The following is a 68,665-nucleotide window of genomic DNA, read 5'->3' on the forward strand; positions in this document are numbered from 1 at the left end:
TGTAAGTCTCACTGAGTCAGATTCCCTTCAGTACACAAAGCTTTTTAATGACAGCAGCATTGAAAGGAAAAATGACAATTTTGTTGCCATTTAAATTAATGTTGGACCAGGGTACGTCTGGGGACATTTTCTCCCAACCTGCACATTTTCAGTTTTCCACATGGTAAGAGATCTTTTCAACTGAACCACTACAGCACTTCTTCTATTGTTTTAGCACCTGATAAGGTGACCATTACCATGCCTCTCTGATATGTTTTATTCTAAATTACTGGGTAGTCATTGCTGAGTTTGCATTTTGTCTAGAATATAAACAAGCTGTTGTGTGGGACTATCTTATTCATTGGAGGTTTTTTGCCCCTTGATAAATTGAATTACTCAACTGGACTTAATTTGGTTCTTGCCTCACAAGTTTACGTTTTAAAAAAAGACAAGCCAGAAAGGAATTTAAAATAAATGGAAACAGAAACTCTGTTAATTGCCCCTGAAATGTTTGAAGGCAGTTCTTAGCCTTGTCCCTCTCCATAACTAGGGATGTTTTTTGCTATTAACTACACGTCCAGAGTGCCTGGTGCAGGTTGCATCTACCAGCCCTTTGCATTTGCTTGTCACAAGACAGCTGAGGTGCTGGAACACTTTGTTGCTTCTTTTCCAAGTGCCAGTGAGCTGTGTTTTCTAATTGTGATACTGTGATGGAAGGTAAAATGTGTCCGTGTGTCTAGTCAGCACAGAATTGTCTCCTGGGCTCTGCCAGTGATTTGCTCTGCACCACCTGCAGCAGAGTCCTCACCCTTGGATTTCACAGGGAATGAGTACCTGGAAGAGAAGAGCCCAGCAGCATGGAGGGAGTCTTGCTGGAAGTCCAGAATGGAAGCCTGTCCTGCCTTTCTTCCCATAGAGGTGATTAAAGGACATCGTGTACCATGCACTCCCCATTCCCAGCACAGGCATTTCTGCAGAAAACAGGACCTGCCTCAGAGTTATTCCCCTGATGTGTGATTGTCACCACAGTTTTCATCTATCAATTTTTTTTTTCTCAGCTACTGTTGCGTAAAGAATCATTACATTTAAATTAAAAAGGGCTTTCATTTAATATGTTAGAAAAATTGCTTTAGTCTGTTTTCTTACTGAACTGCCATGTCTAAGGCAAAAGCTATCAGGTAAAAGATATTTTTAAAAAAAACAAACCAAAAACCAAGGCAGAGCTTTGACATATTTAAAGCAACCACAAGGAACAGTTTCTTTGGCATCAATTCAGGAAATTGTTGTGACATGTTAGTGACTTACCGTGAAAAAATCCAGGTCTGAGAGAGAGGGTGATGAGATAAATGCATGCTTGTGATGGAAACAGACCTTGTTAACAGCGTGTGGCATTTGTGTTCCCCTTGGATCACTGGTTTAGGATCAGAAGCTCTCCGGTGAGAAACACAACTGCAGTTTTTCAATGAGCACCTGACAACACTTAGTTTCGATGACTCTTTTTCTGGCTCTACTGCATGCTGTGTGTTTTCTTTTGGGACTCTCACTTGGTCCATTTCCCATAAAGCAGGGATCTCTGTCCTCTTTTATGAGCCTCTGGAAGGATCTGGTGAGGTTGGAGTGGATTCACCAGTGTGGAACAGCAACGCGTATGTGCAAATCGCTGTCTTGTGTGAGCTGCAATTCCCAGCAAAGGTTTCTCATGGAAGGGCAACAAAGCTCAAGTATGAGGTGGCCAAGAGGGGTCTGGGATCTGCAGCACTGAAAGTACTTGGATCAGGTTGACCTCCTAGGATTCTTCCTGGCCCTTGTTTAATCTTGGATGCTGTGAAACTGAGACAAAGAGTGATGAGCACAATGATGCCATGCCCTCGGGTTTTCCTACCGTTCCCATGGAACAGTTCACCAATGGACTGTCTTGAAATACTGGGCTTTTTTCTTGTTAACTGAACCTTGCAGGGGCTATTTATAATCATCAGTTGTTTATGTGTATTTGAGGCTTCTTTTAGTCTCTAGGTAAATCCACAGATGAAAGATCTCTATACTGCTGCAAACTTCTTAATAACTTGATACTATTCTTATCTTCAAGGTAATACCTACCTTTAATAACTGTAATGTCTGAAATCAAGGAAATGCAAACAGAAATTTTAGTCATTAGGGAAGAAAATGTTGATGAAAAGTTCATGGCTTTCATTAAAGTTTTGGATAAAGATTCATCTTCATCCTCTTTTTAGTTGAATGTGTCCCCACCCTGACTGTGACAAGAAAATCAGACAGGCTCAGTACAGAATTTCAGGTAGACTAAATTAAGTATTGCTGTAGTATCTGATTGATCCAGAAAATAATTCCTTTGGCCTCATCACTAGATGTACACAATATGAGAAATTTATAACTCAGCAAGACCCAAGAGGGCTTTCCACTAACCATTTTGGTTCTGACCATGGACATTCCTGTTCTTACTATATTTTTTTTAACATGATCACATATTTTATCTCCAATAATTAGTTTATAGTTTCTGCTCTGCGGCTGTTGTGAGGAGCTTGATGGAGTGTGTAATCATTTCATATTTTCTGCATCAGAGTCCCTATCTCAAGATCTTCAATTACCCTTCTGTCTTGGCATTACATTCTAAAGCCATGTCTGCCTTGATGCAAATTCGGTAACGTGGATTCGGTACAATCCATAGATGTAAATAAATATGCCTTTAAAAAAAAATTAAAGTTTGATTAAGAGCAAGTTCTGAAATACTATCAGTATTGCCCTGTGTTTAGTTGTGTAAGTGTCAGGGCTGTTCTTGTTCCTTTCAGCTTTGGTACAGTCAGTTCCTGTATGTTATCCAACAAATTTTAGAGGATTATAGGAAGTTTCAGTATCAATAGACAGCATCTGGTTTTCTGACATTCACGTCTGCATGAAGTAGGATCTGTTCTGCAATTCAGGAGCATCATTATAATATTTATTTCACTATTTCACAAATATATGTCTGTTCATTTTCAGTAATTCTGCAGGGATATGCACTGTTTTCATTGTGTTTTTCAAGTTGCTGTGGTTACAAGGAGATACTCCACTTATTATTTTCCATGTGCCAGATCTGTGCCCTGGCTATTGGCCCAATTCTATGAGGTATTTAATACCTCCTGCAAGTGTAAGAGTGCTGTCAACTCATACATAAACCAAAAGTTACTGAGGGCATTTAGTCAGCCTCGCTGTTTGTGTGCCTGCTGCCAAACATGGAACGTTACCAGTTTGATGCTCCTCTTTGGCTGCAAGTGATGTAAGTGTCAGCCTGAGCAGGAACAATATGTGGGAGAAATCAGGTGAATTGACCTCTCTAACAAGAGAAACAGAGGGAAATCAGCTTCCACCTTTGATATCTAGCAGTTCTTTGTGTCTCCAGGCTTCGTCCCATAATCCGTACCTGGGTTTCTTTGGCAGAATACCTGAAAAGGTAAATTGTGTAGGAGCTCTGCAGCTGGAGCACACTTGAAATCCAGAGGTAAGCTTCTCTGAGTATGGTCTTTTTTCCTTTATCGTCGTAATATCATCTGCTGTAACTGCCCTGGGTGCTCAGTGTGAATTGGACAGGGTGCTTGGCCAAGTCACCCCATCTCCTTTTGCTGCAGTTCAACTGAAGTTGTTTATCCCTTTTCTGCAAAGCTGCTGTTCATGTGCTTCCCCTGTCAGGGGTCCTTTCTCAGCAGTGTAGGGTTTACTGACAGCAACTGTGGCTGGAAGAGCCTCTTGGGGGTTAAATTCTGCCATACCCAGGCACACAGAGAACTGTATCAGCAGAGATATTTTCCATAGAAACTCACTCCAATTCTACTTCATCCTGCCAGGCACTCACTGCCCACTGCTCAGGGTAACAGTTGGCTGCAAGACCCTCCAGCTTTGCCCGTGGTCAAAGTGAGATCAAGTCTTTAGCCAAAGCAAGTTCTGCTGCTGCCTGCAGGACGTTATTCTGTCAGTAGTGCTGCTCCTTCCCAGCGAAGGCTGAGCCTCAAACCACTCTGCACCCTATGTGCATTTGCTGGGCTGGGCCAGAGCAAACTGGAGAGCAAAACTGGTGGTGGGACTGCCAACTGCTGGGCATCCTGCCCCACTCTTTTTCCTTTCTGCAAAGCCTGTGAAAAATTTTAGGTTCAGATTTCTGGAAAATTCAATATTGATGCCTGTTCTTTTTTTCTGTGCAGTGGGGCTGGATTTCACTGGGAGCTCTTAAACGCTAAGTTCTTGTAACCCCTAAGGAATATGCATGAATAATGAGGTGTACCAAACCATTTAGAGTGACACCAGACACTTAATGGCCTCACAAAACTTCGGGGTGTGATGAAAGCATCTGACTTCTGACTAATATAATTCACAGTTCTCTTAGTACCTAATATAGAGTTTGATCTCAGGGTCTCACCCTTAGATATCTGTATAGGAAATGAGCATTGCATACCCAAATGTCACCAGAAATGGCGGAATTGTTTTCTTCCCATTGATCACTTATCTGTGCAGAATGCAGAACAGCTTCCTGCTGCAATAATGATTCTCAGTTGTGTAAAACTCTACATTTCCCTTTCAAGAGATTGCATAAGTGCTTTGATAACAGGGCAAATCCTATAACAGGGACATCTTGCCTTGCACAGAACTTGCCACACTGAGGTACCATCTAGTCCTATACACCACAGCCTGCAATACATTTATTTCTGAAGTCCAGGAAACCCTGCAGTGGACAGCCATGGAATTAGTATTGTACAGCTGAAAATGTATTTTTGGTGAGATGCTAATTTCTAAAAGTACCATTTCCAAGCTTTGTTATTGCAAATCTGCTATTAATCTTCATTAGTACAGATTCAGTGCTTTTGGGAGCTGTTTAAATGAATTATACTTTAAAAACTCTTATGGTGGAGCAATTAGAGAAGTACTGATTTTCTGATAAAAGGATACACCTGAATGCTATTTTTTATTATCAGGAGAGGGAGGGGAACCTGGACTTGGTATTTGAGATTCTGGGAAACAGAGAAGCTTTTCATTCTATTGTGCTTTGGGCTTCTTTTGGGAAATTGGGAAATCACTTGAATTTGGATAGATGCTCACATTGCTGTGACTTGATAAATTACTGTGGATCACGGAGTCATGATCACTGCCTTGATGCAGGTGCTCAGCTCTCCCTCCATGTACGGTCTTGTTGCCTTAGTGAAGCTTCCTTTATTGCATGCTAAGCTGAGTCTGACAGCTCTGCACTTGCAGAGAGGTGAGAGCCTTCACAGGAGGGGCTCCTCCAGACTGGGTGCTGCACGGTGGCTTACAGGTGCCACTGGCCACTCTGTGTAAAAAGTGACATAAACTCACATTTGCCTCACCCTGTGGCTGGATCCAGATGCAGGAGGGCCAGCCTGAACATAAGCCAAGGGTCTGCCCTGCACAGCTGGTGTTTCTCTGTGTGAATCAGTTGAACTTTGGGAGTTGTAGCTGTGTGGGTGATCACAGAGCTTGGCCTTGGTGTGAATCCACCTCTGAATTGAGAAAACTCACATATCCCCAACAAAGAGGTTAATTGTGAGGAAAAGTGCAGAAAATATCAAGCTCAGAAAATGCTAATTCTACTTTAATATTGCCGTGAAAAATTCATCCCTTACCCATTGTTGGCTCACAGGCTAAGAAGCAGGCCAAAATAATTTCTGGAGGAATTTGAACCAAAAGTAGAGTTCTGATTTGGTTGGTTTGTTGGTCCCCCCCCCTCCCCGCCCTCAGATTTTACAAAACTAAAGCCCTGCTTTTCCACAGACAGTAACCCACACCAAGGACTGGTACACAGTGATCATCTTATTCAGAAATTAAGGTGAGTGCTTTAAAAGGAAAGTCTCAGCTGCTATGGAAGGGTAGAGTGGAGCCTGGATTTAAGAAAGAATTGGCTGTATTTTCATCTAGTCAGGTGTGTTTTATTGTCAGGCTCACTTGGAGGAAGCATTGGGTAGGGACATGGAAGTCCTGAACTGTAAGATTGGTGGCTGTTCCAGATTAGGTAGATGACCTTAGAGGAGTCACATCCCATCCCTTTGTCTCCATTTCTGGTAGGTAATTACATCCCACTGCTCTAAAGTGCAGTGAGACCTTCCAGCAAGAGGTGTTATTGTTATCTTTGTAACAAACATGCTACTGTGTTAGCATCACAGGTGATGCAGCTCCAAAGGCCTGGAGCCCTTCATGGACAGGACACAAAAATTATCCTCAAGCTGTCATGGCTTGCCTTCCAGTTCAACCTGATTTCCTGGGTATTTGTACGGGAAAGAATGGGCTGGGCTTAAGTGATACACAAGTTAGCTGAGATCATGTCTGGGGAAGGCACATGTTGAATAAAGATCAGCAGATGTATGACCCAGATGGATGAGCTAAAAACTCCTGCACATGACACTGTGTATGTGGAAGCTGTATAGGTTGTAGGAAAAGGAAAACTGAGGGGATGGGGTGAGGGGAAGGAAGTGCCTTCTTGACTTTAGTTCTTCTGCTGAGTGGCAGGAGGTTAGCAAGCAACTTTTGCTGTGGTTGTTTATGTCCTGATCAGCCATGTAGGGCACTTTATATCTTACCCTGCAGTTGCATTTTAGGATTTGTGTTTGGATACAAATATGTTGCATACCAGTGAAGAAGGCTAAAACAGAGAGGAGACATACAAAGAGGAACAATGGTAATTTTGTTGCTTAATAGTGCAATGCTGGGATATAATTCTGGACTCCCAATCCAGTAAAAACAAGTTAAATTGTCACAGAATCTGTGCATGAAGAGCAAGTGGAAAATAAAAGTTTTAAACAGTTTAAGTCCAATGTTCCAGTCAAATTATTCTTAGCAAAGTGATTCAAGTTATTTGTTTAGAATGTGTTTTGTGAAGAAATAACTCCTCTGTTTTGTCCTGGTTTATCTGTTCTTTCCCAGTATGCTTGTTTTTTGCCAGATAATTTGGACAAGCATAGATGTAGCATACTTCTACTTTGTTAATGTAAGCTGATCCTCATTTGGTGTTTGTGGCATATCCAGATGATGGAGTAATTTCCTCCTTTCTGAAAGGAGTGACTGAAGTGCTGTGAAACTGCTGGTAAGGCTTGCAAAAGAGCAGTTTAATTTGGGTGAGGAATAAGACAAAGTCTCCAAATAAGACTATGGTTTCCAAGTGTTTTGCATACTGTGTGCTGTTAGTGGCTCAAGTCTTGAAAAGTTGCTGGGGACAGCAGGGGGTGGAGGAAGGATGTTCATGCTGTGCTATGCAATGTTTATCTGAGCTTTGCCTTCCAGTAAGGCTTCCCCTTCCTGCTCTCCTAACAAGACTGTGAAAACCCATCTGGTGTTCAGGTGTCTTGCTGGCTCAGGTTACTAAAGATAAAACCAGTGTACAGGACAAGGTTTCTGTTATCCAAAAGGTGGATCTATTTTGCTTCGGGGACTGCAGGAGATGACTCATGAGGAAAAGACGAAAGAGTTCAGAAAGGAGATGGCACCAAACTGATTACAAAGTGGCCACAGAGAGTCTTTTGCAAGAATTGCAGGAAATGGGAATCTTCAGGCTCACCATCTATGCTATTTCATGTCTTGTTCTGAGAGCAGGAAGGCTGTATGTTTCCCTTCAGTCCCTGGCAAGGTAGCTCATGTTGATGCGATTCTGTGGAGGAGCTCATCTTCAGCCCCAGTTTGTCCCAAACAATTATGTGATTGCTCCTTATTAGGATCTGTAATGTCCTTCTCCTGCTTTAGCCATTCCCCTCAGCCCTCTGCTGCTGACAATGCCTCAAGATTATTACATAAAAGGGCTTTGTTCTCAGCTCTTCTCCATGGTGGGGGCCTGTGAGATCCCAAATACTCTTCCAGCTCTCCCTTCCGTGTGCAGCTGGTACAGAGTGCTGCCTCTCTGCTAGCTGGAGCAGATCAACATCTTTTGCCCACACCTTGTATCTTGTATCACACCTTGTCCAAAGGAGGGGTCTTCGTGCTTTGTGCTGGCACATCAGCTGGGGATTGAGTTCAAGGAAGTATTGCCCATCTCCATGGTGGGCAGCAGCCTCAAGAAGCAGCAGCTGCAGCACTTTTGTGCAGAACTCCAGTCATACTTGCATGATAGTCTTCTCTGTGTCAGGCAACCAGAGGGTTTTACTTTGATGTAGGAAGGGGAAGGGTGGGTAGGAAGATAACACAGTCTTTGTGAGTGACAAATATGATGCACATTCGTGTAGTTTGAATTTCAGCATCTCAGCAGTTCGTCTGAAAATAGGCAGAAGGAGCAGAGGAGGCTGCAGCATGGGAAGGAAAACATGCAGAACAGAATTTCAGCCTGCAAGATAGCTGAATCCAAACTGTGCATTTTCTTTCTTTAGAATAGGAAATGAATCCCATATTCCAAACTGTATTCCTCATATAAACCAGGAGTAGCAGTTAAAGCTGAAAGGGTGCAAACAGGGGCAAACCTGGCCTTCAAAGTTCAGTGGGAACTGGGGCTAAGTGAGTGCAGGCTGTTAAAGGCAGGATTCCTGGTATCTCAAATTGCTGCTCACTGTTGCATTGGCTCTCAGTTGTAGGGACTAATGCAGCAATGCAGTTTGGGTTTGCAGTTTCTAGATCAGGGCATTTGCAGACCCCAGCAAGCCAGAATGGAGGATCTAAAAGGAGAACAGGGAAAATTGAGAATGAAAAATAAATCACACAGTCCAACTGGCAAATATTCCCAGGCCACAATTGCCTTTGGCACCCCTCCACCCCCCAGGGTCTCCAATGGTTCTCAGGCCTCCACCACGAGAAAATCAATGGTTTAAAAATACAATAATTAAAGAAAATCTTGATGTCATTTGGGTTTGGGAGTATTTGGACATTAGTGTTTGTGAGCATGTTTGCACATGTACACCCTGCTTTGCCGAAGCCTGAGCTATGCAATGACTGAAACCTTCTGCCCTGGGGGAGAGGGAGGATGTGCCCACCTGTTCTCACTCTGAGAATCCAGGAACTGGGGGGATGATAAGACACTTTTTGTGGAAGAACTTTTAAGGTGAAAAGTTATTTTTGCTTTTTTTGCACTTTGCTTTGTGCCAGCCCCACCCTGCTGACCTACAGTGCCCTGGTTCCTTTGCAGGGGTGAATAAAATGTGTACTGTACTCATGGCATGGTGACACAATCAGCTTCATCCAGGTGAAGTTGCTTGTGGTTTCCTCAAATGTGAACAGGAGCAGAAAGGTGATGGGGGGAGTTCTGTTTGTACATAACTTGTGGAGCAGACCCAGACAATGTGCTGACCTGGAACCTCACCTGTGGAAGCAGGAACAGTTCAACAGGATCATTCATCTGCTCTATCCAAGACAGTCTCAGGTGCAGTAGGGATCCATTCCCCTTCCTGTCCTGCTGGCACTCCTTACAGACAGAGCAGTTTTACCCCAGGCATCTTTTTTTGGGGTTTTTGTTTTTGTTTTTGTTTTTTTTTTGGTTTGTTTGTTTTTTTTTTTTGGTTTTTTTGGTTTTTTTTTTTTGGTTTTTTTTTTTTTTTTGGTTTTTTTTTTTTTTTTTTTTTTTTTTTTTTTTTTACTGCAGAATGGCTGGGACAAGCAGTTATCCTGGATTTCTCCTCACTTTGGGGTTTCAAAGTGGTGGTGGTGTTCACCAGTTTTCACTGGGGAAGTGTAGAGCCTTTTGCAACTAATCCCTGACTGACCCATCAGTGTTTCTGCACTGACAGAGTGAGGGCCCTGGAGAAGAGGTGAGCTGTGTGAAATACAGGGTTTCCCTTTTTTCCCTCCATTACAGGGGATGTGTAGATGGGACCAGATCTCCACTTCTTTAATCTTGTGCTTTTATGAGCTTTAAAACTTTCTTGCTGCCTTTTTTTTTTTTCTTCTCCTGAAGATATCAATTAGAGTAGTCACCTGCTGATAGTTTAAAACAGTCTTAAAGCATTAATTGCTGTCAAAAGCCAAAGTAAAGCCAGAAGATGACAGAGGGGATAAGTGGGTGCAGCACTGTCTCTTCCATGGTACAGATGAGCACGAGCCACTGTATCCCATGGCTGTGGGGGGCTGCCAGGCTGCTGGAGCAGACCTCTGGGAGAGCCCGTTCAGCCTCTGCTGCTGCTGCTAATGGGCTCTCTCTGTGGAAGTCCCATAAATGTGAAAGAGTAATTTTACCATTAAAAATACTAAAATCTTCCATATGGAAGAAAGGGTTTGTTTTTTTTTTTTTGGTGTTTTAATTGCTATTTATTTTTCTCATTGTGCCCTAAATATATATAGCACCATCCAGCTGGCTGAACCACAGAGCAGAATGAAATAGCTGCCCCATCTATAAAGGCACAGACATATAAAGTGCAGATGACAGACTGAAATTTCAAATCTTTGCTAAGTTCACATATATGGAAGTTTTACATTGGCTTCAATGAGATCAGAACCAGGAATTGGCTTACACCAAGGGAGTGTTTGCCAAATGAGCAGAAGCACGAGTCAGAAGTTCTGCGTTGATTCCTGATGTTCCCACTATTTGGCTGATTTCTTCACTGCTTTCAGCCTCAGTTTCCCTTCTTTATCAGTGCTTAATAGGCTGAGGATATCTTGCCTATTTACTAATTTAATTAGAATAACAAAACACACTTTACATCTACTACTGGCTTGTAAAAGGCTTTTAAAACTCCATAGGAGGTGCAATTTGGTTGGCATAAAACCTGTTTGCATCATAAGCATTATAATCTCTGCCATGAATTTTTTATTCCCTACTTTTGTGTCTACAAAAAGACCATGGCATCATTTATACTGCAGATGTTCAGCTACAAAGAAGCTGCAGTCACTACTTGTGTGTCTGATTTTCTAGAGAAGGGATGAGAGCAAGGAGCTTTCCATTCCCCCCACAGACTGTAGGTTGGTTTTGAGAGGCCCTGCAGCCACAACTCCAAGTGAGGCGAGGTCAGCACTGCAGGGCTGTGGCTGTGGTTAGCAGGGACACCACTGTGACCATCTCAGGACTGAAATCCATGTGCATGGTTTCTGAGATAAAGCAAAGTGGAAGAAAACACTCAGTGGTATAACTTGGTGTTGTGAATTTCCTCATTTTAAGGGATTCGCTGGAAGGAAGCTCTCCCCTTTTCAGCATTTTAAGGGCTTAAATCTGCATTTCAGGGTGCTTCTACCCGTGGCCCAGTACCAAATATCTTGTTTAGGAGCAAGTCTGGCACATACATAACCCTGACACCACCCAAGAGTCTATTATTTTTCTTATTAATATTTATATCATCCTAATTAGAGATCCCAATGAGAGTTAAGCTATTCATATCATTACTATTCTTCTCTACCTAACCTTAAATAGGGTTAGGGTTTAGGGTTATGGTTACGGTGAGGGTTTAGAGTTAGGGTTAGAGTTTTTAAGGGCTTGAATTGAGGGAGGAAATCCTCCTTTTTACATCATATGAGAAATTCAAAGTGAGGAAAACCTCTCTTTTTCCAATATTTTGGGGGACTAAAGTAAAGGGCAGAAGCCATTTAGGCTTAGGTTTAGGATTAGTGTTGGGTTAGGCTTAGGCTTAGGGTTTTTAAGACTTAGGGTTCGTGTTAAGGGTTAGGGTTAGGGGTTAGGGTTTGGGCTAGGGTTAGTGTTAGGTTTAGGGTTAGGACATGTGCTGTACCCTGAGCGTGTTCTCACAAGATGAATGTGTGGATGGCTCCTGCGTGCCACAGCTGAACTGGATCACAGCTGTGATCCAACTCTTACCCATATCCAGTGGTGGGGATTTTGTGTATCAGTGTAACTACACTGTTTCTACACTGATGTAACTACAACTGATGTAATTGAGCTGGTTTTGGCTAAAATATTGTTAATTTTCTTCACTGTAGGTGGGGTGGGGCTGTGTTGTGGATCTGTGCTGGGAAGTTGTGAGAATTCCCAGGATGTTTTAGAACCCTGTTGCTGAGCAGCACTTACACATAGCCAGGGGCTTTTCTGTCTCACCTCACCCCGGCAGTGGTGGGACTGGGGGTGCACGGAAAGCTGGAAGGGGCACAGCTGGGACAGGTGACCCCAACTGACCCAGGGGATATTCCAGACCATCTGATATTATGCTCAGCAAGAAGCTAGAGAGAAGGTCAGAGTCAGGCAAGGGTGCTCAGAGACTGGCTGGGCATCTGTCAGTTGATGGTAAGCAATTGTTTTCATTTGCATCACTTGTCCTTTTTTGAGGATTATTTCTCTCATTTTGTTAATTTCCTTTTCATTAAAATTTATTATTGTTATCCTATTTCAATTATAAAATTGATCTTAGCTCACCAATTTTTTTACTTTTACCTTTGGATGTTTCTTTTCCCCCCAGTGGGGGTCAGAGAGTGAGTGACTTTTGTGCTTTGTTCCTGGCTGGGTTAAACCATGACAGTAATGAGTAAAGTGAACACACAGTAACAGCCTGGGCTCAGAATAAAGATACAGACCTGCATGTGCTTTAAACAAAGGATAGATTTTTCATTCAGAAATGTGGGTCTAAAGGTTAGAAAATCCTGCTTGCACTGTTGTAGACTATTGCATCATTTCAGACTGCTGTCCTGCATGTTGAACTCTTTCTGCTGGCCAGCAGCAGTCAGGTTCTTTACTTTCTTTCTGGATTAAGTCCCAGAGGTGGTATTTTATTAATGAGTAAATTGCAACTCAAGTCCAATTTATGACAGAATACTTGATGTAGAGGGTGCTGAAAGAAAACCAAAGAAGTGAGCCTTCAAGAAACTTCAGTATAAAAATTGCTTCTTTGCAGATTGGTCTATGGATTTATGTACAGTGATGCCAGACTGCATCATACAGACTCACATACACTGGCTGTTCATCAGGGATGGATCTGTATACCAGTTTTTGGTACCCAACATGCAATTTTAAACATTTTTAAGTCCCTAAAAAGTTATTAAAATGACCTCACTAATTACAAAAGAATTGTACAAAGAGCAATTAAAAATGTCAGTTAGATATTTGCTACATCAAATGCCAAGCCACATAGTTTTGTTTAATGAAATCAGCTTCCAGTAGAGTTCATAACATCATCAATGACCTAAGCAGTGCACCTGACAGCTTGCCTGCCATCTCGAGCTGTAAATCTGGGTGACTAATGGTATATGGAAGAAGAAAAGGTCAATACATGCAGAAATGTGGAGAATCTAATCTTTCCCTGGCACTTGTTATTCCTCCCTTCTCACCCTCCTTTCATTCTATAATCTGTCACATTAAACTAGTCATGCTTGGCCAGAGCTTGATCAGGACAAGTTCCTGATAAAGCTGCATTTGTTCTTGCCACACATCATCAGATGGACAAAGGCAATACATGACTGCAGCCCTGGAAACCTCTCTTCTAGAAATGCAGTTTAAGAAGGAGCCATAAATGTATGTAAATAAATTAAATCTGAGGAAGAGAAGGGAGAGATTACAGAAGTCACTCATCTCTTCATGCACAATTTAAAGTTTTCATGAGCTTGGTTTTGCTCTGAATAAAACTGCTACTGTTGGGAACAGAAATGTCTTAGGCTTCTGAACAGCAGAGTGTGTAGTCTGTCTGCCAGCACATTTTTTCCCTGCTTTGCCCAGTCCAGAAAGAAGTGACTCAGTCAAAAGGACTTCCTTCCTCTCCCTTGGGTGATTATTCCACAGCCTATTAGGTTTCCCCATTAGGAAATATTTCCAGCATCATTTTCCCTGCACTTACTTTTAAAGCATCCTCCTATGACTACAAATTATCCTAAACAGTGCCCTTCCATCATTAGTGTTTCCATTTCTCCTGTGCTTCTCTGTGGTTATCACATGTCCTGTAGGATTTCACTGGTGTTTGGTGTTTGTTTCACTAGTTGGGCTGCAGATGTTTAATTTATTCAACCTTTCCCTGAATGCCAAGCACAGGACTGGCACCAAGACATTTCTACACCATTAAACAAGGGATGTGCCTGCTCAATGTAATGACTTTCTTCTGGTGCTTTCATGGAAGAGGTTGTGCTAGAGAGCAAGGGCAGCTTCTGTTCTATACTATGCGGAAAAGGTGCAACTGCTGAAGAAGAATTATTTATAAACAGACTATATATAAAAGTACATTAATTTACCATCCAGCCATGATTTAAGTCCACAGGGGAAGCAGTTACACTTAATTGGCATTGGCCTCTCAAAGAAAGACATTGCATTTATATGTGCACCCAAGAAATTCCAACCAAATGGAGGAACAGTATTAGGTTTACTAGGATTCTGAATTTTTACTGCAAAGGATATCTCTAAAACCGCTAGAGTATTTTAGGCTGTGGGAAACATGGCAAATGTCACCACACTGTGTCTGGATGCATAATATATATGTATTTTCATGTGTCTGTATATTTGAATTTCTTTAAATTCTAAGATTTTCTGAATTTCTTTAGCTCATTTCATGAGCAGTTATATAATTGCTGTATTTTGTATTTCCCTAAATTGTTAATATGTGCTATCCACTTGAACTCTAAATATATATTTTTTTAATTAAAGGTAGGACAGATAGCTCTGTCTCTTATTTAACTTGTAAACATTTAGCATTTCCCTTCCTTTGGTTGCTTATTGAATTTACTAAACTTTTAGTCTTTGTGTTGAAATTTTCCATGCCAACTCTGTCTATTGAACAAAATATGGGGCGTGTGTGAATGTAAATGATCATTTCAGTGATTTTTTTTTTTTTTTTTTTTTTTTTTTTTTTTTTTTTTTTTTACGTTTTTCTGAGAACAAGGCAACAGGAAAATGTGATATAAAAGTGCAAGAACAGTCACACCAGGTCAGCCCAGGCATCTGTCTCACTCAGGATACTCACTCTGACAGTGCCAATCCTGCAAGCATATTTGTCACTTCCTTCAAATATTCTCCTAGCCTCCAACAGTTTGTGGCTGAGGGATTTTAGAACCAGACACAAAATTTTGTGCTTAATAATCCTTGAGGGATTTTCCTTTGGTGACTTTGTTTTTGAATCTGTGTAAGGTTTTGGTGTCTAGAACATAATTTGATGAGGAGTTCCACTGTTAAAATACACTCTGGTTAAAAAGAGGTCCTTTCTGGTTTTTAAGCATATTTCCTGTCATTTTCAATTCAAGATCCCAAACTGTTACATTGGAACTAAGCATTTTGAGAGCCAGCCCTGCCAAACCCCCTCTTGGTCCTCATTTTGGATCAGAACAGTCAGCTCAAAGCCCTTTGCTATGCAGGCAAAGTAGAAGTATTTAGGATTGTTTCTTCCTGTGTGCATCACTTCACATTTATTGACAATGTCATCTGTCCATTTTCTGGGCCAGACAAACAATCTTGCCACCTGTACTTAAAGTTTTCCATAATTATTCCTTAATACTTTGTAATACTTAATTATTGGTAGCAAACTATTTTCTGTTTTCTGTCTTTTCTAGATCATTGCACAAAGCTTGTTTTTTCTCAAGATAAAAATACCAAGAGGGTTTTTTTTTTGAGCAGCTTTAGCAAGTCCATATGATAAAAAAGAGGAAGGTGGGAGTCAGGACTGTCAGGAATATGCATATTGCTATGCCCATGAGCATCCCAAAATTTCATGAGTCATGCAAAAAGGAATGCTGCAGATTCTTGACAGCAACGATTAAGGAAAACTGCAGATTTTCTGTTTCAATGAAAGGTAAGTACCTTTTATTTATGCAACTTTAAAGGGCTGACTTGTCATACCAAAGGCCAATAGATTTTGGTTAAAAAATTAAATAGCAGACCCAGAGCTAGCTGAAACTGAGAGCGAAACTTGCTTAGAAATCAGCAGGATGTTGTATCAAATGTAAAAATAATGTTCCTGGGTTAAGAACAAATAGGAACTAGTCCAGGAAAAAGTTAAATGAACCTTCAACTGTACATGCTTGAGTAAATATTTTCAGTGGGGACACATATTTTGAAATTGAAAACCATACCTAAAGCCTTTGCTGGACTCTTTGAGGAGTTGTATAGCTGTCTGAAAATACTGAATTTATGTGAATTGTTTGAAATGTAAAAACCATTTGAAAATAACTTCTTTATCAGGGGGCTATTCACTGATCATTAGTTATTTGTTTGTTTTTCATGCTTCTCTCCCAGGTTCCCTGTGAGCTGCAAACTTTGAGAGTCTTCTCAGGGGTGTGATTTGGTCCCCATGGAAGTTTAAAAGTGGTAAAGTTCACCAAAACAATATCAACAGGATTTTTTTTTCCTTCAAAAAAAAGTTTCTTAATCTTCTCCATTCCTTCCCCCTGTTCCTCTCCAGGAGATCCATTCCACACAGACCATGGAATTTTGGCCTCTCATTTATACGTGGAAGAAAAGCAAATTTCAGAATGTTGGAACTTCCCGTAGATCAGAAATTCCCTTTTCCAGACAGTTCTTCATGAAAGTGTCCTAGTGGCTTCTGTGGCACTTGGCTTCCTTATGCAGGATTGTCAGGCAGATGTAGGAATACCTGAAGGGGGAGAAGGAATTGTAAGGTAACAAACCCAGCACTCTGCATGAGGTGAAGCACCCTCTGCCCCTGCAGTGACACTGGGGACTCCCTCCCGAGCCTCCTGCTCTCCAACCCTCTGTGAAATCTGTTCCAGGGCAATGGCTCCTTTGCTGAGCCAGTTTAACCTCTCCAGCTCTAAAGGAAGTGAACATCTTTGTTGGAGATGGGATGCTCAGAAGTTCTGAGCAGGGCAGCTGTCACCTCTTAGCAGCTTTACAGGGACTTTTCAATCCTGGCCTGCCAGTAAGAGGGAATTTTGAAGTGTCCCAGAAGGCATTGCTCCTTCTTCACATGATAGTCTTTCCCCAGCATAAAAGAAAAGAAATAACAACAGAAGCAGGAGATTTCAATAGTTAGTAGAAAAGGAATTAAAATAGTTCTAAATGTCTCCCTTTACATTGTCCCTGCTGCTTGTATTTTGCCTTCCAGTGTATTATTTCTGCTGTCTGCTCTGCAGACTCCTCTGTTAAATTTCTTCTGGGAATATAACAAAGTAAAATTTCACTGAAATGCAGTAGAAACAGAGATAAGGAGAGGCAGGAAGCTCATTTAATGTATAAAAAAGGTAGAATTTAAATCATCTAAGAAATGTGTCTGGTGGCAAGGCAGGGCCAGGGAGCGTGAGGGAGATCCTGAAGGAATTCTGCTCCTCTGCTGCCACGTCCTTTCCACACCAACTGTGGCTCTGCATGTGCAGTATTTGACTATAGGTGGGACACTGCTCCTCATTCTCCAAAGTACATCTCCTGTAGTCATTTCCACAAGTAGGAGAACATGTAAAGCTACAATTCCACTGTTTCTGATTTGTTTGTTTGTTTTCGTAGAAAAGGGCAGTTAAAGTTCATAATTTATATAGATGACAAAGACACCAGAGCAAATTTTAAAGCACCTTCTTTCACAAGTGAAAATGATTGGCCTTTTCTGTGCTGGAAAAGAATAATTAAAGGAGGCTGATCTGATCTGATTTGTTTGCAGTACCCTTTGTCTAATGGAGAAAAATAGAAATAAAATTATTTCCAGTGTGTCTTAAGGAACAACAGCAGATACATTAAGGCTCCCTGGATTTTCTACCTTGCACTTAGGGAACAAAAATATTTTGATCTTCATGAGCATCTTTGTGAAAGACTTACCAGCAGTGGTTGAAGGATGTTGCAGTTCTAGAAGGGAAAAGGAAATCAATCCCCCACAGCAGCAACTTCATGAGCATTTAGTCTAACTTTAAAAATGTTCAGGGAGCAGAGATAAAGACAAAACCAAGGAAATGAGTCAGATTCCCAGAGAGAGGATGTGAGGGATGGTGGGATGAAGGTATGTGCCTTTCAGAGCCTTGACGTGAGGCTCAGAAGAGATTCTTTGGACGTGCCTTTCAGATCACTGCCTGGCACTGCTAACACTGACTGTGATACCCCACAACCTGGCTGGCTGCACTTTCAACACAGCTGCCTCAGAGCTGTCCCTGACAAGGTGATGTTGGAAAGGGAAACAGAAAATAGTTATTTCCATCTATTCTAGTGCAGATTATCTGTGGAAAATACCACTGCTGTAAGGCAGAAGCTGCTTTAAATGGCTCAGTTCAGGCTTCAGTCTTCTTTTATCCAGGGCTAACTCCTTGAATTTCAGAAATTTTTGTTTTTCTAATTGACACCAGTACAAAGAGAAGAAAACCAACTGATAAAAATCTCTTCCAGTAAGTGATCCTGGAGCTGTCTTTGCCATTGAAGTCTCTCTTCACAGCAGGGTCTTAAGCTAGTTCAAGGCAGGCATGTCTGTCAATTCAGGAACAGGCACAAGAAGTGCCTTCCTGAACCACTGCCTTAAAATAACTCCACCAATGGACATTTGTGCAGTGATATTTTGGAAATGTGCATCAGCTTATTAGAAAATTCAACTGTGAATACCAGGCACTCTGCTGAGGTTCCTGGGATGTCAGCCCAGGATCTCAGCAGCCTTCTCATCTCAGCATAGCTCAGAGTGGTGGTTTTTAAACTAAAATCTTTGTGTGAAATAATAGACATTGTGACATGGGAAGCCTCATGAATTGAAAAATGTCAGTTGGTTTTGCAGAGCTTGCTTACTAATTTTCACCTCATAAAGATTTCAGAAGGGATTCTAGCACTTTGTTAAACTGCTGCAGTGAAGTCTTCCATGTTTATTTATACACACCTAGTAAAGTCCCTGAAATAGCCAAAGGCTCTGGTTTCATCAGCACATAGTTGGTGACTTCTCTTGTTTTCCTAGTGCTGGATTAATGTTCTCAAATGTGAGCAAAGTGAGTACATTAAATTCAGATGTTTGTTCCCAGAGGAGATGTGAGCACCCAGCTCACCCCTCCAGTCCAGGTGCTCTTGTCCAAAGACAAGAGCCCTGTCTTGCCCTCCTTTGTGTATCCTTACTTGTGCAGCTGCAGCCAAATTGTTTTCTATTTGGAGCTATGGGCTTGATTTCAGCCTCTGTCCCCTCAGCATCTTCCCTGTCACACTCAGCACACGTGGCTCTAGCACCTCTGCTCAGGAGCTTAGAGGGCAGGATCCCAGCCTAACAGAGGCTGGCTCATCTCCAGCCAAGTTTATTGCCCAAAATTTCAGCTGTTGGCAAGTTTGGTTGATTTAAAGTCATTGTGAAAATCTCTGCAGCTCAGTACAGTGAATTGTTTCCCCTTTCAGGATATGTGCCCCATGGAAAGCTGCTTAAGCTGGTGGAGTAAAGTAGTGTTTTCTCTGTCTTCAGCTGGTCTCAGAGGCCTCCAATCCTCCTGAACCACGTTTTCATTTCAGTTACACCAAAGTAAATGCTACTGAGGACAGAGGAGCTACAACACCAAAATAATACTGTGAGATACAAGGAACCTTATACTTATTTTGCTAGTTTATTCTTCACTCTGTGCTTGTGTCCTTGTGTGTCCCTCACCCTGTCCAGCAGGATCTCCTCAGTGTTCCTGCCCCAAGCCTCCCCTGGCAGTGATCCCTCTGAGCCTGGCAAGGGCTTGCTCTGCAGTTGCCCACAGGGGCACTCAGGGTACCCCTCCTGAACACCCCAAATGTGTTTTTAAGGTAATTTCAGTGGTTAAGCTTGCCCCCAGTGCAAGTCAGCAGGAGCCAGCAAAGTGAGTAGTTTGGGGCCAGTGCCAGGGAGAGAAGTGTCAGGGTTAAGCTGCAGTGCAGAAGGTTTTTGCAGGGGTGTTAAGGGCTGTGCTCCTGGCAGACTGAGCTGGGGTGGCTTAACTGTCTGGACAGCATCTCCTGCATTTGTGCATGTTTTCTGCTTCATTGTTTTTGTTGAGCCATATACCTCCCTCATCTGGAATATCTCCATTGATTTTCGTGAATTTCTCAGGATTTTCATCCCCTCTAAAGAACATTTAGTTCATTGCTCATAGTACTGACCCAACCTCAACCCTGCAACCGCCGTGGCAGATGGGCCAAAGGCAAAGTTGGGGTAGGCAAGAATATCCTCCATTGGAAATGTTTGGGGCAGACTTTGCAATCCTCTTTGTGCAAATTTGACCCAATCAGTGTGTAAGGTGGCCAGAAAAAGTACCTAAACATAGCTGTATGAAGTGGGTGTGCAAAATGAGTGGGACTTCCATTTCACTGGGGCCAAGGGGAGGTATTGAACAGCATGAAAGGAGAAATATAATGCAGAGATGTGTGTGGGCATTTAGCTGCATGAAGAACAAGGGAAAATAAAGCCCTGTACAGAATTATGCTGTTGGTGGATCTAGCTGCTGGTATTTTGGTGAATTATTGCTGCTATTACAGCCATCTGGAGCACGTAAAGGGCATGAAACTTGTCATTTTTTTAAAAAAAAAGCATTTAGGACAATTTTCTTAGTTGTCAGCTCTTTGGAAAAGTAATTCTTGTCTTTCACTGTGGGAGAGGAAGGGGCAAGTGACCAGCACCGTGTCTGCTGGGGACTCCTGGAGGTGCAGTGCTGCTTCCACTGCTGGGCTCTCCAGAAAGCTGCAGTGCCTGCCTGGGTGCCAATGCTCAGGGTGTGCATCGGTCCTGCCAGCCCTGAAATCCATCTCTGCCACTCAGATTTGATGCTCACCCTTCTGCTGTGCTGAGGACTGACTGTGTGGCAGGTAAGGAACATTCCCTCTCTCCCCTGCCTCCAGAGTAGGTGTGACCTTTGCTGCCCTAGTGGAAGGGGATGTGTTAATGGCTCTGTGTGGAGAAGGGTGATTTTTCCTGGCAGCACTTTTAGGTTTGCTTCCAGAATATGTACAGTTATCATTTATGTGCCTTTAAATTCTTTCCTTTACTCAGAAGAGGTCAGTGCATAGAAAGAGAATTTGGATTATTAGGTTGCTGGCACTGACCTGCATTTTCCACTGTGTGTACTTGGAATACAGTTTGGTGCCTCTCCTCATTTGTTTCCTTTTTCTCTTCCCTTCTTTCTGCTCCCACCTCAATAAGATGTTGGATTTCTCTTTAAATGATAAATATTTAAAAATTCTAAGTGATCCATTAAATAACTTCTTTAATTTCTCTGGGAATCTTTAAGATTTCACATTTGATCTCTTGCAATGTGAAGAGCCCAGTGAAATGATTGAGGCATATTAGTGCTTCAGTCCTCAGTGTGCTCAGAAGACACCAAATTTGTGTCCTTGCTACTGGAACAAGAGCTTTGAAAATGTGGGATCGAATCCTGCAAGGTGCCATAGCTGTCAGTCTGAGCTGGTCAGTTTGCAGATGGGGAAGCTGCTGATGGGTCTCTGGGAAAAGAGAACTCCTGGCCTTGCAGTTTTGAACCACTGTTAATGTTGTGATAAAGGCCACCTGGTCTATGTGATGTTTCTGCTACTTGGAATCAATGTTTTTCAGAAAGTAGTTTTATTTTAGGTAGGAAAGTTTTTTCTTATTATGAAGATAGCTGTAACTAGGGAGTCTCTGTGGTGCAATCCATCAGCATGTTCAGCTCATAACTGAAAAGCTGAAGTTTGAACCCATGCATAGATGGATTTTCCCCTTCCTCTGCCCTTGTCAGGAAGGTAGGAATTAGATCACCTTTAAGGGCCAGTTCAACCCAACCATTTCTGTGATACTGGGCTGCAGGGTTTTGTCCACACAAGGCTGTCTGTTGTAAAGTGGGATCTGTGTTTCTAATGGCAGTTCCCAGTACCTGGAGAAAAGGAGCTGCCTCTGTAGCCCCAGAGTGATCTCAGGGCTTGGGACTGGGGAGACAGTGGATATACTGCCACATGAAATGGCCAGGGACGCCTATGATGGGATGATCATAAGTTGTGGTTCCTAGAAGCCAGTCCTATTTTAGAGCACACAACGGAAATAATACTGCTTCTGCTGCTGTTTTGCTCTAAAAGAGATATTAATGTAAAAATAGAGTGATTTAGAAATAGCTGTCTTCTCCCAGCTGGCTGTCGTGGCAGCAAAAGCCCCACCACAGAGTCATTCCCTGAGCCAAGGTTATTTCTAAACCACTTTTAGTTTGTGGAAAACAATTTCCAAAATTTTGAGTGGTTTGGGAATAAGAAAAGTCATTTTACAAATCATTGTCTGCTGCAGGAAAAGCAATTGTCACGGACATAAAAACACAATATGGGAGTTTTTAGTGTATCAAGTCACGTGACAAATCCGAGGGCTACCAAAGAACATCATTTCAACACTGTCAAACACTTCTGCTCTGCCTGCATGGTGATTATCCTCTCAGTTTACACAGATCTTTGCACTCCTGTGGTGCTTTAAGTACACCACTGCTACCCCCTGACATTTTGGTAACGTGAGGAGCAGTGAATTCTCACAGCACCTAAAGTCATCAGTCACTGTCAGCCCTGGGCTGAGGTTTCTCCTCCCTAACCGTGGGGCTGCATGGCTCAGACAGCTCTTTCTGACACTGTGCTTCCCATGGCCCCAGAAAACAACCTGGAGAGTCCCTGGGTGATGTGCCTGGCTGCCCAGAGGCTTCAGAGCCCGGGCAGGCAGCAGGAGGAGGGAGAAGCTCCAGTTCATTAACCCTGGCTGCTCTCAGGGTGACGCTGGTCATACCGAATTATTCAGCAGGAGATGGAGGGGAGGGGGGAATCCCCTTTGGTCCAAGGAGCTTACAGGAAAAAAGAGATGGAAGAAGGGCAGGATTGAGGTGCTTCAGACAGTGACTGTGTGTGATAAATACCTTGAAGAAAAGGGGTCTGACTTGTTCTCCATTCAGTCTGTGCAGCCAGGCTTTGGCCTTGTTTGTACTGGTGTCAGTCACAGTGCCACCGCTGGCCTCAGCGCAATGACAGCATTCTCTGCCATCAAGGTGCTGACTTGAGAGCAGTTATTCCACTTCTAACGTCCCTGAATAGAAGCCAGTCCCTTGTCTGGGCTGGGAGGAAGGGATGGCTGGTAGCTGGCTGGTTTTTCTCCCTGTTGGTTGTTCTTTTGGTCTACTGAGAACTAAACTAAACTCCCCACGAATCAGCACTCCCTGCTCCTGGGAGCATTGGAGCTCTCCAAGCAGTTTGTACGAGCAGGACTGACATTGCTGTGTGCCCAGGAATGTCTGTGTGCAGCCAGACCTGGCACCACCCAGGGCAGGGTTTGTGCCCCACGGGAGGGGAAGAGATGAGTTATCTGTGGCAGTGTGCCAGGTCTCTCACTCTTTCAGCAGCAGCCTTAGTAACCTGCCTCACTTTTTTTGTTTTGTTTTGGTTTATATGCTCCTTGTGTTATTTATCATGTACTTTTATTATCTGTTATTTTATCGCAGGTTTTGCAAAAAAGATCAGCCACTTCTTCAATGTTTACCTTAAGCAGATCTGATGTTCAGAGCTTCCATACTCTCCCAATACGATTTCTTTTCCTCCAAGACAACCAGGCTGTGCTGTGGCAAGGCTGGGCTGTGGCGAGGGTAGATGCTTCAGATCCCAGAAGGATCCTCTTATGATGCAACATCCCAGCTTGTGTTACACGATTTAGTTCAGTACCCAGCTCCAGATCCTCTCTGACTGGTCACTGCAGTTGTGTGCTTGGTGGCAATGTGCTTGACTTGGGTCTGTGAGACAGGGATTGAGGTGCTTAGTCAGCATTTTCTGTTCCATCTCACCCCTCTGGCTGGTTAGTTCTGAATGTATTTTGGATACCTAGTAATTCCAAAACAAATTTCTAGAAGAACATAAGGAAAACCGTTCCCAGTATATAACTGACTGTGTTAATGAGACTGAGCTCCTGTGGCTGAGATTGCAAATCATTTTCAGATGTCGTCAGCATCTCTTTTTTTGGGCTTTCTGTCCTCCCGTGACCATTGCTTGGAGAGCTGGGTATGCACTCAAAGCAATTGCTTTGGGGGGAGGGCTCGAATATCAAAGTGGAAAAAAAGCATTCAAACCTAAAAGCTGACCATAAAGCCCAGCACATCATTTTCAGGAGCAGAACATTATTGTTACTCTGCTGACAAACTTCTTTTGAGGGCAGCAGCACGGTCCAGCACCATTTCAGATTTGTCCCGAAGCCGCACGTAACCAAAATAAATATATGGTTACATAAGAAACTGTATTATATTCCTGCTCCGTGGTTCCAAGTGTAATTGTAAAGTAAGCACAAATGCAGTGTGTCTGCCTTTGTGGAGGTAGAGGGCAAACCTTCCACACACAATTCTGTGGATTCACACCTGGGATTAATGAAGCAAGCAAGTGCAAGGGAGGTGGATTTGTCTCCTCTTCTAAGGTCCTTCTATAAGATGTGGAGGCCTCCTCTGGAGAAGACAAGGGACAGGTAGGGAGAGGCACCAAACAGGCTCCAGAGAGCAGCCACGTTGCAGGGAGGGCAGTGTGTGGCTTTGGGACATCGCCCAGCTTGGTGTGAGTAACTGAGGCCCAGAGGATTACACGGCTCACATGAATCTCTGGTGATTTATGCAGCTGGTTAACATGCCAGCAGCAATGCCTGTAGTTCCAGGGACTTGCTGCTGCGTGGCACGAGCCTGCTTCCTGCTGTGTGTGACCAGGGGAAGAGTTATGCTGAGGGGCTGTGACAAACCTGCACTTCTAGAGCTGGGCTTTGAAATTTGGCAGGGGATCATTGTGCTTCTTTGCTCCTGAAGGTGGTGTGAAAATATATGAATCATTGATTATGATTCATATCATATATGAATATATTCATTGGACACTGTAACTTTGACCAAGATAGAAAAACCCATGAAGGAACCCAGAGATCCTCATGAAAGACAAACTTTGGCCTGCAGAGAGGAAAGGTCTGACTGTGTGGCTGGCACAGTGCAGAGGTGGACAAGGAAACACAGCAAGAATGAGCAGGCAGTGTCAGGACCTTGAGTTTTCCGAAGCTGTCAGTCTCTCAGTTTTAATCAAGCACGAGTTGTTCAGTTCCATGCAGAAGGAACTGGATAATGTTCACTGTCCTGCTGCTCAGGTGCCTCAGATTGTATTTGGTTTATGTTTTCTTTAGGTGTTTATGCACACATAAACACTACACTGCAAGTCTAGAGACTGGGACAGAAAACTGAGGACTGTATTTTATAGCCAAGGGCTATAAAGTCCTGTTCAGAACATTATGACATGAACAATGTCCTTTCATCTTACCAGCTTTTTTCTCCTCTCTGGCTCTTGTATTCTAGACAAAAAGTGAGGGAGAAGCTCCAGTTTTAATCCTACAGGGAGTAGAGGGCAGTGAACGTGCTATAAAAGCCCACATGGAAGTGAATGTTGCCAATATGAGGAGCCACACATTAAAAGAGTATGATAAGATATTTACCTATGAAGGACAAATGAAATAACACCTACATCAGATAAACAAAGTTTGAAATTGCTTTACAGAAGAGATCAGTGGTATCAACACCATGGACAGCAAGGCCCAGAGAGCTGAATCCAAGGCCAGCTAGTCAAGGCAGAAGTGAAGCTGAGAGTAAGCCCATGCACCTACCCAAGCTGAGGACTGAATATCTGGAAAACAGCTTTTAGAAAAGACCTGGGGGTCCTGGTGGGGGCACTGACCATGAGCCAGCAGTGACCTTGCAGCAAAGAAGGCCAGCAGCATCCTGGGCTGGGTGTGTGCACACCTGGCGTGCTGGGCTCCCAGTGTAAGGGACAGGTGGGCATACTGGGAGGGCCACATCTTGGAGCATTTATCATATGTGAGCAGAGGGTGAGAGAGCTGAAGTTGTAGAGCAGAAGTGATCTTCTCAATGCATGTAAGCACCTCATGGAGGAGGAAAAGACAGAGCCAGAGTCTTTTCAGTGGTGTGCACTAAAAGAAGCAAAGGGCTCAAATTGAGTGCAAGAAATTACATTTAAACATCAGATTTTTCTTTTTTCTTTTTTCTTTTTTCTTTTTTCTTTTTTCTTTTTTCTTTTTTATCTTTTTTTTTTTTTTTTTTTTTTTTTTACTGTGGCAGTGACTGAAGAATGAACAGGCTGCCCAGAGAGGACATGGAGAGCACTGGCAAAAAGTTGCTTTTGTTCTTTTGTTGACCATTCTTTGAGGAAGGGTGTTGGACTAATCAATCTCCAGAGGTCCCTGCCAAGCTCCACCATGCTGTGATTCTGTAACAGAACACAGCTCTCCTGAATCCCAGGGTAATATTGGTCTGTGCATATGCATGGCTACCTGCAGAATCCCTCCACATGCAGGCAAACCAGCACATCCGGCCAGCCTGTCAGAAGAAAATGTAAAAGATTGCTAAATTCCAACTAGACAGAATTTCCAGCTGGAAAAAAAGAGGAAGGATGTGTCTGGGGAAACCTGGCCATGTGCTATTCCTGCCTCCAGGATCTCATGTTAAGTCTCTGTACAGAGAAGTTTCTCCTTAAATACTCACCTAATCAAAGAGGGCTTTTGCACACCAGTAGCTTCATCACCTGATTATGTGGCAGGTTACTTACTATTCATCACTCTTTGTATTCTTCTCTTTGAAACTCCCAAGCTATTCCAGACAAGGGAAAGCAATGTGAGTGTGTAGCTGTACAGAAGGGCTTGCTGCTTTTCTCATACGAGCATATCCAGCTCATGTGGGCACAGTCAATTCTTGCAGCTGTGCCACTGGTTTAGCTTATGCACATTGCTTGTGAAAAAAATAAGCTGTAACAAGAGTTTAGTCTGGCAGTTACTTTGACTGCTTTTTATTGTAGCTGTGTCTTACGGTTCTCTGTGTGTTTCACTCCTCTCTGCATGGCACAACTGCAAAATGCACAAAGGGAAAACGCTGCCAGATGGGTGAGCTCGGAGGTGGAGAGGGAAGGAATAATGGAGGAGCTGGGAATCGGTGCTCAGTCCTTTGTACCCGTAAGCGTACCTGGATCTATCCAAACCAGCCAACACCCTCCTCCTGCTTCTGGCAGGAATGTTGGGGCTGTGGGATGGCTCGATGGCAGCAAATCCAGCTCAGCCCCACGCACGGTGTGGCCACCTCTAGAGGGCGGTGATTGACTGATGAACGTTCTGCTGTAACGGGATGGTTCCTGAAATATCCCGGACTAATCCAGCTGCGGAACTGCAGCTATTCAGGGAGCTGCAGCTTGCTGCAGAAAGGTGCAGAGTCTAGCAGAGTCAGGTCTCTGTCCAGCTGAAGTGAAAGACAAGCTGAAGTGAACAAGTCATGGACCAGAATTTGGCTCAAATGTTGGGACAAATTTACAAACTTGTGAGATGGTTAATTCTGAGAAATATCAGAGACCTTCATTTCTATAATGAAGATTTGCTATTTCCCTTGTTTGCTGGTTCCCTTGAAAGAACCAATCCATAAGCACATTTATACTAGAGCAAAACAGTAAAACAATCAAATCAGCCAGCACAAATTGCTCTGAACTCCTGGGTTTACACTAACAGCATGCTCTGTTTGGATTCCAGCACAGCATAGTCCTGCTGTGCAAGCCACCATCCCAGGGGTGGACTTACCAGGAATGAGGGGAGAAAACCTTCCTTATTAATACCATTTGGTGCAGGAACTATTTCCATGGAGAAACAGCTTCCCAGCCTCACCTTTCACATGACTTCCTTTACCTGCATGTCAGGTAGGAAATGGATGGTGAGATTTCCTGCTGCATCCTGTGATGCTGTGAGTGGTCCACATGGCTCTGCCCAGCTTCCACACCTCTGCATCTGACTGAAGAATATCTGTCCTTCCTCCTTTTCCGCAGGCTGTTGTCATCATTTTGCTGCTTAGCTGCTTTCTTTATTTCTACACCTCTCATCCTGGTGCCAGTAATCAAAACTCCACCGTACTTCTCAGTTCTGCAAGAAAATGATGAAAAGTTGTTTGAAATAAAGTTTGAGGTGAGCACAGCTTCAGGGTAGACACATTTTTTCTTCTTTGAGCATATTTCAACTTGAGCTGCTGCTGCACATTCAGCACTGGGCTGCATGGCCATACTTGTGGCTGGCTCTGGAGCTGAAGTGTGTGCTCTGCAGCCAAGGTGCACACTTCTCTGGTCTGTGCTTTGTGTACTGTGGCACCAGGGTTCACAGGCCACAGAGAGTTTGTTTCAGTGGCAGGGGCCATCAGCACACGTGTCTTTGACAAGGCAGGCAGTGTGTAAACATCAGCACTCTTCCCTCCTAGCACAGAAAGATGGGGCTGGTTCCCAGTTTATCTTTATATTTAGCATTGACTCCAAGGAGCATAGTTAGAGGGGATGGAAACACAATCTACTCATTTTCATTTCTGTGTTGCCAGTTGAGTCAGGACCAGGCTGACGCTGGCCTGGAACTATTACTGTTTGCTTGGTGCATTGAGACATGTGTGTGTTTTTGTTACCCCTTCTCCATCAGCTCATGGACCACTGTGTCCGTAGCACAAAAGATCCTGTTGCTTTTCTTGGCCATCTTCACTCCTCACGTCCATCTTGGGCTGGGAGCCAATGGCATGGGCACCAGAGGTCTTTTGTTTCCAAAAACAACCTTCTGCATCAGAGCATGCCTTGCCTTTCAAGAAGCTGTCCTTTTTGGGACTTTTGCTTTGGTTTTTGAGATCTTTTCATAGATGCATACATGCCATGACCCAGCACCTATCACAAACACATAATTCCAGCACAAAGGACTCTTAAAAAGTACATAAATAGAAAATGCTCATAGGAAGCCTAACATTCCTAAAGTTATTGTCTTCACTGCTATTTTCTACCTTCACTTTGTGGGTTTTGTTTCTCCAACTCTGTCTAGCTGCAAGGATTCATCTTAAATGGAAGTGACACAGCAAAGCCTGCTTTGATAGTTTGCAGATTTAAAAATAGTTGTCTTAACATAGGTTTTCCTTCCAAGGTAGAATGTACCTTCTATTGGAAAACATTCACGCACATTGTTAATACAGGGTCTCTTTTCCATAGTCTGTCTTACAGTGAGTCATCTGCTCTCTGGCTCTCTGTATCTACATGCAAATAGGTCAGAATTAGCTTGGTTTCTGAAATTCTCTCTTTTGTGTTGACTAAAAATCTGGGGTGGTTATTTTTAAATGTTTCCCATTCTCCAGACAAGATATGAATGTAAATGCAACAAAAGTAATGTTGGATGTTCTCCCTGTACCAATAATGTAGCTGTAACATGCTGTGTTTTGGTTAATCTGATGGAATGCTATTCCTTTTTCAGACTGGTGTCAGAATTGGGCCAATTTTATCTGAGAAGTTTATTGTCTCAAGAAGTAAAAATAAATTGAAATCACTGTAATTTGGAGTATCTCAGTTTTTTATCTCAGAGCTATATGAATCAGTATCAGCTGAGCACCCAGCTCATGAAAATCAGCTCTTTATTTTAAAGAATATAGTTTTTAATTTGAAAAGAAAAAATTTTTGGATTATTTCTTAGAATTTTGGGGCAAACCTGGAAAAATGTCCACTTTTGCTAACTTCAGTGTGGTGTTGTTTTTCCATGTTAAACTGAGAACTGGACTGTTCCTGATGACACACTCAGTGTTTAGCGAAAATATGTATAATATGTATAATCATAAGTAATCAGAATGCCTAAGGTCACAAGCCTTTACTCTGTGCCAGATCAATCAAAAATTCCTGAGGACAAGGCCATGACACCTGCTGGACCCTGCACTGTTCACGTTGATTTATGGTGTGATGTTGTGTGAGGAACCAGTGGTTGCTGGAAAGGGTTGCACACTTGGAAGAGACTGGAAGGTGAAGTTCCCATGGGACAGCTTAGTGGTAGAACAAGGAGGCTCCTGTGGCTTAGATCACAGAGATGTAACAGCACTGCTGTGTGTTTTAGTGGGAGAAGGGAAGGACTAAAAGTGCAAAAATATCAAGCATTGTATTCATGTGCCATTCCCAAGCCTTTACAGACAAGGTCTGACAACCCCAAATATATATTCCACAGGCAAGGGTGCTGAAGAGCAAGATTGCTCAACACTTGCACAAGTGAGCACCTGCTAACTCCTGCTCTCTGAATCAGAACTTGTCTACTTAAGGAAAACAGCCAGCTCAACTGATTTGCAAACCAGTGTTGAAAGACTTAAGGGAATTCTTTTGGGACCATGAGGGCAGTAGGGAGGTAAGTTTGTCTTTCTCTTGGATGGTAACAAAAAGAGCTTCATGTCTTGTGTCCTTACCTCCTCCAATTTTCCTTTTTTTTTTGTCTTCATAGTTGAGAAAAATCACATTCTATTTGTTTATTCATTCCCTGTTAAGACAAAAAAGACTCCTTCCAAACTCTTGGTTGTCCTAACTTAATTTTATTGTAAGTATAATTAAACCCCAGTGTTGCTGAGGATATCTGTTCCTTAGATGCTCTGCAGCAGAGTAACCACCATATACCTTTTTCATTGTCTGGGAAGCTTCCTTGGCAGTCTTCACTAGAAGGTGTCAAAAAAGTGTTAATAAATCACAGGAAATTTAGAGCAGGAAATTAAATGTTGACACTCTAACATAGGATTCATTTCTATTAGTAGTGTTTCTTCTTTTATTTTGTTTGTTTGCTTACTTGCTTGGTTTGTTTGTTGGGGTTTCTTTTTCCCCAGAGAGAAAACCCACATGTGTGCTGGTAGAATGTCTTATACTAAGGTCAGAAACAGCCCATGAAGATGGCAAATTACCCAGATCTGAGTCTTTCACACCTCCTAGTCAGAGTTGATGATAGTTGTGTATATCAGCAGCCATTTGTGAAATCTTTTAGATTTTGTAGGAAGGATACAGTGGTAAATTGTGAAATAGAAAATAACTTTTCTTAAAGGAAGAGCCTTCAACCTCAGAGTAGGTCAAGTAGGTAGAACAAAAGTGGCTGGAGCTTTGCTATAGCATCACTGATACATGGAGAGGATAAAAGAAAATTTTGATGCCAGTTCTTAAACATCCTTTTGGAGCTGAAGGAGGTGACACTATGGCTGCACTTCTCCTGCTGTTTTATCTGCTGTCCTCCCCCTTCTCCCTCACTCTTGTGAGGTGCTGACTTGTGGATGGCTGGGTCTCAGCTGTTCTCCAGACTTTCCCCTGTGCTGTGAAACACTGAAAAGCCTTCACGGCCAGCACTCAGCTCTCTGTCATCAGCTTACTCCCAGTGTCACAGCCCAGCTCTCCTACCAGCCACATCAACACCAACCATGGTGGCAGAATGGAGTCCTTCAGAGATTCTGCTTGCAGACCTTAAGATAGAACCTGTAATAACTCCCAAGAGGAGTAAATGCCTGTGAGTGTAACCTTGTGCCCCTCCAACAGAAGAAGAAGAAACTCAATGCCTGGAACTGCAGTAGCTGGTCAGCAACACCTTGTGGTCATATATCACTAAGGTAGCCCATAAACTGGAAATACCTCATTGTTAGATTGTCATGATCTTTTTTTTTTTTTTTTTTCCTGAGATCCTGCTTGCTTGTTTTAGACACATCAGTCAAGTTCTGCTATGTCCTTGGACTTACAGTAGCAAACCACCACCTAAATGCAGTAAAATGGACCTCAGTCCAGTTCTCTTTGTGCAGCAGCATTTTCAGCTGTGTTTCAGCAGTCTGGTGGTGTTTGGCTCTGCTCTTTTGATTCTTTTGCTCCTCCAGTACCCACAGAGCCCATTTGTACTTCTGCAGCTGCCATCACTGCTCTGTTACACCCTGCAAAGGAGAAGAGTCTCGACCTGCCTGACGCTGGTGTGGCTGCTCCTCTGGCCAGCTCTTCTGTGTGTTCCTGCAGGATTTCTGCAGATCTGCTCTAGGCCACATTCCCATATTGGCCTGTACTGAGAGATACTGTAGAAACACAGAATGCCTTGGGTTGGAAGGGACCTTAAATATCATCAAGTGCCAACCCCCCTGCCGTGGGCAAGGACACCTTCCCCTAAACCAGGCTGCTCAGAGCCCCATCCAGCCCGGCCTGGGACATGTCCAGAAATGGGGCAGAAGTCCTTGCTTTGCCTCAATATGACCAAACTCTTATTTTTCTCTAATCACTTTGATCAAGACAAATGAAATCAAAGTGTTTGCTTCCTGACAGGCAATTTTTTCCCACATACTGCAAATTTCCTTTTACTATACTATGGCTTGTAGGAACAGTTTTGGCAAGTCGGAGTAAAAAATACTTTCAAAGTAGTGTGCTTTTCTATTTAGGGAATAAAATTACTGTGAATTAACTCTTAAGGAGCCTGCACTGGTTAGAATTTTAAACTCTGAAACAGGTCTAAAATGCTCAGCAAATCTAATAAAATCTGAGATTTTTAAAAAGGGGCAAAAAGGAACATAGACTTATTCTAGGGAGGCAAATAGGGAAAGAAACAAGTCCTCTGGTAATGCCTAGGAAAGATAGGCATCTCCACAGCTCATGCTTTACAATTCAATAACTTAACAGTGCAATAATAGAAATTGTGTCTGAAAGACTTAAGTTCTTGTCACTTGCTTTACAAAGCACAATCCTTTTCTAATGCTTAACTTACAGTAGTGTTTGGTCTACTAAAAACACGCTGATTTCTTTCTGAAGCTAATACAATCCTTCTGATGTCCCCAAGAAACAAAGTTAAAAAAAAAAACCTCTCAGTAATGACTAAGGACATTGTGTTTCTGTACTGCAGTTTACAAAAGTGAGAGTTTAGAGGAATGGTGATGCTGCGGAAAATCTTTCTATTCCCATGACTGTCTGAATCTTGAAATTAACTGAAAATAAGGGAAAAAAAACAGAACAAACCCCTAGACCTTTAATTATAACTTAATCATTTTGATCACAGCAATAAATATAACAAATGTGAGGCAAGTATGTGTGTGAGAGTGCAGGACAGAGAAAGGTTTAGGGCAAGGATCAGTGGAAAATCTTTAGAAATGATGTAAGAGAAAGCAAAGGCAGTGATTGGAGTTTGTAGCCTACACCAGACACTATAAAAACTCTGAAAGAAAGCTGAACATTAAGGATAGGTTAGGAGAAAGAACATAGCAGGACTATTAAGGTTGGAATTGCTTGCATCCAATGCAAGGTAAGGGGAGTGAGGGCAGAATGTTCTGGGGATGTTTTGTTTCTTCTGCTGTCTTTACAGAAGCTTTCTTCCCTTCTGTGTTTTCCTCTCTTTGATGTTTTCTTCTTTCTTTTTTGTTTTTTATTTTTTTTAATTTATTTTTTTTTATTAACAGACATGCAAAAGGTATAAAGATGCCCACATCTAATGGGAAAAGCACAAGTACTTTTTCCAGTACTTTTTACTTTGTAATTAAGATAATAAGGTGCCTCTCACCTAGGATATTTGGTAGTAAAACTGAGCTACAAATATTCAGTGGATACTTATTTCCTTCAGTTAATCAGCCAATATTTAAACAGAATGTGTCAGTGCATTTTGCAACAGTGACAAATTAATTTTATGCTGCTGCAGTGCTTTGCAGTAAACTGCTGTCTGGATTTTCCTTTTGTGTAAGTTATTGTCAAATGCATATTACTTCTTAAAATACGCTAAAGAGCTGTGACAGAATAATTCTTTTGCATAACTAAATATCATATGTAGTAGACAAGTTTGCTACATCTAATATATTGGAAAACATGAGATAAATTATTTAGGAAAAGTCTTTAATTTATAGATCTGCAAAAGGGTTTAACTATATCCCATATTAGACAAATGTTCATCCAGATTCTGCTGCATTCCTGCAATAACAGAATAACTGTAAAAACATTCCTACACTAACAGAGTAATTATCATTGTCCAGTGGTCTGGCTAATTCAGTTTTGTACCCCTGCAACTGAAGGCAGACTCTGATTCTGTGATAGTCATTGTAATTTCTCCATTCTGAGTTCAAAACTATTTCACTGTTTTTTTTTTTTCCTCCCACACTGAAGTTGTACAAGTAAATACATGCAAATAACGTTTGGTTTAGATGTCCAGAGGCTACAATAAAGTTCAGAATCCACTAATTTTTGAAGCACTAGCATGCAGTGCCCTTAGCTTTCCTTACTTGGTCTTTCAATTTGCAATAATTGTTCTCTCGTGGGGAGTGCAGAGCTGAAACCTGAGGAGCTGAGAGGACATTTTGTGCCTCTGCCCACTGCTTAACTCAAGAAAGTTATTATTGCATTCATCTGTCTCTGCTCACTTGTATTCAAAATGCAGCTCAGCATATTTTTCCTGTAAAATACTTTGAACATTATGAGGAATAACAGGCAAAAATCCCCAGCTCAAATCAAGTAAATCTATGGTGTAAATGATGGGAAAACTGCAAAATATTTCTGACTGGACCAGGCATTCTTCATTTTTTTTTATAAATAACTGCCAATCTGATTTCAGCAGCTTAGGACTTTGTTTTCACTCTCTGAATGAATGACAAGTGCCTTTCTGGGCTTCTTGAATAGCCAATTAAAATACACAGCAGTGGTAAGAGCTCTGTTGTTAGACCCTGACAAAGATTGCATGTGCATGCAGCTTTCCTTCTCTTCTTACTTAACTCAGAGAGATGGGTTACTCTCTAATCTACATGTGCAATGCATCTCCCCCAAGACTTTTCTTCTTCAAGTAATACCCTAGATCAGAATGTTTAAGTGTTTTTCGAGTAAATCAGTATCAGTGTTTGAATCTTGTTAAGAAATTCCAATGCCATTCTCATCTCTTAAAAGCTGATCTTGAGGGTTATTTTTATTATACTTTAAATGGTCTGTTTTTCTGTTGATAACCTATTTTGCTAACATACTCTTTATACCTGGTGTGAAGATCTTCTACTTATCACTTCAATGCTGTTAGGAAAAAAAATATTTTCTAATATAGAAAACCACAATCTATTTCTTCATTTTTCTTCATGGAATGATTTCTTATTTTTGCTTCAAATTCTGAAGATGGCACTCTAACAATGAAAAGTTTTTGGCTCTTGTGGTAAAGAAGAAAGAAAGCTGAATGTCAAATTGTTTGAAATGTTGAGGAAAGTTGGCATGTTAAGTCAGTACATACATAAACAGTATAGGGTTGAGAGTTGTTGGCAATGAAAAATAGTCTAATAATGTTTTGTATTCCATTGAACATATCAGGAATACTGCAGCTCACTCAATTATCTTTTGAGGAAAGGTGCAAGTAGGTTTTTCCCACTAAGAGATATTTTCTTACACTTCATAGCATCTTTCTTTTTTAATAGCCCCTGAGCTTCTAGATGGGCTTCCTCACTTCTGTTTGTCTGCTGCTTCATGTCTCCTACTTTTATGGTATAAATGCAAGTTTGGGGGTTTTAATTTTTGAAATCTGTTACTAAAAGTGGATTTATTACACAGTGTAATACATAGTGTAAATGTGTAGCCAGATTTGCAGGATGTCCAACCTGTGTCCTTCCTGCCCATTCTAAAGAAAATTGTCCTCATTTGCTCTGTATGACCATTTGAGATGAGAACCATGACTGACTAGTCTTTTCACAAGTGTTTGCACACCTCTGTCAGTTAATTTGTTCCTGAATCATGCTTGAGTCTGTTCAGCACAGGTGTCCTGGCAGGGCTGTGTTCATTTATGCACTTCTTGAGCTCCTCATGGGAATTAGAGGGTCACCTTTCCATCCTTTCTTCTCATGATGTGAGTGCTGCTCCCACAGATGTTGTGTCCTGTGTGGGCAGGGTCCAGGCGAACCTGCAGTGACTAAACCACGACTGAAACCACGACACAAAACTCTGTTTTATCTGAGTACAAGTGGCAGGAACTGCTGTGTGCTCGAGCATCTTCTGAGCCAAAGCACAGCTGTCAAGCAGGCAAAGGTGACTAACGTGGTGATATGAGAACATGCCAGGACTGAACACCAGAAATCATGGTACAGGGAATGCAGTTATTGAAATGAAGGCTTTAGAAATCAATCAACAAATCTTGACTACCCTGAGAAACCTTGAAGGGACTTCATTTTCAGGAAGTGGAGCATGCTTGGCCTTGAAATACTGTCTGACAAAAAGTTTCTTTTGGGACACAAAAATACCTGGTTATCTCAAAATAACTAATCATAAGGCTCTTGCATAAGTCTATGAATTTTAAGTTCTCTCTGGTTCCACTAGATGAAACCTACCTGCCTCTATATATCTATATAGTCATGAAACTGAAAATAGAAGGAAAAATACATTGTAGAAGTTGTCAGTGTCTGTACCATGTATAAGAAAATATATGGCATTGTTTAAAAATCTATGCCTACTCCAGAAAACACATTATTAGTAACATAAAGAGCCTGACACTGGCAGCTTACATTTCATTTTGTCACAAAAGTCCCATGTTTCAATGTGTGGCTTCAGTATCTTTTAGAAAGCAATATGTAAGAAATGCTCCATATCTCATCTGTGGGATGACAACAAAAATACCATTCTAACCTATTTTTGAGATCTGCTTTTTTTTTTTTTTTTTTTCTGTGGGTGGGATTTGTTTTGGTTTTTTCCTTTTTCCTTGACATTTACATAACTACAAGATTGCACCTGAGAAACACAGGGTCCCTCAGCAGTTCTGAAATCACTAGGGCTGGTGGTAGGGGCAGCATTTTTGGCTTTGTGGTGATATATATGATCAGAGGATACCTTTTACAACTTTTAAAAAAGTAAGGAAAATCTTTTCCAGCAGAAGCAGACTTCTTAGAGCTTCACATAAGCCATTTTTAAGTTGTTCTTTTGGTAAGATAAATCATCCATCATAATTTTTTTGGCCAAGGCATATTCCTATTGGGTGTGCAATGCAAGCATAGCAAAGCCAGTGTGAGTACTCAATTTGATTAATCAATTCAATTAAGATAGGTAGCAGCAGTTAATATTCTATTTTGTGGTGCTGGAGCAGTAACAAAATAGCTCAGTAACTGGCTTGCAGACACAGCTCTGATTTCCCCCAGCTGGCCAGAATCTGCACAGTCCCAGAGACCTTCCTGGCACGCAGGTGATGAAGGCTTCCCAGTGCTATCCCAAAGTTATCAGAGCAGCACTGGAGGCCAAAGAGGAGCTGACAGGAGCTTCCCAATGCCTGTGGGACAGCCAAGCCTTGGCTCTGCATCAGGTCATGTTGGTGGCATCCAGGCAAAACCAAAGGGGTTTCTAGGCTTGGCCACAAGGTGCTCATTGCAAGAGCAAGGTCCTCGCTTGCAGGTGACTTGGGCATGTCCCGTGCTGGTGTCACAGCAACGAGCAGAGCACAGCCATCAGTACAGACTGGCAGCTGGAGTGAAGGATTGCAGAGCAAGGCATGATGTCTTGCCTCAGTTCTCTTGCTAACAAGACAGTAAGAAAAAATAAGCCCCTTGTGATTTATGCTTGCAGAGTAATCTCCACAGTAATGTGAAATATTGTGGTTCAAATGGGTAAGAACAATGATGGCTGTTACCATTTTTGACAGGCAATGGGTTTCGAGCTTGGTGATGAATTGCATTCTGTCTGAGGTTTTTCAAGCCACTTATCTTCAGGATGTCATTTTGGGTTTTGTTTTTTTCTCTGTAAGAAAAACATCTTTTAAGTCTTTTGGTTTGATGTTGGAGACTTAACAGTTTCTGTTCGGTAAAGCGTTTTGCTTTCTTGTGATATTTTCTTGGAAAGTGGCTCTGCACCGCTTCCTAAGTAAAAGTTTTGTATGTTTATCCTGCTTTGATAAGGTAGAATACTGTTCTTTCTTTAATCTTTAATTTTATTTTAATTGGACCTGCAACAAAGATACCCAATTATATGAGGAATTTTAGTTTTGACACATTTCAAGCTAAAGTATCACTAAGACACATAAATATGCCTGAATTTCAGACTTGCAATTACATTTAGAGAAGGGAAAACCATATTTTATGTCAGATAACACAAGACCCTGAGATACTACAGACATGGAATTATACACTAGTCCCTTGACCTAGCTCTGTGAAGTTGGTGGTGAAGAATTTTCTGGAAGGATACAATTTCAATACAATGAATTTCAAATTCAATTAAGGGTGCATCTTGAAAAGCTTGTCAGAATTTTGCTTATTCCCCTTCAGGAACAAATACTGTCCAGCCTCTCTTAAAGCCTCTCTTGGAATGTGTCAAGATAAAATATGGATGGGGTGAAGCAATAGCCAGCGCATGGCTGGGAAAACCCCTTTTTGGCCAGAGGGCTCTGCTTGGCCAACTGCAACAAATAAGCTCAAGGAGAAATACCAATAACTTCTTTTAATAACTAAGGTCCTATAACATGGCTGAAGGTGGTAAAACTAAGTCCCAGACTGGCAGAAGAAAGCGTGATTTTAATTGTATTTACATTATCCTCACTGCATTACCAGTTTTGCAATTGCTTTTCTAAATCCAAACTGTTCCACTAGAATAACCCTGCCTTTTTCTCCTGCCTTGGTCCCATTGCTGCATGAAAATCAGTACAACAGGGTCTTGCTAGACTCAAGTTTTGCTCCTGCTTCAGTCAGTGATACCACCTCTTTAGCTGCTTATTTCCTTGGGAAGTAGAGCCAAGCTTCAAGTCCTTAAAATTTCCTCTGCTTCTAATTTCACTGGCGTCGAGTTCTGACCAGTTAATCAAATGTCTTTAGTGTTGCAGGTGCCTTACTGTTTATTTTCATTAGTGTACCAGTTGCTATTTTTAGCTCTTTAGTCTTTGGCTTGAATGAATACCAGCACAGATCTTAAACTATAATAAATATAAGTTTTTAACCTTGCCATTTATTTTTACATCTCTGTATCCAAATAATCAGGATGTGGTTATCTGTGAAGGCAGTAGACTGATGCTTCAAATTTCAATGCACACCCACATACAAAAATATACATTGTAGAGGGTTCCAGCTTTAAAAACACCCAGGCAGACCTCTGTGTTTATGTCAAGAAATGGCTGTTGCTGTGGGGCTGAGAGACAGTGGTACCAGGCGGCTTAGTGCTTTGACTTTGTCCTTTGATTCCAGTGAGCTGTCTGCCTCTCACCCCTGCAAAGTGACCAGCAGCTTTCTTCCTAACTGCCCATCCCCTATGGACAATAGTAATAATAATTATATAGGGGTATTTATATATATATATATTCATACACTCTTTGTGTTTCTGTTTTTGCCAAGTGGAGAGTCAGCAAAGAATGGCAGAATCAGACTTGAATTATACTCTGGGGCAGGACCTGGAGACAGAGAAAACAGCAAATTAGCAAAAGGCCCCAGCCCAGCTCTTCCTAACATCATCTGAAACACTCCCACCTGGAGAACTGAAGGCACATCAGGTTTTAAGATCTGGATCCAAGCAAGGACTTAAACAATGTAGGCTAAACCCATGTCCAGAGGTAACCAAGCACCTTCCCCATCCTGAGCCTCCCAAAACTCCCTGCATTATTTAAAGGCTTGGTGGGCATCTGCAGTCCTGCAGCTGTGACATGTGGTCAGACCACCCCCAGTCTCAGCAACACATCCCTGTGCAAGCTTATTGTGAATGATTGTATTGCAGGATGCCATTGGAAGTTGTGGCTCCCACTAGATCGTCTTGGGAATGAGCAAAATGCAGCCTTGCCTTCAAAATACTACTGGAGGGATAAATGACTTCTGTCACAGCTTTAAGCACCTCTCCAGCATGTGGGGAGGTCAGGGTCAGCCTGAGCTACTATCCAAAGTCTCCCTGCTTACAAGTGAGCATGCAGTTCATCTGCTTTTAAGGCAAGTTTGCATTCCTCACTGCTGCTGCTGCAAGGATTGCACCACTGTGCAGAAAGGAATCAAAAGATTGGCAGGGCTATGTAGGAAGGAGCAGAGGAGGGAGCTGATTCTGCATGCAAGGATGAAGAGCATTCAGCTGGCATTATCTTTATGCAGTGACTCTGGAGATACAACTTATTAACCGCCATGGGGAGAGTCTCCCTTGGTTTTTACTTCTTTAAGACCTGTGGAGCAAGATTCCTCAGGGGATGCAGCTGTGGATTTAGAGATTGCTGCTAATTTATAGATTGTTCTCCTTTGCAGATGTTGCAGTTCCAGCTCGTGGTGGCGCATTTGGCCCTTGTGGTTGCCCTGCTGTGGTGGAACTCCAGCTCTGTGCTCCTTGCACAGGCAGCTCCAGAGGTAGGTGAAGGTTTCTGGTGGTTGCCACATAACTGCTCTTCCTTGGGCATTTTTAGCCACAGAGTGAGGTGGACACTGCAGTATCCAAACACTGTTGGAAGGTGTGGGATCAGTACTGACTCTGTAAGGGCCAAGGAGGAGCTTCAAGAAGAGAGAGATGCAAATTGCATGGCACTGGGGGAACAGACTGAATGAGGCCTCACCCAGATTCTCACAGCCTCTCCCAAGACACCTGGGGATTTCCTGTGTGTTAAAACATTGTCCAGTGGATAGAGAACTTCCTGAAGAAGGGAAGGAGGTGATGGAAGGGGGGAAGCACACTTCTCTAACACTGAAGGGAAAGTTTAATTCTTCTTCTTACAGACAAACAATAACATGAGAAAGCTGAAGCTTTCAGAAGCCATAAGGAGATCCCTGGGAGAAAACCACCTGCACAAAAATTACAAATTAAAGGAGATGGACTAGACCAGGAGGGGGAGGGAGCTAAGTCACTTGCCTAAGCTTGCAAAGGAAAGCAGCAGATGAAATGGATGAGTTGTCTCTTGTTTCACCCAGGATGATATGTAGGGATTGCACCTGAAAATACTTCTACTGCATTCCCTATTTTTATGTCATCTTGACATAAGGCAGACTTGGCAGAAAAGGTATTTATGTAATGGTTTCATGCCATTAAAAAAAAGTATCTAAAAGTTGACTCAAAGTGGCACTGTTTGCCTCTAGGGTTTTTACATAGGTTTTAAGGTCAGCTTTAACATTAGATGGCTACTGAAGAATACTGATGGATCCCTTGAATCTTGCTCTCTGTCTTCACATAAGCATGACCTGATTGTCCAAAAGTGCTGCAGCAGCTGCTGTTCTGGTGCCACAGACACTTGGTATCCTGCCTTCATCAGTGACAGATTTTTGTGAAAAGAATATAAGAACAGAACATCTTTGCAGACTTCTAGATTTAGAGACCTGCACTGGATCAGGGCATGTTTTAGCTGCTGATGGGCCAGAATTTGTCTTTGAACCAGTTTAAAATCTCAGTATCCATGACATTCTTTGCCAGTGCATTCCCTTCATCTGTGTGCTGTGTTTAAAAAGTAACTCCTTATATTTATTTTAAATCCACAATCTGGTGACTTCACTGTGTGGACTGGGAAGCTCTTTCTCTTGAGGAAAAAATTACTAGTTTTTATTCATTTCATTGCTGTTCCTAAGTTTGCAAACCCTCCACTATACCACCTACACCCACTCTCATCTCTGCTTATCTGTGAAATTGTACTTTGTTCAGTGGTTTACCAGAAGAAAACTGTTTTCTACTTCTGATTATCATTTTAGCTGTCACTTCTTACAATTCCATGATATTTTTTGAAGACAAAGTAAGTGGAATTGCAAGGTATTCAAGAGCAGAGGCTCTTTTTGCTCTTCTAGTTTCAACTGCTATTGTAGATACTTATCCCCACTAACCAGAAGGAAGGGTTCAGTCTTTTTTGAAAGCATCATTTGGTTGCAACATCTATGAAAGTTTTATAACCCTAAAAGAGAACAGAAAGGACTGTTCTGTGGACTTGAGGCTTACAAAAAGCAGAGTCAGGGGACAATGTGAGATCCTTTATAAAGGTTTCAACAGTGCTACACCATTGGCATGATCATTATGGTCGTGTGCTCCTCCTCATATAAAGGTCACAGTTTTATGCACTCCATCACTGTCTGCCACCCATCTGCAGTGGGGAACATCCCCACCACAACTGGAGCAGATACTGCATCATCCATGTGCTGCCTTCCTTCACACGTGTACTAAACCCACCATGTATGACTAGCAACAGTAGTGCTGTGCTTCTAAAGAGAATAAAACCTGTTTGATAGTGTAAGTTGTAATGTTTCTATCTAATTCTGTGAAGATCAAGTGAACAAGAAGGTTTATTTCATTCAAAAGGACAACTATCTGAGTTTGCTTTTGTAGACTAACTGCTGCCCTGTGTTTCTCTGTCACATTCAAAGCAACTATTTCACTTTGATTCGTTTCATTTCTTTCTTGACAGACCCCAGTATTCTCATCTATTCTTATAGTAAAGCTTGGTTTTGAAATGGTGTTAAGCCTAATGTTGTAATTAAGGTTCAATTCAAGAGGATGTTCTTTCCTTTCCTTCTCCCCATGTAGTGTTACTGCATAATTTCTCTGAATGCCAGGGCTGAGCAACTTTTTTTTGCATAGCAATTAATTCATTTGACAGATATGGATGGAACCTTCTGTAGAAGTTTTCATTGCTACTTATTAGCATTAATTTAAAAAAACAAAAATCAGTTTCCCGAAAACTATCAGAATGGCTATTGGAGTAGGGCAATGGAGATTGCATTTTTCAGAATTATTACATTAGTCAGCTCATGCTATAAATGATGCTAATCACAGTGCTGAGATAAGGATAATGGGATGTCCTACAGAAATAGGCTTTGTGAAGTAACAAGTTTTAATATTTCTTGCAACAGTAATGAAAGCAAAGTCAGTTCTATTAAAAAATATGTCCAGATTTTGACAGCAAAATCCTGTCGATGGAAACAGGCCACATTTCAGAGAAGGAACTTCATTTTAAAACATTGTCCCAATTTCAGTGTCCTGGTAGTTCTGTATTTACAGAACTGCTCCTATGACACTGGTTGAGTTCCTTTTTTCCCCTGGGACTTGAGCAGCCAGCAAACTGAAATTTTACTGCTTTCTTCTGCAGCCTCTGGAGCCTTCTGCTGCTCTGGGTGTGGGAGACCATCCCATTGCCAGTGAAGAGAAGTCAGCCACCAACCTGGCAGCCAAACTGTTCCTTCTTGATGACCTGGTGTCTCTGGAGAATGAGGTGACTGAAACCAAAAAGAAAAGAAGCTTCCCAGGATTTGGCTCCCCCATTGACAGAATTTCTTCATCCTCTGAGGATGCTAAAGGCAAACAGAGGTAAACTCTTAAATGCTCCTTCCAGTGATAAAGTTGGAGGGAGGCTGTTGCTAGGTGCTCTGGACACTGGTGGGTTAGCTTTAGCCCCCAGCAGGTTTGCTGGTCAGTTGTGAGGTGCCTCTGATGAGAAACCTTTCAAACAGTGTGTCACCCTTCAGCTGTATAAAGCATGCACTATTTCATTCATCCCTACAGTGCTGCACAGCTACCAGACAATATTTCAGTACATGTGATTTTCCAGTACACTCCTTTCCACTGGTGTGAACTAACATTCAGTTTAAAACAACATTTCTGATCATGAGCTTTGCTAAAGTAAGAAATGTGCCTGAGGTTCACAAGCAGAGGGGCAGGGCTGGGTGCTCCTGAAACTGGGATGGAAAGAAGGTGTGGTGGAGTGGATGTTTTGAACAGAAAGATGAAGGACACATCATGAAAATGGGCAGGCAGACAGTAGAATGAGCTTCAAGACCTCCATTAGCTTTGGATAAGTCAGGGTTTAAACAATGCAGCAATGTGTGTTTGAATATAAACTTGTTTATAACAGGGCCAAGCAATGAATGATGCTCGATGTGGCTGGGGAGAGACAGAGAGTTTGGGGCACAGCTTTAGGGGCTGTATCTGAGAGAGCTTGCCTGTCTTGTTTTGCTCTTCTGGTAACTGTCTTCTCTTGGATGGAATCCCTAATGCCACAAAGTATTTAATAACATGCTTAAAGCTTAATCTGGAAATGGAAAGTATTCACGAGAGCCAGTCAATATTACAAGTACTTTTTTCAAACAAAGTTTTGCAATATTTTCTTGTTGTTTTTCCATTTATCCACCCAGTCTGCCACTAGGACTGTTTGGCTGCAGCCAAAAGTGATAAAATACAAAATTCTTAAATCTTAAGTAGAATTATTCTGTTCTGTCTGCCTCTTGAAGATATCAAAATCAGCTCACGCTTCATTTGCTTTTTAGCATGTTTTCCCTTTCCAGGCAAAGAAAAAAAAGGTCATTTTTGAAGCTATACTTTTTTGCAAAGGTACACGTTATTCCCATTTTTTCTCATGTTTTTTTTGGATAGAAATCTTTCATTCGATATGCAGTACAAGGGAAAAACTAAACAAAGAAACAAACAAAAAATTCCCCAAAACAACAGCAAAAAGCAAACAAACAAAAAGGGAAATGGTGATGAAAAACAGTTTGTCTCTGAATAATGAGCTCATGAAAATGAGTGACATGCTGCACAAAATTCCCCCTTTCCCAGCAGCATCAGCACAGTTTGCAGTTTTGAGTTGGGATTATCACTCTGGGGGAGCTGTTTACCTTTTAAGTTTGGGGTTGAACCATTTATTAGAACCACCTGAGCTGCTTTGATCACTGCAGTGATAGTCTGACACCACCACCAGCTTGGACTGCAGATCAGATGGATGCTACGAAAGAGTAATAAGGCTTTTGATAGAAAAGTACCTTCAGATAGAGACAGGCAGAGACTGCTGCACTTGGAGGAGCAAGACCGAGGACTGAGCACCCTGTCACAGGGGTCAGCCAGCAGATACCAGCTCATTCCTGTATGAGCTGAGCCGGTCACCTTTAGAGGCCAGGAAATTAATTTGTGAGAGCTGATAAATAGATTGAGCCCCCCGAATCAATGCAGTGTGTGCAGTGCCTGGCACAAAGCAGAAACTTTTTGAAAAGAGCAGATCAAATGTTAGTGCACTTAACAGCTTGTTCTGACACCCACTGATGACAGGAGAGCCCAGATCCTGGTCCGGCATCAACATCGGTTTGTAGTGCTTTGAAAAGCACGGGAAAAGCGTGCAGGAGGCAGGAGAGCGAGAATGATCCACAGGCAGACAGAGAGAAATAACCCGCGGGAATCCTAGACAAGGCTGTTTTAAGTAGAAAAAAAAAAAGCCACTTTGTCGTTTGTTTTAAGTAGAAAAACCACTTTGTCCACGGGGACGCTGCGGAGCGGAGGATGCCGGGGCTGCCGTGGCGCGGGGCGGCCGCAAGAGGGGACGCTGGGCTGCGCTGAACAGCGAGCACGGCACCGCTCCCCGTCCCTGCTCTGAGCACAGCACGGCACTGGTACAGCTCACGGGCACCGCTCCCCGTCCCTGCTTTGAGCACAGCACGGCACTGGTACAGCTCACGGGCACCGCTCCCCGTCCCTGCTCTGAGCACAGCGTGGCACTGGTACAGCTCACGGGCACCGCTCCTCATCCCTGCTCTGAGCACAGCACGGCACTGGTACAGCTCACGGGCACCGCTCCCCGTCCCTGCTCTGAGCACAGCACGGCACTGGTACAGCTCACGGGCACCGCTCCCTATCCCTGCTCTGAGCGCAGCACGGCACTGGTACAGCTCACGGGCACCGCTCCCCGTCCCTGCTCTGAGCACAGCGTGGCACTGGTACAGCTCACGGGCACCGCTCCCCGTCCCTGCTCTGAACAGCGTGGCACTGGTACAGCTCACGGGCACCGCTCCCCGTCCCTGCTCTGAGCACAGCGTGGCACTGGTACAGCTCACGGGCACCGCTCCCCGTCCCTGCTCTGAGCACAGCGTGGCACTGGTACAGCTCACGGGCACCGCTCCCCGTCCCTGCTCTGAACAGCGAGCATGGCACTGGTACAGCTCACGGGGCAGAAACACCGTCCCGTCCCACCTTCGCCATCCACTTCCATTCGGGGCGGTTAACTCCCCTTTTCTCCAGGCAGGCTCAGGATGGCTCTGACAGCCCAAGTGTCCCGCCTGTGCCTCCCCAGCTGCGGGGAAAGCAGTGCTTTCCTCGAGGTAACAGGCTGAGCATCCTGGCTTTCCTTCCCTTGCCTTCCCCAAGGCTTGGTGCAACCGTGCTGGGTACGCTGGTGCCAGAGGAAGGGACAGGCCAAACAGAAGGCTCCCCTTCCTTTGCGATGTTCTCTAGCTGCTCCAGCACTGATGTGGTGCTCCCCTCACACGGGATACACCACCAGTTCCCAACCCCTGAGCTCATGTGAAAAGCAGCTAGGAAAGAGTCAGCAGGGCTGTGCGTGCTGGAATGATCCTGACTGCAGCCGTGCCCGAGAGGTGTGAGGGAAGGAGCCTGCTCGAAGAGCCCGAGGGCTGCACGGTTCTGGGTGGGGCGTGCACGGCCCCAAAGCCTCAAGGTGAGGCAGCTTAACAGCGCTGGCACGAAGTTAGACTCGAGTGCACCACAGCATTGTCTCTTGCTTGTTACTTTGCAGTTGCCAACTTACAGAACAATTTTTTTTTTTTTAAATTTATGTTCCTCAACAAGGACTGATAAAGAATTAATCTTCCAGGGCTTCTCTTGGCCTTGCATTTCACTGACAAGTATTTCTGAGGGCAAAAGTTGAGGTTATTCTCAGCTGCAGGAATTCTTGCCATTTCCACAACTAATTAAAATAAAACTTCTGCTGGTGGAAAAATGCTCCAAAAATGCTGAATTAAGATGGGAAAACTTATTATTTGATATAAAAAGATCTGCAAAAAATATTGCTATGTATAAATTCTTTCACACATTCCTCATGCCCTCATTCATCAAATTGTCAGGAAATTTACCATATACAGGAAAAAAAATCAACCCCAAAATCTTCCCATTTTCAATCTCATCAAAGAACTGCTCCTATTCAGTTTTGATGAACACTACATTGCCAAAGAATCTATAGAAAAACCCTGTTAGAGCATCTCTGACTCGTCCCCTCTATTGCTGTGCAATACTTTCTACCTCCTTGCTAATCTTAGCCCCAGCTGGCCCTGGAGCTTTCAAAGACCCAGGTAATGGGTCACCTGCAGTAAGTTATACTGTGCAGGAAACAATTCCCCTTTAGAAATGCAGTGTATCACTTTTCTTTTATGAATAGCAGTTAACCTGTGAAGTTAGTTTGCTGCCAAATAAAAATAGGGATAGTGGATCAAGCTCAGCCAGTCTGTAAAACAGCTGCAACTGCAGCCTTCTGTAAGACAAGAGCAGCATCTTATTTTTAAATGCTCACATCTTTGGCTGTTCCTGCACACTGTTCTGTCTGAACAATAAGGTGTTAGTGGTATGAATGCAGGAATTAAACATGTAGTAACATCTTGATTATTTATAGATGCCTGTTCCCATTTGTTTCCCTCCCTCTCTTCTCATTTTCCTCGTGCAGGAAAGTGCTTGAGCTGCCTAAGAGAAGGTTTGGAGTTCCTCTGGACCGGATTGGAGTGAGCCACCTTGGCAGCACCAGGGGTTAGCAGTTCCTGCAGGTAAGCTAAAGCATTCTAGGTGTGGGCAGGCTTGGAGAACCCAGGTGTTCTCTGTTGCTGCAGGTACTCAGTCATGTCAGCAGGCTCGGGAGGAGTGGCTTAAGGAATTATGGCTTCTTATAACATGGAATGCCCTAATTTCCCACTGAGTACCTCTCTACAAGCAAACAAGTATTCCTAATCTTAACCTCCTCCACTCTACCTTACAGTGTGTTTGCCCAAGCCTTGCATTTCTGATATTGGAAAACGTAATGTTTACTGTTTTTTTTTTTTTTTGCCTACAGATGCTTCTATTCTGAATGAGTGATGCTGTATTGGAAACTTTACAGAGCTTTGGAAGATGCCTCACAGCATGTCTTGTCTTTGCCTAATGATACAGCACTCAAGGAATTGACCTCCTGCAAAATCTGTTTCAAGTTGCATTTTACAAATGTTGCATTTACAAATAATAACATGTTCAGTTCATCAGGTCAGAATACTCTCACGGCTGTGCACAGTGTCACTGGTAGGAGGGAACAGAGAATATGTATATATTTTTATGGCATGGCATGTATCTGTTAAACTTGCAGAATTTTATTATCCTAGGCAAGACTGAGATTTTTTTGGATTGAAAATAAAACTTACAGAGGTGCCAACAGCAGTCCATGAAAAGCAGAGAGTTTGCTTTGCACATTTCTTTCTGGAGGGAATCTGATCAGTAGATGAAGGGAGGATATAACAGTTATGGGATGAAGCTAGAATGCATTTGAACTGCTGTTTGGGAGGAGATGTTTTCTGCCTTTACTAGGAGTTAGTCTGAACAAGAACAGTGACAAGACCTTCGTATTTGTCCTGATGTTTTGAGTAGTCTTATCTCTGCACCATATTTAGACATGTTTTCATCATATGGCAGATCCTGAAATGAGGTGAGACTTTTAGTTGACGAATACATTTCACTTCTCCCTATGCATAACATAGGATAGTGTCCAAATATGAAGTCATCCACTTCCAAGGCCATCTGCATCATATGCCTTATTTTAGCCTCTTGATGTGTGCACAGGGCATGGTCAGAATCCAGCTCTAAAAGTTCAAGTATTTCTCACTCTGGTAAAATGTAAACATGTCCTCTCCACTTCATTTCAGAGTAAAACAGGTTATCTTAAATCCTCTTTCATCCTTTTCATTTATTTCCAGATTATAAAATACAGCAGAGAAGAGCTCTCTGCTGACATCTCAATGCTCAGATTCCTAGTTGATGTTTTCTAACCCTCACATTCTCTCTCCTTCTTGGACTTTGGTCCATATCAGCTAAATTCCTCGGATAGCTATTCTGGGGTATAAATCATCCTTAGCATTGCAAAAGAAGATCCACTGAGAAAGGGATTATGCAGGATTAAGGGGAAAAAAGTTATTCTTGCCAAACACCCTGTGTTAGGCAGGAAGCAATGCTGGAGATGGGAATTTAGCAGTAATTTCCTGATCTTGTATGAAAAAAAAAGTATTTGGGAAATCAATGAGACTTAAAAGCTGTTGTGAGGAACTTTGGGACAATGGGTGAGAGATGAGGCTCCCACTCAGAAGGGCAGGTAACATCTAATTCATGTGTTCAGACATAACAGGGGCCTTTTCCATTTTCCTCCTTGCCTACAGCCCTGCCCAGAGACCAAGACTGGCTCAGGCATAGAAAATCTTCAAGTAACTTCACTTTTATTGTGAAGAGAGCAGCAGCACAAACCAGTGACTCACATCCTCACATCAAGAGGTGTCCCTATCTTTGCCATCTGCCAGAGCACTGCAGCTGAGTTAGGAGATCATTTCCCCTTCAGTGGGTGAGCTGTCCATGCTTGTGTGTGAGGTGAAGCACTGCAGATGCTTTCCAGAGAAAAAAAGAAGGCCTGTAAGTCCATATGTGATGATCTTGAGTTTTTGCTTCCTGCTTTTCTCCTGGTCACACTGCTAATTTTCTGCCTTTAAGTTTCCAGGTGAAGTGTCTGAGAGCTGGGCTCGGTGGGTGCATGTAGACTGACTCAAGAGTTTCAGTCCATGCTAGAAGCAAGCCTGCAAATGCAGTCCCAGGCAGTCCTCTGGAGTGCATTGCCACCATCCATCCTGAGCCTGCCTTGAAGTTTAGGGAACATTTATCTTCTTGCACTGAGTTCATCCAGACAGGCTGCAGATAATCTGCTTGCAGGGTAGCCATATGTATGGGGCATGGGCAGATTATGGAAGTGGTGACCTGACCACTCAAACAGCTGCCAGTCAAAAGAACCATGGACAGAATCAGTGCCTGACATATTTTTGGAGACTGAGACCAGAGGAATTTAGTGCAAACACAGCAGCTTTGCAAAGACACTGCCGGATCATAGAAGTATTTAATAATTGGTAGGTATTAGCCGAGGCTTCCAAAAAAAAAGCAGGGTTTTAAAGGCTCAAAGTTGTGTGTAGAAATGGCCTTCATCTGAAAGGAAATGTGAAAGCAAAGCAGGACAGAGGGTTCTCTGGTGGTGTTGGTAGAACTGGGAGCTGGAAGTTTCAGTCCTGCTCCCCTGCCACAGGTTTGCACCTGTGGATTACCTGGGAGAAAACAACAGTCTTTCTGTTCTTTTGCCTTGTCCATCACTGAGCACACTGAGACTTCCTGTGGCTCAAGAAGCACTCTTTGAAATCTATACATTGGCAAGTGCTGTTTCAAATACAGTGATGTCTGAAAGGCCAAACACCACAATTTGGTTTTGTAGACAATGTTGGATGGCTCCAGCCATAGTGCACAGCATGGAGATCAGCAAATGTGAAATGAGGATAAACAGCGGCATCCATTGCTCACTAGACTTGCCCTGTGCTGCCTGGATTTGCAAATCCATTCAGATGTCTGTGAGGATTTTCTCCTAATAAATCCACATGATCTACTACAATGTCTCAGGGAAATCCCTTTAATTACTGCCTGTGGGTCATTAACTTTAGCAAGAGTGACTGCCCAAGCATGAGCAGGTTGTGAGCAGCCACTCTGTAGAGGAGAAGGGTTTCTGTTCTGTGTGTTTAGGAGAAAGGACAGGGCCCCCACATTGCCATGTAGAGGGTAAGCCTGGGGGGAACAACACCACCTCTGCTTCTAATTAGTTAATAAATTGCACTCAGTACATGCTGATGTCTGCAACACAAGCGGCTAATACAGCAGCATAGAGTGCCTGTCAGGAAATAGGGGGTAGTTTGAGTACCACAAGCACTTAAATAACCGCACTGATAGGATGTAGCAGAAAATCACTACTAAGCAGCATGATGCATTGCACGCCAGGGAATTCCTGTCTAGGGTCAGAGCAGGCTGTTAAATATCTGCAGATGCAGTATTCATTTTCCTGACTTGCTGACGAGCTGTCACACTGGCTCAGGAAGGCATGGCTACAGCAAGCAGGTAGCAGATGGAACCTGCTGCTCTGGCCTTTCCTTACACTGGGATCTCCTGCAAGCTGAAATCACCTGAGCTCAACACCACCTTGGGGCACTCAGTGAAACTCTTGGAACACACCTCCCTTTCAGCTGGAGCACCAAACTTTTAAAGAAAGAGAGAGACTATTCTTGTCCATAGGTTATAATTTTTTCCTGGATTTGGTGCCAGTGTGAGGGTATGTGGAAGTGTGTTCCCACATACTTTTTCACTCACACAAAAGCAATAAAGAACAAATTGGGAAATGGGCTCTAAATAACCACCAAAGAAATAACAAACAACTAATGGTAACAGGAAACTGTATTTTGCATGCCATTAGACTTCACTGATATAATCAAGTAAGCTGGCCTTATTCCCTAGGTGCTGGCTTTGGCCTGCAACAGGATGAATAGGGCTCCTGTTAATGAAGTGCATGCAAGGCACTGCTGTGGTAAGCCTGTGCTTCTTGCCAGAGCCCAAGGCAGTGAGCGTAGGACGGCAATTACAGCTTTGGCACAGGTAACGTTTGGAAGAATATGTAATATGCAAGCTGCAGTTAAATCACATGGCTCAACAGAGCTGGAGAGGCAGTTCAACGCTAGTCAAAATCATTCCACACATTCACAGTGGCTACCAGATCCTGCTCTCATTTAGGTTGTTGGAAACCTCAAAGTTAACATTGGGATTTATTTTGAATTTACATTTTCAAGAATGAGGTCCTTTGCTTTTGCAAATAAATGTGGGTAATGTGACTGGAGATGAATATATGTAGGAATCACTAATGGATTGTGATCTTTTCCTTTTGGACAGGGCCAGATATAATTCTGCAGTAGAAAAGGCCAGCTAGCACCTGCATTGACCAGCCAGATGAACCAAAAATCTCTGCTAAAAACATCTCTTTGGGGTGAGTAGGTAGAGACGATTGGATCTAGTCCAGTCCAATGAGGACAGTATCCCATAAATATCTCTGAAAAAGATCCAGCTCTCATTCCTGATCCTGGCCAAAAGGAAGGGTCTGTTTCTCAGGCACATTAAAACCCTAGATGTTTAATGGGAGCCTTTCTTCCATTGTGAACTCCACATGAACTATTAAGGTAACAGGAGCCAACATCAAGGGAAATGTGCTGCACTTTGGGTCACTGCAGGGGCTGAGAAAGCAAATACTGAGAAACGCATGCTTCTGTGCAACAGAAAATCTTTATTGGAATGGTATCCAAAGGATCCAGAGCTCACTGCCTGCCCTCCCCTGTGCACACTGTGGGACACGGCGTGGAGCAGCTCTGGCTCAGCAATCCAGCCCTGAGCCCTCCACATCACACCCAGCCTGCCTTCTTGTCCCAGCAGCAGCCACCAGGGTAGCACAGACCTGCTCAGGAGGTGACAGGAAACCCAGACACCACTGAGAGCAACGTCTGCAGGTGTGGGCAGAGCCCCAAGCCCAGGGAAGCTGAGTTAGTGCTCAGTGCCTCAGGGGACCTGGTGAGAAGGGGGAGAGTGTACAGTGGCAGCAGCCTGAATGGCACACACAGGACAGCACAGAAAGTTGGGAAGCATCTTCTGAGTAGAAGATCATGGTAGGTTAAACCTGGAAGAAAGGAACAGTAGAGAGTGGCAGTGGGCTGCCAGCTCCTGTCACGGCCCCTGTTAGACTTGGCTGTGGTGCACTCATGGAGGATGGCTTCCAGATTAGCAGCACAATGAGGGAACAGAACAAACTCTTAACATGTTAATACCCAGCAAGGCAGTTTGGGGAAGGGCTCATCTTCATCCTCCGGTCCTGACAAGCCTTCAGATGCAGTATTTCCAAAAGCAGGCTGTGAAGGGATACAAAAGAAGGATGTCAGCATAAAAGGGACTAATTCCAGCTTCCCACTCTTGCCCTGGAGAAGGTTTCAAAAGACCCATGTCTTGATAGAGCTGGAGCATGCAGCCAGCATTCTGCTTTCAGGACACTGGTTATCTCAATAACCAGCTTTGACTTCATACAACACCTTTAGAAGGTGTTTCTTTTAGCTGCTCATAGTGTAAACAGGGGGTCTAAAAGTTGTCTTCATGTTGCTTGATTTAAAAGGTTTCCTTTTCTTCCACTTCAGCAATGTCAGGAACTAGCTTTTTCTTTCCTGCCTACTGGTCAGCAGTGTTGCTGCTTCAGAGGTGTGTGCAGGGGTTTGCACCTGTGGCTGACTGGAAGAGCAGGATACTGACTTGGAGAGATTAGATCTGGTTCTTACTTTTTTATACCCAGTCACTACCACTCTACTATCAACCATCTTACAAACAACATGGATTTCTGTAGAATCTTCTAAGAAGACTAAATTAGGGAAGGATGTATATTTTGGTGCTGGAAAAAGTAACTGTATCATAACCAGCATGAATCCCATGTGAGTTTCCTGTTATCAAATATGAGAAGAGATTTATACCTGGTTTTTGAAAGCAGGATCTTGGAAGAAAACTCCTACTGAATCAGCAGTGCTCATGCTGAGACACGAGCTCCTCCCAGACTGGAAGCACTTTAGATGAAGACAAAGATTCCCTGCTTTCATACCTGTCAGAATCTGATTTAAACCTGGCAACGGGAAGTAGCTTTATCTACATTAAACCTTCCAGACTGGTGGGGGCATGAATTACATTAGCCAAATTAATGACAGCCTCCAGGGGTGCTTACAAATTGCATATTGCCTAAGGATCACCTAAGCATCTAAGCAAGCCTTGCACAAAGGGATTTTCTTGCACAAAGGGATTTTCTCTTGGCTCTCTAGCAGTTGTCAGCTTCCACGTGCACAGAGCATGTGGGCTAAGGGCAGAACCAGCTCTTTAGGTTTTAGACCAGATCTGTCATCAGTGACTTCTGGTTCACAGCTGCTACAGCTTTGTGGAGGAATCCATTGAAAGACAGCATGAGCAGCACTGTCCATGTGCTTGTCAGGGGCAGCTTCACAGGAGCACTCATGCAAAATGCTCCTGAGCCACTGGATACAGACTGGGCAAACAAAGCTGGGAGACCAACTGAGGGATATACCACATATTAGTTCTCTGCATTCTTGGTTGATTTCCACATCCTTTTTAGCTGTTTTTCAGCAGCAGACAAGTGCTCCTTTTTTCTCTGTGGGGAGGCACTGACCTTGGCAGAGGGGAATGCCTGCAGTCCACATGCTTCATTATGCCTCCAGCAGTTGCTTTGAGGCCAGAGCAAAGGAGGGGTGCACTGTGGGGATGTGTTCATACAGAACTCCCCCCCCCAGGGCAGGCACTCATGGCTCATATAACCCCACACTCCTCTGTGAAAAGCAGGATGTGACACTGCCTGCCTCCATGAGGTCCTGGGTGTGCAGACCTGGTGGTGTATCTACCTCCACAGCAGACAGGGCTGGGGGACACAATCCTTCTCAGCAGCTGCTAAACCAGCCAGCCATAAGAGAGGGCCAGGACTGCTTGAAAAGCTGCCAACCAGCTGCTTTTCAGCATATTTGGGGCATGTTTACTGTGACTGTCTTTGTTGCACAAAGCAAGCCCTGGAAATGAGGGTGGACAAGATGGCTGCAAGGCTCAAACTCAAAACCTACCGCGTTTTTTGGGCTGGGATGCTGAGAGACTTTCCAAGGCATAGGCCACCTCTGACCCATCCTCAGCTGAGAGCTGATCCTTCAACTTCTCCAGCTGTTTAAACAGAAACACAGCAGTAAACAAGGGCCCCATCATGAGGAGCTCCACAGAGTGCTGGGAAATGCAGGGCAGAGGAGCTACATGTAGATTGGCTGGCAGCCTCACTGGAAGGATGGAGTGTTCCCTGGAGCAGGACCACTCCCAGAGGATCTGCCTTTGGAGCACTTGTAGCTCCTCATGCCCTGCTACATTAAGCTGCTTGTTTGGTGGCAGTGGTGTGGGCACTCCATGCTCTTTCCCTCCGCCCTAGGTGTAAGTCCCTGTGGAAAGGAGGCTGTGTAGAAGGATATTGCAGCACTAAGAGTCAGGACAGTGCTGGGACAGGAAGTCTCCAGACATTGCAGCAGAGGACATTGCTTCTCTATTGCCCTGGGCTGTCCCTCCTCTCTCTCCCTCACAGTTCTTGCTACCTTCCCTTGATTATAATGTGGACAGTCTGCTGCATTTCCTCATCTTTAGCTACTCTCTTCTTGTGTACTGAGAACATTGACAGCCACCATCCTGACTTTTGCTCTGGCAGAGCTGTTCTCAAAAGGTCAGAGCTTATGTCCCTCAGCACTGGAGTGAGAGGCTAGTGGAGGACCTGGCAGCCTCCTGTCTGGCATGATGCACTGGGATTTTTCAGTGTGAAATTAAAGTGCCATGTGGTACTTAGCAGGACCTCTAGCACCTATGCAAACAGCTGCAACATCTGGACCTGGCCTGAGAAGGGGAAAAAAAGCACTTCCACTGCTTGTAGGGCTTGGGGCACAATGGGAGCCATGCTAAGGTTGCTGCAGACCTTTCCCTGTTCCTGGGCAGTGGGTATAGGATGGGGACTCTATTTGTATATGTGTGCTCTGATCAGCTCAGCAGGGCTCTGACCGTGAGTAGGGCCACTCTTACAAGGAGAGTCCAGAAAAAAATCTGGTTTAGGCAGGCAGTGACTTTCCCTCCAACCTGTTACCTGATGCAGCCAGCTCATACAAGGCAGCATGATTTCCTTTTCTCCTATGGAGATTTCCTTTGGTGCTTGATTCTTTCCTGGCTTGGCCTTCACTGGCAGGAACTGCTCAGCTTTTATTGCACCAGTCTATAGCCCTGTTCTCTTTTTTACCTTTTCCAGCTTGTGCAGCTGTTTAGCCAGGTTCTGCTTTCCCCTTTTCTCAATCCATGCTTACATTATAGCAGCAGGTGGAAGGGTGGCAGGATGCAAAGATGGAAGGATAGGACATAAAAACAGCTTACACAATTGTTTAACTACCCATGCAAGAAAATGCATCTATGTGTCTGTGCATTTGCTCCTCTCACCTCTTCAAGCTCTTCAAATTTCTTTGCCAGCTCCCAGTCTGCAAGAGGGAAGAGAGTAACATCAGTATCTGCATTGCTTATTGAAGCACAAATTAAAAAAAACATTTCTTCATTTGCCCTCTCCAGAGGTCAACAAGCAAAGACGTAGTTATCATTTAACTCCTGTTAGTGATCTTCAAATGAATGACAGCAGAAACAGAGAGAAAAGCAGGTTTTCTCTGCTGAATCCTATGGGACCTTATCCTAATTCTCCATTATGAGGGAGGCTTCTTTACTGCTCACCAGGCCATAGGGGAATTGGGCCAATGAGGTCACTTACTGTGTGATACCAATTCAGGTGAAATTCTTTGCTGCTTTTTAATTTTAATCCTGCTAACTGCAAATCTCTAATGCTGGCTTTTTTTGTCACTGGCTTTTATATGAAATCCCACTGCTTCCTTTAAGACTTGTTTATCCTCACATCACCCATGCAGGCAGAAGTCAGAAGACACAAATTTAACCTAGCATAATTTACTGATTTATAAGTCAGCAAAGAGCCAGGCTGGCAGAGTGGAGCAACAGGAAAAGTCACATAGCAGTAAGCGCACGGATTCCACACTTCTAAACGTTAAGGAAGCATGAGGAGCTGGGGCCCAGCCTCACAGATCAGACTTAGAGCTCTCAAGGCTAGTCAGTACTGTACTGCTGGCAAAAAAAGCTATGCAGGTGGATGAATGAACTGCCCATGCAGAGAGAGGAGAGAGTTAGGTGCCTAAGAACAGGATTTGAAACATCCAGCTGAACTGAGAAGAGCCTGGAATAGCAATAGGGAAAGCTGCAGTGGTGGGGAACTTCAGTCTTACTCCTCTTGAGGACTTAGGTACCTTATTCCAGACCCAAATTGATGTCAAAACCAGTTAATTTTTTAATAAGACAGATGAATTCAGTCAAAGCTGAGTGACTGGCTACAATAGCTCTCCTGGGAGGGGACTGCAAAATGATCAACTGGTTTTAAGTGCTAGTTTGGGGAAAAATGCAGTAAAATAAGCAGAAGAGCCAGGAAAAGAATGTTTTTGCTGGGCCCACAAGCAAACAAAAAAAATGGCCCTGGAGCTGACTCTTTTCTCTGTTCCTAGTGTGGCAGCAGGCATTGGTCTGGATCATCAGGGGGATTTAAGACATAATTCCCCTTGATTTCAGATTTCAGATAAGACTTCAGCACACAGACACATTGCCAGACTTGGGCTTTTTTTTTTTGGAACGTTTGAAACTGAGCAGGAGGGTGCCAAGAAAGAGCTGACTGCCTTCTTGGTTCTTCCTTCAAGAAAGGAACAGTTTTGTTGAAAAATCCCGAATATTTTCTGATATTCATTCAACAGTAAAAGCAGCAGTTCCTGAGCAAATCCATTACATCAGGATTCAATTTGAGAGATGAGATGGGAATGGGAATGGGGATGGGGATGGAATCAGAAGGTGTGGGTTCTGTTCCTGGCACTATCAGCATTGACCCCAGGCAGACTCTTCCTAAGCATATCTTTACATACCCATAAGGTAGAGACAGACAGACCCTGGCATATCTGTAAGTCAAAAGTATCACTTAAGAATTATTATTATTAACAGTTTTACCTCTTTCAGAGTTTCAAGTGCCTGTTTTGGCTTGATTTTTTGGAAACTGTAAGTTTGACCAATGACTGCTACGAATACAAAATAAACAGCAGTTGAAATTTGGAACAGACTATCTCAGACAGGGAGAAGGAAGTTAATTTATGGATGAAGCTTTGAGAAACTGCCTGCTGTAAATCTTCTGTCTGTGCTCTGCTTGGAGATTCATTATATTCAATTGTCTGGCATAAAATGCAGCCTTTCCTCTAGGGGTAATAAGTGCAATAATCCATAAACTTATCATAAAAATGTTATTTCTTGAATGCACCCCCTTTGCAAGAAGAATGCCTTTGTTAGTACAAGGGCTTGATTTATTTATGTTTATTTATTTGTCCCAAGCTTGTTTAACCACTGCCTTGCTGCATTAACAAGGGTCTGGGGAAGAGCACTGAGTCAGTTTGATAAATGGATTTTCATAACAACGTTTTTGCTGGGCCCCCTCTCAGCTGTTTTCACAGGGAAGGGCAGCTTCCTGCTCTGAGACCACCACATCCAGCCCAAACCCTCCCCTGGCTGCAGTGGCCGTGGGAATAGCTGACCTCTGTAATCCATTTGGTGCTTGTGATTGCTGTGCCTCATGTCAGGGAAAGCCCAAGTTTCTCTTCAGCAGGTCTGAGTTTAGCCACAGATGGGTGGCTTTTAAATTTGGTGTCTGTTCACAGAGCACAGACAGGAAAAGCCTCTCCCTGGCCCATCTTTGGTGGCTGTGTGGGAAAAGCCAGTTGTCTCAACCTCCACCAGCAGCAGCAGGGGCTTAGGCCCAGGCAGGAGCTCCCCTTGCCCTTGTCCCAAACTACACCTGACCCCAATGGATCTCACTGGAAAATCCTGGTGAAATCCCTGCCCCAAATGATAACAAGATGCTGCTGTCTCTCAAAGGCACACGGGGCTGTGTGGGGTGTGGGTGGAGAGGTGACTCCCAAGGCTGGTCTATGCTCCAGGCAATGCACACAACATCTAAGGGACAGTAGGGCCACAGGGACTCAGCAGAAAAATGTCTTGTTTTTACTTATGTACACACACATGTTCCCAGCAAAGTCTTGAGTGTCTAAGGATCTAGGGCACATGGGTTTTGGTGGCTTTACTTTGCATTGCAAAAGCAGTCCCGGAGCCCCATGATGGAGAGTGTCTGACATTAATCACATGTAGGCATCATACTGAGTGCTGCTTCCACTTTCTGAGCAGTTGGTATTTCTGAAGAACCAGAGAAGCAGGTTCCTTGCATTCATGCAAACACAGATTCAAGAAGCAGAGATCTCCCCTCCCCTTCACTTACCAATACTTTCTGGCCTCCGCCATGCGAATTTCTTATTAAGAAGCAGAGTCAGCAATGTGTTCTCATGATTTGTGTCTTCTCTCTCTGGAAGCACTCGGTTCTCTGCAGCACATAAAACACATCTTTCTCAATCTCATCAAATTAAGAATCAATTAATCAATTGATGCAGTTAATCATTTAATCAAATTAAGAAGGATGAGAAGTGGAAGGAAAATGTCTCCTGTCAGCACTCATCAGGGTGGAAAAGGAAGGTGTGTGAGCACAGGATAAAATGTCCAGGCAGCGAGGGCTGCGCAGTGGAAGGGTGTGGGATGGGGAGCCCTCCCTGCCAGCCCCGGGCTGCTGGCCAGTTCCACTGCAGCCTCATCAGCACGACTGGCTGCAGAGAGCTGAAGCCAGCACCTTGATTTACACTGTCCCGAGCTCTTCTGCAAGGCGGGTGGAGTGGGCACCTCTGCAAAGCCAGACAGAAGCCCACAACATCCTCTCTTCTCAAAACTGCAGGAGCTTCCCCGCTCACTGCATGCACCTTCCCAGGGCTGACAGAGGTGGGAAGTCCCTCCTCACTGGGCTGAGGTGTGGGTACCACTGCTGAAAAGCCCTGCAGCCCACAGCCCTTTCTTGAGCTCACTCATGTGGAGGAACTTAAAGGAAGACCACGCAGAATTTTTCGAGGAAAAGCCTCCCCAAGCTGCTGTCCTAAAGCAATTTAGAACTCTCTAAGAGGCCCCTTCAGGGCACTTTCTCAGTGGTTTTACTTTAGTGGTTGTGGCTATGCCCTCAAATGAATGGTTGTGAAGGTCAATGGTTCAGCAGAAACCAACAGACACAGGGGATGGGGCTGCTCAGTTCCCTGGAAGCTTTGAGACCCTCCCATCTCTGCTTAACAGATTTCCAGAATCATCTGAGACTAGAATGTTGTACTAATTTTTGAAAATGACAGAATAGGAGCCAGATTTAAAGGGAGACTGAGCATTCAAAAAAATCTTTGGTCTGAACAGCCCTACCCCACATCCAGACCCTACAAAGCCCTAGAAGATGTCTACAGAATTCCATGGAATATACTAAGAAATTATACAGAAAGGCTTTTTTTTCTCCTCTTCCAGGATCTTTAGGACCTCTCCTCAATGCATTTTCATATGGCCATCAGCCCCTCTGAGGGGATGAATGCAATTATTCTTGGTACCCATGAAACAAAACGTTGTACCAGACGAGCCTGAAGGATGCTCAAGAGCATGTGCGAATCAGCTCCATTAGCTAACATCACACAAATCTGCAGAAGCTGAGGGATGTTGGCCAAAGGGATGCTCCAAGTATTTGGCCAGACTCAACCCTGCCTCACGCTGCGGCTGAAGCCGCTGGCCCTAATTATGATCTCTGGAAATAAACCCAGAGGAGCCAGCAGAACAACATGCAGTTAGTGTGGAGTGCCATAAACCTCATTCCTAAGTATGAAGGACAGTTATAATTTTAAAATAGCTACTTTAAGTTTTTTGGAGGATTTGCTACAGGGAAAAAAACCCCAACGCTATAAACACTCCAGTAAAAGCTAAACAGACGCAGGATTTAGATAGAGTGACCTGGGGAATGTTTTGGTTGTAATTACAAAAATAAATAGGTGATATTAGAGGAAAAAATGATTTGAAAAGCAATGTTATTTTCAAGCCCATACTTAGCGGCACTTTCTTTTTTTCCACTGCCAAGACTCTTTAAAAAAGAGCACTAATGACTGACATTTCCCTGCAGTATAAACTCAAGTTAAGATTAATTTAAATTATGGGAGAAGTACATATAAAAAGAAGTTATGTGAAGAAAAAAAAGTTCAGCATCGCCGTACTACTGACATTTATGAGCTGTCAAATCTCTTATGGTACATACTGGAATTGCTACTCTCTGATATTCTAATTTTTTTTTTCATTTTCTTATGGGAGAGAAAGAGCTACCCTTACCAGATTTCACCAGATCTGATATTTTCATTGATTAGCAGAAGGTGTCATACAGCCAGCTGCAGAGCAGAAGGACAGCTTTGGCTCATGATAATATGAACAAGCCTCTCGCTAGCACCCATGTTAACAGACAGTATAGCTAGAGGTTCATTTTGTTTTCTTTCCCAGAGAAGAGAGTGTTGCATTGGCCAAGGCAAGCAGCAAAGCAAAAAGATAACCACCTACCTGTGTCATGTAGCCTGTATTCCAGCTTACCTTGGAGTAAAAAAGGGTCTCCATGAGTTGATGGGACACACAGAGCCATGGTCAGGATGGTCAGCACTCCCAGACACAGCTGGGCAGACCACATCTTCTCCACGTTCCCAGAGCCCAAAAGCATCCTTCCTTCAGGCACAGTGGAGGACTTCAATGCAACCAGCGCCAGATGAGCTCACTTTTAAGAGGCAGTGGATGTGCCGTGATTGCAAATGGCCTTTGGAGGAGGGGAGAAAAATATCTCTTGAGATATAATTCAACCTGTCAATATGATTCACTCCGCTGGGAGTGGACAGAACAGCCCAGTAACATATGTCAGATGGAACCTCTTCAATATATCTCATATCAGACTGATCTAATGAATTCTGATGTTCCCACAGGCGTGCACTGTTCACGCACGTTGCTATACATTCCATACATACACACATTAAAAATACTTTTTCAGGGCTGTTGCTTTAACAGAGTTCAGGCATGGGGACTCCCACGTTAGCAAGGAAGATTCGTCTAATGTACAAGCTGCCATATTTTACCAATTTGGACAGAATCAGGTTAATGGGGTTTTGTAATTTATCATCTCACTTCCTAGAGCCTATATTAATTAATGTGAGCTATAATGAGTGCTGAAGTGGTGGGAAACAGAGGGGGAGAGCTCTTTTCATTTAACTGATTGGAGAATGTTGAGTGTGTCTTGCTCACTGTGACTTATGGCTTTGTCAACGGGAAAGGCATCACACCCTATTTTGGGATTATGTCTGAGTGGGGGAGTGCAGATTTGGCAGTAGGTATGGAATACGTCAAGGATGGGCAAGAGTCTTCAGTTTTTTTCTTGGGGAAAAAAAAGAAGTGGAAGGTCAGATGCTGGTTCTGGCTACACAGCCTTGTTTTATAATTTTAGAGCAAAGTACTAATACACACTGCATATATTCCATGCCTTCTCAGGCCATGACTACATTTTGGTTTGACTTCCATTTCTTGCCTATCTATCAGTATTGATCAGGGACCTGCTACTACTTTTCCACAACAACTTTACCAAGAAAAATATTGTAATAGTAACAGTGCTGGGCTTTGTTCTTCACTTCTCTTCCTGCAGAACTGAATCATCTGTACTTGTCGTGGTTTAAGCCCAGCCAGGAGCTAAGCACCACAGAGCTGCCAGCTCACTCCCCCCGTGGTGGGATGGGGGAGAGGATCAGGGCAAGCTCTGATTTGTACATACACTCCTAGTGACTCACTGTGTGTGTTTTTTTGACACCACATCATGCCAGATTACCCAAGATAGCTTCATTTGATGGTACCTGCTCTTCATCTCAACTAAAAGACAGTATCATTTCCATGTTTGGGCTTTTGGCTTCAGGTCCCCAGCTCCCCCTCATTCTGTGCCTTGGATAGGTATTGAATGACAAGCATTTTAATAACCCTTGTAATATTTTATTATTTGATATAGTATTAACAAAAATGGAGGGGGAGAGGCTCAGATTTTTTTGTGGGATATGCCTATAAAAATGAATGTGATGCTTTCATTAATGAAGAGTTCTCTACTGAGAAAACATTCTAAAATTTTCCCTGGAGATATAATATGTACAAATTAACCAAACTCATTGTTTCCCTCAGACTTGTGAACTAGTGAACAGCTATCTGAAGTGCTCACCTTCTTCACAAAGTTCTGTTTGGACTGAGGGACAGATATGTCCTACTAGAACACTTTTCCAGCCACCTCCATCTCCGTAAGGTGCCAGTTTCAAACTGGTCAGAGGTGAGCAGCTCTTGTGAAGCAGAGTCCATAACTTGATAAGCACCATTTTGCACAGGAGTCTAGTTTGGAAAATAGCAGTTCTGACTCAAAACTATACCCCTAAGGGAAGGTCAAATCTGTTTTAATTTAGTGCTAAAGGGCTAAATCTCAATCTGTCTTGAGATCTGCTGTGAAATTGACTTTGCCTGGATACAGAAGATTAGTTTCTCCATCTCATCTAAGTTTAGGCAAAATCCACAGATCTCTGACTGTTATTCCCTACCTTTGGATACAAGATTTCATGGGCGATTGGCAGACTCTTTCAGGAAGTTGAGCTATTCCTGGGATTTCCTCTTTCACTGCAGAGAATTTTCAGTTCTGGATCACTGCAACTGTTCAGCCCCCAAAGCAACTCACGTAGAGAGTGTGCCAGACCTTTCAAGTGATGGCTCTGGTGAAGGTGCAGTACTGCCATGCTACATTTGTGTATGAGAAGGAAGATCCACTGTAAGGAGTGGATGCTTTCAGGAGATGGGTTGCTGGAGAGAAGCCTTGCAGTTGCTGCCAGGCACAGGTGGAATTTTTTTATTTTTTGAAGTTAGAGGATAATTGATTTGTACTATTGGGCTTCTCTAAGGCTCCCACCTGGAAAATTCCTTTGCTTTTACCCCATTAGTCCAGGTGCTGTAAATAATATTACATTTTATTGTTCTTATGTATTTTATTCTCCATAGGAAAACAGCACAGTCTCCACAGTCTTTCTATTACTTCACTCATTGATAATGTCTGATAACTGATAATGTCATTGATAATCATCCATTTGTGTCTGGAGTTCAAGGATAACGAGAACATGAAGATGTGAGCTCCATCTCTACCTCCCATGATCCCAGTCTGTCCCTTCATGTAGAAGTTTCTCTTTCCACAAAGCTACTCAGACTTCAGGTAACCCAACATAACCAAACTAGAAAATTGACAAGGGTCAACAGCCCAGAGGGCAGGAATAGAGAAGACTTGGTTCAAGCAGTGCCACCAAATCCAGCTGCACCAGCTCTCAGTGTGAGAGTGATGAATAGGAGTGTCAGTGCCTGGAGGGTGTTAATGGTCCTGAGTGTCCTCAGGTGGGGCCTCGCCACCCTCTCTACCCATCAGCTCATGAGACCCGTTTAATCTCAGCCTGGTTGCCTGCTTCCAGTCCAGGGTTTGCTAGGAAACCATTCAACTTCTCAGAGAACAAGGCAGCTCCAAAGTGTTGCCCTGGAGTGAGGGGCTGAAAGAGCAAATCAGGAATCTAAAGGTGTTGGATGTGGGATGAGGCAGCCTAGGGAGAAGGCACGGAGCAGAGGCAGTCATGTCCCAGTTCTCACTTCTGCTTCTTAATCCTGAGCTGAAGCACCTCTGCGCCTCCAGAATCAGCCTCCCTACTGACTAGGGTGACTTGGCTGAGGTTCCTGGTGAGGAGAGGAAGGCAATGTGGAAATCTCTTCTGCTTTGAAATGTGCCATGATCTGCTGGTCTCAAAGAAACTTCCAGTGATGCTTCTGAATGGTAAATATTGGTGCCTGTGTAGGACTAATCTGACCTCCATGCCAGGACAGTGTCCTGAAGAGGCATGATCTGGTATGACCTGGTTAAACCACCAGATTTACCCTGAGCTTGACCCCTCTCTCTTCTGACTTGCCTTCTCCAAGCCCCAGGTTCATCCTGGATGATGAATGTAGCTTGTGCATGTATTACTTTTAGTAAAGACAAGACTTGGTAATTTCCTGCTAAAAGTACCAGTAAGGGCACTTTTAAGGTTGTGGAGGTCAACTCTATCTGCTAACAGTGCCAACTTTGACTGTCACTCCCCTTTCCCTCTCTTCCTGCTCAGTTACCATCTGGTGTTATGGTTTATTGATAAATGCTGCCCATTTTTTTTGAAAACTGTCACTACAAGTCACCCAAGGGATGACTTGGAGCATACACAGAGCTGTAGTGTTTTGGTGAAACTTGTGCAGATAACCATTAACTTTGCCTTTTGGACAGCCTGTCTTCTAACTTAGCTTTTCATTTGTATCCTGATCTACTGAGACTCTGTGAGAGTTCTGCACATGCAAAAGGATATTTTGTTGAATGAACACCAATATCTTATGGCTGTAGACTTGCACATATAAAATGACTTGAAATGAGGGCTCCAACTGAGGCATTTTTTATGTTTTTTATCCAGAAGAGGAGGGGCAGGTGCAATCATATTAGATGATTTTTTTTTTTTTTTTTTTTTTTAGGTAGACCTAGAAATTTTTCTGAGTGGAATATAGCAAAGTCACTGCTAGGCAAGAACTGCACTGACTTCAGCCCTCATCAAATTCCCTCTTACAACATCAGTGTGTTGAAGTTTCATCCAGGTAGTAGTGGCTATGAATATCTGAGAATGATCAAGGTGCTTCATCACTAGTTGCTGCATTTGTTATGCTTCTTATGTCTCAATTGTGTGGGCTTGCAGGCAGCTCCCTGCAGTGCACTAAGTGAATAATATATTATTCTGTGGGTTCTGTTCTTCTGACATAAGAGTAAGGAATGACACATTTAGCTACTTTCCTTTTCTCTCATCTAATATGTAACAATTTTAATAATACTTTCCTCTAAGTGAGATTTTGGAAGGCATATCTCACTTCAGATTGCACATGTTTACTCTCCAATTTGACAGTCAAAAAAGCCCCTTGATCTGTTGTGGCACGGCTCATGATTTTCCTAGTGCTCCTTGTTATGTTACATGTAAGCACAAGTTATGTTTCCTCTGCTCATTCTTTGCAATCACCCCATTCATTACCCCTGGTGAGCTTTATAATACCTTAATCCTTGCAGGCTTCTGCTCTCCTTGTTCTTCAGGGAGCCTGAATTCCCAAAGGCACCATTCAGCTACCTAAGGAAATTACACACCTGCTTCTTGGCACTCTTTGCCAATGCTGTAATGTTAGCTTCCTCTCATCCACCCCTTCTGGCACAGGACTTCAAACCTCTCTTAAAGTGTCTTAGCTTAGAAATGCAGGGAGGCTGATGTATGAAATGTTATTTTTTCCCCTGTCTGTTTTTTCCCCTGCATCACTACATCACCTGTCTCCCTCCCTGAAGCATCCTTGCTCTGGGCTGGGCACAGATTCTGTTTGAGCCCCCAAACCTTGATTTTTATTTATCACGGGGGGGGGAAACAATGCACTCACATCCTTCAGGCTTCCTGCAGATTGAATGGAGTCATGGGTTTTATAGTTTTATACAGGAATTTGACTTTGTAGAGAAAAACCAGAGCCCATGTCCCCAGAAGGAAGTTCCCTGGCATCAGTCACCTCTGAAAGACTAGTTTTGGATATATGCTTGTGCATTGCCTGATAGTATGAGAGACCTAGAACCATTTTTTCCCATCCCTTTGCATTAACCATTAATGGATGCACAAGTTTCTGCCTGTAGGATTATTATCCTCTGTGTCTCTTCGGACAGCAGCCCCATAGCTGGAAGTGAGCTTTGCCGTCATTAAGGAGACTTTAACAAAGGCTGTTCTGTCAAAAGTGAACATCTTGATGAGACTTAATTTATTTCACAGTTGTTGTTATCCTGTTGACCTAAAATGACAGCAGGAGACTTGGAGAGGTGCCCAGTTTATTTAAGAAGCAAGCACAAAACAGTCTCTCCCTGCCTGGAGAAAGATCTTAGCAGCATAAAGCAATCCTAGCTCTTAGCCCCAAAGCTCTGTCTGGCAGCTCCTGCTCATCAAAGCTCACGGTGACTTTTCTGATGGCCAGTCCAGATTGTGTTGGGTTTTTTTTCCTGTTTTTAACTATCCCAGCCTCTCCTTTGTGCATCCTCTCAGGAGTGTTTTCAGTGCTGTGAAAGCTGGGAAAGTGTTGTGTGGTGTACCAGCATAACAGTCTGGGTTTAGGGGCAGATGAGATGCCTGGATGCAGGTAGGCAAAGTGCCCGATGCTGGAACTCCCTGGCATTTAATACTTGTGTGGTGGCACAGTCCAGCTGCAGTGCCGTGTCTGACCCCTGCCCCAGCTGTCTGGTGGAGCACACCCCTCACAGGTGTATGCCTGGTGTATGTGGTCTGCCATGGAGAGAGGCAGCTGAAAAGCAGAGCCAAACTGGGCACACAGTGCAAGGATAAGGGTTCAGATTTGCAGGCTGCAGCCAGGAGAAGTCCACCAAGACACAAAGAGAAAAATCACAGTGGGAGGTGGTGTGATCTTTAGTCTTGGAGATTTTCAAACCTCACTTGGGGAAGGCACTGAGCAACCTCATCAGATTTTGAAGCCAGTCCTGCTTTGAGCAGGGGATTGGACTAGTGCACTGCAAAATATCTTCTGAATTAAATCACTCCATGAGAGAAGAGTTAAAGTCAGATTGAATTCTGCTTTTTTCATGGGAAACGATATGGATTTTTCTTGCAACAGAAGGTCCTGTGAGAATAAGTACCTGCTTTTATAAAAGAGTGAAGGGTCACTGTCTTGTTATCTTCAATAAAAGGAAGTGGTTACTTTTCTCAGCTTTATTGGGATTCACTTACCCACTGCAACACGTTCTACTTGTCAAGCTAGGCGCTGTACAATTTGCACAGGAAAAGCTGATGACAGTCTCTCAGAACAAACACCCTTCATGCTTTTTGCCTAGAAGCTGCAGCTTGCAGATACAAGTGAGAGTTGGGAGGGAGATTTGAGATCAACCACACTGAGGAGCCCTTTGGGGGAGCCTAAGATGTGATGCTGCTGCAGTGCTAGCATTACATCAGTAACTCATCCCCTGGTTCCTGTTTAATTCCTTCTCTTCCTCAGTCCTGCTGTGGTCATTTTTGGATCTTGCATAATCAAGTGATACATCCCATCTTCCAATTTCAGAGACTTCATCTGAATAATCTCTCAAAAATCAAGCTAAAATGAGAGAGAAATCTGATGTCAAGAAGGCAAAGGAAATACCTGGTGTGTAATACACTGCCTTAGGGAACAGGTTGACAGTGTTGACAGGGTTTTGCCTGTGTTACCCTTCCCAGGAGCCTGCTCCAGCCTTTCTGTGCTCTGACAGCTGGAGATGTTCCCTGCATTTCCACATTTCCAGCAGCAAGAACAAAATGTCATTTACTTTGTGTTCCTGTAGTTTCCTTAGGTTCTAGCAGAGCTCACCATCCACTGGCTATCACTGAGCTTCAGCAGACCTTGCAAAATAAATAAATATAGCTACAGGAAGGTATTAGGAGCCCATAATTTGTGTATTAGAAACCTGAAATCAGGAACTGCGCTGCTGTGACTTTGAGCACTGGGTACCAGATCTTATTTTAGTGAAGTTAAACACATGCAGGAAGACAGTTTACTCATAACAACAGCCAAATCCACACCATCCCAACATGGAATCTCTTGAATGCAGTGCAGATTTATCACTAATTTATGTTGCTGGTTTTGGCCCTAGACAGACAATATAATATAAATTCATTACTGAAGACTAAAGCAAAGAGCTGTGTGTGTGGAGTAAAGTGCATGACCATTGGGATGGACAGCTTTAAAGCTTTGTTCATAAATGTAGGGCCATAAAGTGGCTCTGTTGCATTAAAGCTCCTGTGTAAATGTGAATGCTCCAGGATTTCAGCTTCTGCTGTTCTGACTTGAATACTTTATAATGAGAGAAGGACAGGAGAAAACCATACTCTGGGCTAGGAAAGGTGTGACCTGTGTCAGATCAGTACATTCATTGCCACTTCTCCTGTATAGTCCTGGTTGCTTGGCCTCTTCTTTTGTCCTCACTTTTGTCCAATAAAAAATCTTACTAAGTGATCAAAAAGCTTGATTTTGAAAAAGGTGAAGGATGTCCAGAGGAATATCTGAGTTCAGAAAAACACTAATTTAGGAGAAACTAGAAATGGATTTTAGGCCTGTCATTAGCCCAGAGCTGTCTGAAACCATGGGGATTATTTGCAAGTAGTCCAGTTGTATTGCTTGTGTGGATGGCAGGGGGATTAGAAGGAGGAGCTGGGCAGAGCTGGGACTGTGACAGGAGATAATCTGTGTGAGCTGCCCCTTGGAGGGGCAAGACCCTGTGACTAATCCCCATCTGTGTGATCATATGGAGAACCTGTGGAGTGGGGCTCAGCTATGCACTGCTCACCTCTCTGTAAGTGGGTGCTACATCCCTCTAGGCAGGAGGCCCATCAGCTCTGAGAGTGTGCCAGCACACAGGAGAGGTGTACTAGGTGTGTGCAATGTGGGAAGGGATCACAAATACACACAAGTCCATGGCTTTTTCTGTGCAGGAGGCTAAGAAGTTGAAGGGAAGGTGAAGGCAGTCAGATTGAATTCAGTCTATGCATACCCACACTGGGGTTGGTGAAGTATCGTTTGAAAGCAGCAGAATTTGGGACAGATAGTTCCTGAGTTTCAGGAAACAGGACTAGAAAATTCAGGAGTAGCACAAGGCTAACCTTCTGGAAATAAAATTTTTTGGTCATTTTCTTCAATGTCTTTTTAATAAAATGGAAATATTGTTCCCTTTGATGTTTTTTCTGACATCTGACATCCTCCTCTGTCTCCCTCTCAGCTCGC

At 43.3% G+C, this 68,665-nt stretch overlaps 2 protein-coding genes across 5 annotated transcripts; one reads left to right on the top strand and one right to left on the bottom strand.

Moving 5' to 3' along the window:
- The first annotated feature begins 25,396 nt into the window (after positions 1-25,396).
- Positions 25,397-47,556, top strand: OSTN (osteocrin). Of its 3 annotated transcripts, XM_053986390.1 has the most exons (6): positions 25,397-25,434; positions 29,700-29,873; positions 39,652-39,750; positions 42,459-42,676; positions 46,806-46,902; positions 47,187-47,556. In XM_053986390.1, exons 3-5 carry the CDS (start codon positions 39,652-39,654, stop codon positions 46,888-46,890), a joined length of 402 nt encoding a protein of 133 aa, XP_053842365.1. In that variant the 5' UTR covers positions 25,397-25,434; positions 29,700-29,873; the 3' UTR covers positions 46,891-46,902; positions 47,187-47,556. The 3 variants fall into 3 exon arrangements, with proteins under 3 accessions (XP_053842365.1, XP_053842364.1, XP_053842366.1); XM_053986389.1 differs by lacking the exons at positions 25,397-25,434; positions 29,700-29,873 and adding an exon at positions 32,718-32,762; XM_053986391.1 differs by lacking the exons at positions 25,397-25,434; positions 29,700-29,873 and adding an exon at positions 38,855-38,981.
- A 3,896-nt stretch (positions 47,557-51,452) lies between these two features.
- UTS2B (urotensin 2B) lies at positions 51,453-60,625 on the bottom strand. Of its 2 annotated transcripts, XR_008438641.1 has the most exons (6): positions 60,374-60,625; positions 58,173-58,274; positions 55,256-55,293; positions 53,866-53,959; positions 52,036-52,116; positions 51,453-51,887 (listed from the first exon to the last, which is right to left on the bottom strand). XR_008438641.1 is itself a non-coding variant. In XM_053986433.1 (5 exons), exons 1-5 carry the CDS (start codon positions 60,495-60,497, stop codon positions 52,091-52,093), a joined length of 384 nt encoding a protein of 127 aa, XP_053842408.1. In that variant the 5' UTR covers positions 60,498-60,625; the 3' UTR covers positions 51,454-52,090. The 2 variants fall into 2 exon arrangements, 1 of the variants encoding a protein (XP_053842408.1); XM_053986433.1 differs by having other exon boundaries at positions 51,454-52,116.
- Between the last annotated feature and the right edge of the window lie 8,040 nt (positions 60,626-68,665).

Source organism: Vidua macroura, chromosome 10 (genome assembly GCF_024509145.1).
Source record: "Vidua macroura isolate BioBank_ID:100142 chromosome 10, ASM2450914v1, whole genome shotgun sequence".
Taxonomy (NCBI): domain Eukaryota; kingdom Metazoa; phylum Chordata; class Aves; order Passeriformes; family Viduidae; genus Vidua; species Vidua macroura.

Bases quoted from the DNA above. Each gene is read 5' to 3' on its own strand.
- OSTN (XM_053986390.1), top strand. From the start codon at position 39,652: ATGTTGCAGTTCCAGCTCGTGGTGGCGCATTTGGCCCTTGTGGTTGCC. The intron at 39,751-42,458 runs GTAGGTGAAGGT...TTTCTTCTGCAG, and splicing joins TTGCACAGGCAGCTCCAGAG to CCTCTGGAGCCTTCTGCTGC. The intron at 42,677-46,805 runs GTAAACTCTTAA...TTCCTCGTGCAG, and splicing joins GATGCTAAAGGCAAACAGAG to GAAAGTGCTTGAGCTGCCTA.
- UTS2B (XM_053986433.1), bottom strand. From the start codon at position 60,497: ATGCTTTTGGGCTCTGGGAACGTGGAGAAGATGTGGTCTGCCCAGCTG. The intron at 55,294-58,172 runs GTAAGTGAAGGG...TCCCTCTTGCAG, and splicing joins GCGGAGGCCAGAAAGTATTG to ACTGGGAGCTGGCAAAGAAA. The intron at 53,960-55,255 runs GTGAGAGGAGCA...CTGTTTAAACAG, and splicing joins AATTTGAAGAGCTTGAAGAG to CTGGAGAAGTTGAAGGATCA.